Below are 60,948 nucleotides of genomic sequence, written 5' to 3' on the forward strand. Positions count from 1 at the left end.
AACTTACAGAGTGCATGTCATGTTAAAATAAAAAGCTAGTTAATTAAATTTTTTTTAGCAGAGAGGATAATTGCTGGTACCTAAAAGCATTATTCCAGTTGAACTATTCCAAATCCTGAAAGATGATGCTGTGAAAGTGCTGCACTCAATATGCCAGCAAATTTGGAAAACTCAGCAGTGGCCACAGGACTGGAAAAGGTCAGTTTTCATTCCAATCCCAAAGAATGGCAATGTCAAAGAATGCTCAAACTACCACACAGTTGCACTCATCTCACATGCTAGTAAAGTAATGCTCAAAATTCTCCAAGCCAGGCTTCAGCAATATGTGAACCGTGAACTTCCTGATGTTCAAGCTGGTTTTAGAAAAGGCAGAGGAACCAGAGATCAAATTGCCTACATCCACTGGATCATAGAAAAAGCAAGAGAGTTCCAGAAAAACATCTATTTTTGCTTTATTGACTATGTCAAAGCCTTTGACTGTGTGGATCACAATAAACTGTGGAAAATTCTGAAAGAGATGGGAATACCAGACCACCTGACCTGCCTCTTGAGAAATCTGTATTCAGGTCAGGAAGCAACAGTCAGAACTGGACATGGAACAACAGACTGGTTCCAAATAGGAAAAGGAGTATGTCAAGGCTGTATATTGTCACCCTGTTTATTTAACTTATATGCAGAGTACATCATGAGAAACGCTGGACTGGAAGAAACACAAACTGGAATCAAGATTGCCTGGAGAAATATCAATAACCTCAGATATGCAGATGACACCACCTTTATGGCAGAAAGTGAAGAGGAACTCAAAATCCTCTTGATGAAAGTGAAAGAGGAGAGTGAAAAAGTTGGCTTAAAGCTCAACATTCAGAAAACGAAGATCATGGCATCTGGTCCCACCACTTCATGGGAAATAGATGGAGAAACAGTGGAAACAGTGTCAGACTTTATTTTTCTGGGCTCCAAAATCACTACAGATGGTGACTGCAGCCATGAAATTAAAAGACACTTACTCCTTGGAAGGAAAGTTATGACCAACCTAGATAGCATATTCAAAAGCAGAGACAGTACTTTGCCAACAAAGGTTCATCTAGTCAAGGCTATGGTTTTTCCTGTGGTCATGTATGGATATGAGAGTTGGACTGTGAAGAAGGCTGGGTGCTGAAGGATTGATGCTTTTGAATGGTGGTGTTGGAGAAGACTCTTGAGAGTCCCTTGGACTGCAAGGAGATCCAACCAGTCCATTCTGAAGGAGATCAGCCCTGGGATTTCTTTGGAAGGAATGATGCTAAAGCTGAAACTCCAGTACTTTGGCCACCTCATGCGAAGAGTTGACTCATTGGAAAAGACTCTGATGCCGGGAGGGACTGGGGGCAGGAGGAGAAGGGGACTACAGAGGATGAGATGGCTGGATGGCATCACTGACTTGATGGACGTGAGCCTCAGTGAACTCCGGGAGTTGGTGTTGGACAGGGAGGGCTGGCATGCTGTGATTCATGGGGTCGTAAAGAGTCGGACACGACTGAGCGACTGATCTGAAAAGCATTATTAATTTTGCATATTTAATCATTTATTCACTCTTTCAATAACTACTTACTGATAGATATGCTCAGAAGCATCTTCTATGATGCTATAAGTCATAATATAAAATTATACAGGAGATGGATGAGGTCTCCAAGTTTCATTTAGGCTATCTTTACTATGGGATGGTATATGCTAAAGTGATCTCTTGGTAGTATGTGTACACTTTTACCCTGATTTATAAAGCTTTTCTTTATGTCCTGAGAATCATTTGTCTCCATAGGTTATCTTCCCAGCAATATCATAAATATCTTTATTTCTATGATTACATTACTTTGGAGCACACATGTCATTTCTGACATGGGAACTGCAATATCAGAAAAATATTTCTGACAATTTCTTGGATAAATCTATTACTCAGACAACATCTAATAAGTAGTTGATTCACTACACAGCATGGAATGTTAAGGAAAATAATCAGAAGTTTCTTCACTTGGACTGGATCCCTCCCCTGCCTCCTCAGAAGTACTTTCATCACTCTTGTTGTTGTTAGTCACTCAGTCATGTCCTAGTCTTTTGTGACCCTATGAATTGTAGCCCACCAGGTTCTTCTCTTCATGGGATTTCCCAGGCAAGAATACTGGAGTGAGTTGCTATTTCCCTCTCCTGGGGATCTTCCAGACCCAGGAATCACACCCTGGTCTCCTGCATTGGGAGGCAGATTCTTTACCACTGAAACACTTGGGAAGCCCTCCTTCACTCTCAGCTTTGTACAAGGGGGAAAAAAAAATAGGGAAGGCATTTTCCATTTCCTGAGTAGATTAGCATAAGATAGTCTTGCATTGTTTGATTAGTAAAGATTTACAGACACAGGAGATACCAAAATGCAAAGATCCCAGAAATGAAACACTTGAGCCCCCTCACCTGAAATTTGTCCCTTCCACGATTGCTTGTTTCTCACTACTATTGGTGAGGATCCCAGAGTTCAGAACTCCAGCATGCCCAGAGAGAATATCAGGAAATTTTTTTCCAAAAAGAAAATGCTTTGCTTTTGACTGGTTTGAAAGTGACAAAAAACTAATTCTCCATATTGCGGAAGTGCTAGATAACCAACTGGATGAGAATTTCCAGAAGAAATCAGAGGATTTCTGTTCATATATCTTTACCCATGCAAAACCCAAGACCCTAAGAGAAGGAATCACTGTCAAGTCGGGGGATGAGTCTCTTGCACTAGAGCATATGTCTCTGACTCATTGTGTGTCATGAACTTGTGATTGCACTCTGGGATTCTCAGTAATTGCATTTTCTTCTCCATGTAACTCTGAACATGGATGCTCATGCCACACATGGAAATGCATGTTTCTTCACTAAAATAAGCCTATGTACATGGTTTTTTGCAGTCTATCAAATCTCTTGAAACTATTACAATAATGATATAAGTTAAAGATAGAAATCTTCATGGTAATGAGATGTCTGATGAGATAGGTGTTTTGAGTGAGGATATGCAAAACATTTTGTGAATTTACACTAAGAAGAACATAAATAGTAGTCCATGAATCCATGTAGTTTTACCGAGAGACTGAGAAACAAATACAAATACATCTTGTATACAGGGTTGGCCTCATGAACATGCCACCTGGGCAGTCACACAGTGTCCTGTTCTGACATGAGTCCTTCTTGTTTTCATGTTTTGTGTCACTGTCCTGAAATTCTGATGACATTTTCATCAAGATGTTTTAATTTACAAATAGAGCCCCAAAATTATGTGAATTACTTACAAGTGTCATAAATTCTTCTTATTTTATTACAATGGTAAAAGTGTTCTGGGAGACCCTTGAGCATATTGTTTGAGATGATTTGTTCAATATTTTAATGTGATGAATTGGAGAAACATAAAAGATAGAGTGCATAGGAGATACAGTGATTATATTTTTTAAAAAAGTGGATTCATACAAGAAAAAGGATGAGGATACAAGAATGAAGAAAATGAGGAGAAGGATAAATAGAAGAAAAGAAATCTTTAACTTCAAAAAATTTTAATGATTTCTAGAATGCTGATCTGTAAAGCTGTTTTAAAAAAGCAGGTGAGAATTCTCTCCTATTTCATAAATATCATATATCTTTCAATGTTGGGGACTCTGGCGGAGGCCTGCATAGATACCATCAACAGTGGAGGAGTTCCCCGTTTGGAGAATGCAGTAATAACTCTGGCTGAGCATGAGAACTCAGCAGCCGTGCAGAAGGCAAATGATCACTACAGTGAGCCGATGACCCAGCGACTGAGCCTCCATACAGATACGCTCTAGGAGCTGCTGGAGGTTCATGAAGCCTGTGAGAGGGAAGGCATTGCTGTCTTCTTGAGGGACTCCTTCAAGGATGACAAGCAGATGTTTCAGAAAAAGCCCTCCGTAATGTGTCCTAGAATATATCCTTCCTGATTCTTTTCTTCCAGAATGATGCCTAGCCACCCCACTTTTGACCCCATGGTTCCTGTGCTTCTTATCATAAAATAAGACTAGATTCTAGTGGGTGATACAGCTCTACAAGCTATATAGTCCATCCATTTTCTAAAAGTTGGGCTTTTTATTCTCTTTTTTAATTAAAATTTATTTGTTTTAATTGGAGGTTAATTACTTTACAATATTATATTGGTTTTGCCATACATCAACACGAATCCACCATGGGTGTACATGTGCTCCCTATCCTGAACCCTTCTCCCACCTCCCTCCCCGTACCATCCCTCTGGGTCATCCCAGTGCACCAGCCCCAAGCATCCTGTATCCTGCATTGAGCCTGGACTGGCAATTCATTTCTTATATGATATTATACATGTTTCAATGCCATTCTCCCAAATCATCCCACCCTCTCTCTCCCCCATAGACCAAGTGGGCTTTATCCCAGGGATGCAAAGATTCTTCAATATCCGCAAATCAATCAATGTAATACACCACATTAACAAATTGAAAAATAAAAGCCATATGATTATCTCAATAGATGCAGAGAAAGCCTTTGACAAAATTCAACATCCATTTTGATAAAAACTCTCCAGAAAGCAGGAATAGAAGGAACATACCTCAACATAATAAAAGCTATATATGACAAACCCACAGCAAACATTATCCTCAATGGTGAAAAATTGAAAACATTTCCCCTAAAGTCAGGAACAAGACAAGGGTGACCACTTTCACCACTACTATTCAACATAGTTTTGGAAGTTTTGGCCACAGCAATCAGAGCAGAAAAAGAAATAAAAGGAATCCAAATTGGAAAAGAAAAAGTAAAACTCTGACTGTTTGCAGATGACATGATCCTCTACATACAAAACCCTAAAGACTCCACCAGAAAATTACTAGAGCTAATCAATGAATATAGTAAAGTTGCAGGATATAAAATCAAGACACGGAAATCCCTTGCATTCCTATACACTAATAATGAGAAAATAGAAAGAGAAATTAAGAGATTGTCTTTAATCCATTGTATATTCTTGCCTCCTTTGTCAAAGATAAGGTGTCCATAGGTGTGTGGATTTATCTCTGGGCTTTCTATTTTGTTCCATTGATCAATATTTCTGTCTTTGTGCCAGTACCATACTGTCTTGATAACTGTGGCTTTGTAATAGAGCCTGAGGTCAGGTAGGTTGATTCCTCCGGTTCCATTCTTCTTTCTCAAGATAGCTTTGGCTATTCGAGGTTTTTTGTATTTCCATACAAATTGTGAAATTATTTGTTCTAGCTCTGTGAAGAATACCGTTGGTAGCTTGATAGGGATTGCATTGAATCTATAAATTGCTTTGGGTAGTATACTCATTTTCACTATATTGATTCTTCCAATCCATGAACATGGTATATTTCTCCATCTATTAGTGTCCTCTTTGATTTCTTTCACCAGTGTTTTATAGTTTTCTATATATAGGTCTTTAGTTTCTTTAGGTAGATATATTCCTAAGTATTTTATTCTTTCTGTTTCAATGGTGAATGGAATAGCATTGAAACATGTATAATATCATGTATGAAACGAGTTGCCAGTCCAGGTTCGATACACGGTACTGGATGCTTGGGGCTGGTGCACTGGGACGACCCAGAGGGAGGGTAGGGGAGGGAGGAGGGAGGAGGGTTCAGGATGGGGAATGCGGGTATACCTGTGGCGGATTCATTTCGATGTTTGGCAAAGCTAATACAATATTGTGAAGTTTGAAAGTAAAATAAAATTTTAAAAAAAAGAGAGAAATTAAGGAAACAATTCCATTCACCATTGCAACAAAAAGAATAAAATACTTAGGAATATATCTACCTAAAGAAACTAAAGACCTATATATAGAAAACTATAAAACACTGGCTTTTTATTTTCTGTTGTAGTAAAACAAATTACACTGAGCTTAGCAAGTTGAAACACACATCTAATAGCTTATGTTCCTCAGGTCAGATTCCCACTCAGGGTCCATGGGTATCTGCTCGGTGTACCATAGCCAAAAACAAGGTCACGTGGGCTTGGTACTCACATGGAGACTCTGGGGAACCCTCCTACCTCTTTAACAGCCATGGTGCACTGTTTCTTTCCTCAGTTTCTAATCTCTCTGATTACCTCTTCCACCACCAACTGGAGAAGACTACATGTGAAGGGCTTGTGTGATTAGGTAATGCCCACTTGGGTCATCTCCATTTCTTAACTTAGCCTGTGCCATATAACATAGTCTAAACACAGAATCTATATTTGTCATATTCACAAGTATATGGACTATGCAGAGTGTGGACACCAGGGGAGAGAATGCTTGGGGATCGCAGTTCTACTTACCATTGGCAGCTTCACTGAAAGTTTGATGTTCAGTTTCCCTTGACCATCTTACAAGTTACAAAAATCTCTTAGTTCATTGAGATTTTTGAGAAAGATTCATTGAGAAAGCAAGCCTGATTTTAATTTATAAATACAAACAAAAAATTCTATTTCTGTATTTTCACACATTCCAGCTCTCAGGGAATCGAAAATTCATGAAGAGTTCAAAACTCTGATCAGTGTGTACTTAACTCATTAATGGCAGTTGATTTGCTATGTATGTGTTTTTATCCATAACACCCAGTGTGCAGAGGAATCCCTGTTTCTCATCATAATTAAACTTTTCATTTTTCATTGTTGGTGGATGGATCACGATTTGTCCTACTGCTACTAAAGGAACCACATAGGGTTAATGCCTGCCAACCCCTTCACTGAACAGATGTTGAGGTTGAGTCCAGTGGATTTAAGGGACTTCCCACAAGTCACACATAGAGGTGGTCAGAACTGGGGCTAAAACTAGACTCCTGATTCCGTGTCTGTTATTCTGTGTCTCAACTCTATGTTTTCAGACTTCCTCCAAAAGAATCACAGCTGGACCTTCCCTTTTAACAGCTTCTTTCCATTGGATTTCTCCACTTTCCCTGATAGGACTTCACAGAGAAAAAGAGGGAAGTTTTCTTGCTCCAGAATGAAGAGGTATCTGTCAATTACTGTTAGGCTGAGTTTAAGCACCTTTCAGAGCTTTTGATGAAAAGTATTTCAGAAGGAATTTTCTTTGTACCTGGAGGATACAATGTCTACTTAGAAGCAAAAGAAGGAAGTTCAACAGGATTATAACCTGGTGCCTCGGAAAGGAGTTAAGGTGAGGAGTAAAGGAATTGCGAAAGAACAGCATATTGCAGTCAGGAGGTGCTTGTTGGTTCCTTTGTTCCTGCTTTGTTCAGAAGCTGTCAGCCACTGGTTAGTGGGACTAGGTAATGAGGAGGCTAACTGTGATAACCTGGGGGGTTCTGGGTCTAGTTCTAGATGACCTGTGAGTGATGTGAGGCTCTGGGAGACCTGGGTGTTGCCCACACACTGGTGGGTAAGGCCAGGTAGTGGGGCTAGTTGCCAGTTTTGGGAACTGGAGGAAAGAGCCAGTTTTGGGGGACTGGTTGCAGGCTCCAGAGTCTTGATTACAGGGTCTAAGAGCCCCAGAACCTATGTTGGTTAACTGTAAGGTAGATGGTTCCTCACACAGTTGGCTGCTGGGCCTGGGATGTCTTGAAACTTCTGTTGGCCTGATATTAGTCAAGGCCTGAGCCCAGCTGGGTGCAGGGTGGGATCTGGCCTGCTAGTGGGTGGGCTGGTCATGCAGCCTGGGAACTGAGGTTTTATTGCTCCTGGTTATCTTCCCACTGGTTTGGAGATGTAGGTCAGAGGTCTCTGGCTAGAGGGCCCAGGGATTTTCAGGTTTAGACCCCGCGGCTGGTGAAGGGTGCTGGGTTCTTTCCAGAGTCGGCTTTGGGCTCAGGAGTTTGTAAGGTAGCCTGGCTTCTGGTGGATGGAGCTATGCTCATGCTCAGTTAGTTGCCTGAAGCATCCCAGCAGTGGCAGCTGACTGGGCCAGGGTAAGCCTGGGTCTTAGAGCTAATAAACTAAAAGCAAGATTCCTAAATGGTGATGGCCAGCATCAATGTGCACCTGGGATAACGAGTTCTCAAACATGATGCTGCAGTGACTGTGTCCCCAGAGGGGGCTGCAGTTGCCCTCTGCCTCTAGCAGACCCTCCAAGAACAGAAAGTAGGTCCAACCCAGGTTCCTGTCAAATTGCTGCTTCTTTTCTGGATTATGGAGCATGTACAAGTTGGTGTGCACTCTTTCAGGGTTAAATCTGTATTTCCCCAAGCCCTCTGAGACTCCTGACAGGAAGCCCTGCTAGTCTTCAAAGCAGAATGCTGGGGAAGATTGTCTTCCCAGTGCTAGACACTGACTGTGGGGTCCAATGTGGGAGCCGGACCTCTCACCCCTGTGGGAGGACCTCTAAAGCTGTAATTACTCTGGACTGTGGATCATCCACCTGGGTGTACGGGATGCGACAATACTGGGACACTGCCCCTCCTATCCATCAAGTGTGGTCCCTTAAATTTCTGTTAGATTTTGCTCCTTTTCACCAATGATTGCTTTTCAGATAGTTGTGACTTCAGTGTGCCTGTGAGAGGAAATGAACGCAGGGTCAGTGTGCTCCAGATACTACCAAGACAATCAGTTAGTTTAGTCCTCAGAATAATAAATTAGGTACTGCTGTCATTCTCTTTATAAAACTGAGAACTATGACATATGGAAACATCACTAAGTTGCTTAAGATCACAGAGCCATCAAGTGGTAGTGCTGGTGGAGCAGCTGTAATTTTTTGACAATTATTCAAAAATCAGAAAACAGCTTAGGAAAGCTCCCTGGAAGAGGTGGTAGAAGCTCCAAGTTGAAATGACCATAACTGATATTCTAACAAAGAAAGAGTATATAGGCATTAGTCAAAAAAAAAAAAAAAGAGAGAATATGCATATATAGCAGTTGCAAACAATGGAAGATGGGAGTTTGTAGACCTGCCCTGAATTCTGGAGTCTGTAAACATTTTAGGAGCCTGCAAAGGATGGAGAATTTAAAGGGTCTCTTGTGTAAGTTTACTAAACAATAATTTCCACAGCAAGACACTACATCTTCCCTACCTGACAAGTCTTTGCTCCTTGTTTCCTCGGGCCAATGAGGTCCTCCAGAGCTTCCTGCAGTCACAGGGAGGAGTAGAGGCAGCCATCCTGCAGCCAGACCAGGCCCTCACTGATGGGACAAGGCCATGGAAGGTACAGGGAGGACTGAGCTCTCAGAGGGGAAGGTGGCTCCTGTGCTGCCCTTAGACAGGTTTGCGAGCAAACACTTCCTGGAACCAGAGCTTCCCCTTCTTCTGTGGAACCTCTCTGCTACATGTAAATAAATGGGGGAGTTTGGGTGGCATGTACATCCAATCAGTGCCTCTGTATCATGTGCTAAAGCAGATTATCTGATGTGGTAGCAGGAACAGTCAGACCCCTTCCCACCAACTTAAAGTCATCCTAGTCTCTGAGCTCAGGAGGGTATAGCTCAGTATAACTGTTATATGTCTCTCTTTAAAATGCTTGTGAAAGAATCAAGAAGAACGAATCAAGGGACAGAAAGCTGAGATGGAGCAGGAACTGCTAACACAGAAACTGAATGACCAGAAGCAAAAAAATGGAAGCACAAGAGAGAGGTTTCAGTGAAGAGGTGGCTCAGCTGAGAGAGAAGATGGAAAGGGAAAGAGAAAATCTTCTGAGAGAGTAGGAAATGATGATGGAACACAAGCTGAAGGTAAGTTTGGAAGGGCCTGAGCAGGGCCTGATGGGGAAAACCCTAACTTCTCAGGAATAAAGGGACAGGAATTTGACCTAAAGTCAGACCCCAGAGGGAACTCCAAAGACATAGAATTCACTATAATGTCAAAGAGATGTGGATCATGCTAAAGGCTTACCTCTGTAAGATTCAGCACCTTCTGTAGTGTTAGGATTTGAATGGGACAAATAAAATGACCCAGACTCCTGGACTGCTGTTCATGGTAATTATAGCATCACATTTGCTCCCAAATGAATAGGACTTCAGTCTTAGACTCCTTAGAATTTTGGGGACAAGCATCAGAGACCTGGACTAGTTCCATCTGCTCTTGAAGGTATCAGATGGTGCCTGCTATGAAATACAGGATACTAAAAGCTGTAAAATTTGCTACGTTTGTTTCTAGATCTGCCTGATTCATTTTATACACCTAGAGTAAATGTATTCTTTCTCCCAGCCTGGAGTTTGAATGCCAGTGTTTTAAAGAGAGTCAGCAGTGCCATTCTGGTGACGTGTGTGGGCATTCTACCTCAGTGAAACTGACAGATATTTAGAATTCACCTGCATTCTCTCCGAAGGGCTGGAACCCCTTCCTAGGGTAATTTCCAGACCCGAACTACACCCAGCTCCTCTGTGTCCAGGAAGATGCTGTTGAAGGAACATGGGACGCTCTAAACCCTGGATGCTCTCCCTTGCCTGGTGCAAACATTTGCAAATACTAGACAAACATCAAAAAAGCATCTAAGGTGTTAGAGAAATAGACAAATGTACTTTTCTGCTATAGTTGTTTGATAAAAAATACTTATTTGGTCTGTTTTCTAAAGGGAACTCTCCCCTTTTTACAGATGCAAGAAGAACTACTTACAGAAGGATTTAAAAAGAAAGCTGAGGAGCTAAATAAAGAGATATATCAACTAAAAGAAGACATTAAAACAAGTAAAAATAATAAGCCTTCAGTGACTGCACAGTACCTTGATGGGGCTAGCCTAGCATTAGTTGCTGTACTACCTGGGATTAATAAAGTATATGGTTTGATACTAAAAGCTATAAGTGAAATTATGAATAAGATTGAGACTCCCTGATAAGTATATTTTGAAAGGCATCTTTTGTCTTAATAGTGTAACACTGTAGCTCATTTTTAAAACGTGTATGTCATGATAGCTTTGTTCAAGAAGACTTTAAAAATAAAAACCGATTATCAAACAGTTGCTGTAGTGTGTGTGTGTGTGTGTGAGTCGCTTAGTCTTGTCCAACTCTTTGAGACCCCATGGTCTGTCCATGGAATTCTCCAGGCAAGAATACTGGAGCGGGGGGGGGGGGGGGGTTGCCATTCCCTTCTCTAGGAGATCTTCCCGACACAGAGAATGAACCCAGGTCTCCTGCACTGCCGGTAGATTCTTTACCTTCTGAACTACCAGGGAATCCCACTTAAGTGATTACCAACATGATTACCGTGGTCTGATACACAAAAAATAAAAAACAAGCAATTCTGATTGAATTAGTGAATTTAAAAAATGGAAAACAAGTTGAAAGATAATGATTAATTCTGGTAAAGTGTTAAGAGGAGCAAGAAACAAATATAAGAGGAAGAACATTTGCAATCTATAATACAGTCCTGGAGATCAGCTCTTTAAGTTATTATAAGCCCTTATATAACAGTGAGCAAACAGCAACAAGAACATTTTTACATGGGCAAAAATATAGAAAGAGAAAGTGTGTTTAACTTCACTGATAATAAATGACATACAAGGTAAAATTAGGAGGGACCTGTGTCACCTCCCACCTGGGCCAGAAACAGCAGTTTGGACAGGACACTAGCTGTCAAGGGTTCCAGGAAATTGGGGGTCTCTGTTAACTGCTAGGGAGAGTGCAAATTGGTACAAATACAATTCAAAGATTTGAATGCAAGTACTGCTGCTACAGAATCCACATTTAGTAATCTGTCTTAACGGACTTATTAACCTGAGTTGAAAATGGCATATGCTATAGTATATTTGTTTCAGGATTGCTTTAATTTCAGAAGACTGGAAACAACTTTATTTTTTATAGTTTTTATTTATTTATTTTATTTTAATTTTGCGTTGTCCTTATCTTTGTTGCTGTGCAGGCCTTTCTTTAGTTGCAACAAGTGAAGCCTCATCCTAAATGCAGAGTGCGGGCTTCTCATTGTGGTGGCCTTCTTGTTGTGGAATTCAGGCCCTAGGACACTCAGCCATCAGTACTTGGAGTACATGGGCTCAGACATTGCAGCTCGCGGCTCTAGAGCACAGGCTCAAAAGTTGTGATGCACAGCCTTAGTTGCCTGCCCCACAGCATGTGGAATCTTCCAGACCAGGGACAAACCAATGTCTCCTGCATTGGTAGTTGTATTCTTAATCATGAGTTGCCAGAGAAGCCCTGGAAACAACTTTCAAGCCCCTATCTCATACACCAGTGAGATAAAACCTGAGACACACTTACAAAGGAATACTTCACAGTCTCTAGAATGAAAAAAGGAAACTCTCTTTGTGCTAGTGTGGGAAAATCTAAGATATGGAAAGTATGTATAGTTGTATTACTGATTGAAAAAAATAATGAATGTATGCATTAGTTATCATCTATCTTCAAAAATACAGAAGAAATTGGTATCCATGTGCACAACATGAATACTCCTTCATGTTTGATGTAAGACATGCTGCTGCTGCTGCTAAGTCACTTCAGTCGTGTCTGACTCTGTGCGACCCCATGGACTGCAGCCCACCAGGCTCCTCCATCCATGGGATTTTCCAGGCAAGAGTACTGGAGTGGGGTGCCATTGCCTTCTCCATGTAAGACATGAGAGGATAACTAACTTTGCATGACACTTTCTTCTGTGACATTTATATTTTTCAAGAATTCTTACATATTGAAACATAAGTACAGTTATTAAAATTAAGAGCAGAATAATGTATGGAATGAAGAAGTTCCTATGACAAGGTGAAAGGATTATAACTACTAGAAATAACATGTCAGCTCAACAGGGAATACCTACCTGTTACAGCAGGAAGTGGAAAATACATGATGTGCATCCTAACTTTCTTGTCATTTGGAGTTCTTGCTAAGGCATTGAAATTTAGTCCCTAATTCTTTACAGAAAAAGGGTCCCTGGGTGTGTTGGCTAAAATGTTCTCTAAGTATTAATCTTAGATTTTAAAAGATGGTGATTTCAAAGAAAAATTTCTCTTCAACTCAACATTTTAGGAATTCTTCTTAGCTGTCTGATGCTTGACCATTGACTTAGAATAAATTGCTGGCAATTCCCCAATAGGACAAATTCTCTTGATTTTGGGAATTTGAGCCCAACACAGATATCCCTAACCCAGGTCCCCAGCCTGAAACCCTGATCTGTCACCATCCATTCCTCCTTACCGTCTCTGATTTCCTAATTTCCTAAGATTGGGTCTGGTGTCCTTCTCTGTGATGCCATTGTATCAGATTTCCTTCAGACCACAGGATTTTTGTGTAATTTTAGTACTGAAACGACCTATTTATATTTTGTCTCCTACTGCCTCATGATTTTGTCTTTTTGATCTTCTTCCCTGTCTATGTAGCTCCCACCACAAACCCTACCACATAAGCCCCAGGTATTCAAACAAGGCATGTAAATAAATACATGAGCTTCCACCCATCAAGGCCACAAATAGCCGTGGCCAACCCACTCTAGTATTCTTGCCTGGAGAATCCCATGGACGGACAAGCCTGGTGGGCTACAGTCCGTGGGGTCGTAGAGTCAGACACGGCAGAGAGACTTTCACTCACTTGTGGGTATTAATTGGAGTCATCATCTAAACAAATACAGCACACATTATTCTGAAATATTTTACTACTGATTTCCATACAGAACTTGGACAGGGGAACCTGACGGGCTACAGTCTATGGGGTTGCAAAGAGTCAGACGTGACTTAGTGACTAAAGACAACAGCCACACGGAAAAAAATAACCTTCTCAAGTTCCAATCTGTGATTGTTCAGAATGTTTGTCTCCTACTTAATCACTCGGATAAAACACCCTTATTGCACCCTGCAACTACATAAATTGACTCTGGATTCTGTCCAATCCATGAGGATGAGTAAAATACCTCATTGCTGCCTCATTTCCTATGCAAGAGACTTTATTAAGATAACTCATCTGAGGATATTGAACACTCTATATGACAGATTTTATGTAATATCATTCATTAATTAATACTCATCAAGTAAATGTATGACAAGGGATTTCACCACCCATCGCCTAGCAGAAAATTTTTCTTAATATAAATGATTTCTCTCTTTCAGAGGAAAAGTACTTTCCTGTTGGGTATATGTTCTTCTATGAGTATCAAAGAATTTAGTATCATTTTAAAGATTTACTATTCACAGAAAGGCTCCTTCATAGCTCCGTTGGTAAAGAATCCACCTGGAATGCAGGAGACCCTGAATCGATTCCTGGGTCAGGAAGATCTCCTGGAGAAGGGATAGGCTACCCATGCCAGTTTTCTTGGGCTTCCCTGGTGGCTTAGCTGATAAAGAATCCGCCTGCAATGTGGCAGAACTGGAGTGGATCTCTGGGTTGGGAAGATGCCCTGGAGAAGGGAAAGGCTACCCACTCCAGTATTCTGGCCTAGAGAGTTCCATGGAGTTGCAAAGAGTCAGACACAACGTAGCGACTTTCACTTTCACTTATTCACAGAAAAGTATAAAACTAATAAACTGCAATCCCAATAGTGAGTTAAAAATGCCATTCATGCTGCTGCTGCTGCTGCTGCTGCTAAGTCGCTTCAGTCGTGTCCGACTCTGTGCAACCCCATAGACGGCAGCCCACTAGGCTCCTCTGTACCTGGGATTCTCCAGGCAAGAGTACTGGAGTGGGTTGCCATTGCCTTCTCCAGTGCATGAAAGTGAAAAGTGAAAGTGAAGTTGCTCAGTCGTGCCCGACTCTTAGTGACTCCATGGACTGCAGCCTACCAGGCTCCTCCGTCCATGGGATTTTCCAGGCAAGAGTATGGGAGTGGGTTGCCATTGCCTTCTCCGTTAAAAAAAATGCTGTTCATAATGGAATGCAAATGTTCAAAGCTCTGATTTATTTATTGTTGTTCTTGTTTATTCACTAAGTTGTGTCTGACTCTGCAATCCCTTGGACTGTAGCCCAGTAGGCTCCTCTGTCCACGGGATTTCCCAGGCAAGAATACTGGAGTGGGTTGCCATCTCCTCCTTCCCAACACAGGGATCCAACCCACATCTCCTGCTTGGCAGGCAGATTCTTTACCACTAAGCTACCTGGGTAGACTCTGATCTACTTATTATTGATATATAAATACTGTGCAAAACAGAACAGTATTGCACCTATTATGAACTGAGTTATTCACAGCCAACATGCCCAAATTTGTTGATAACAATAACTTTGATTATCTAGAAAAGGGTGTGGAATATGGGCAAAAAATTCATTCCTTCATATTATTGATGAATTAAAAGTCTTAAAGAAATTCCTCTTCATAACAACAGAAAAAGAGAACACTTTATATTATTGAATAAGCAGTACCCAGTATGTGTATCAGTAGATTGAAATGACTAAAAAGAATAAACTCATGTTAATTATATATCTAAGCAAATGAGTCCTTTACTATTGCAGTTTTTAGCCAGTATAGAGCATGTTTCCTTAAGATCAATGAGATCTTATTTTCTGTTAAGCAGATAGGATGGCACAATTTACTATTACATGCTAAACTTTCTGTACCTTGCTTCAGAGAGTCAAACTCATGCTAAATTAGAAACTGAATAATCGATATTTTGGATACTTGAAAGAATAATCTAATGTCTTTCATCTCCCTGAGAAGAAATGGTTACAGCCAGGATTGAACCTATGTTAAGATTCCAAGGTGTCAAGGAGCCTGTAGATACAACTACCATATATCCTAGCTATTCCAAGTTTGTGGAATAGTACAGGGTAAACTCCGGGAGTTGGTGATGGACAGGGAGGCCTGGTGTGCTGCAGTCCATAGGGTCGCAGGGAGTCAGACATGACTGAGTGACTAAACTGAACTGAAACGAACAGGAAATTACCCAAAGTACAGGAAAACAGTAATTCAAACTGATATAGGCACTGAGATCTTCTTTGTAGCATTATTTATATCAGCCAAGATATGGAAACAACCGAAGTGCCAGTCAATGACTGAAAGGATAGAAAGATATGAGATATATATATATATAATACTCAGCCATAAAATAGAATCCAAGTCTGACATTTGTGACAACATGCATGGACCTTGACAGTATAATGTTGACTGAAATAGGTCAAGTGAAGAAAGACAAATGCCATATGATTTCACTCACATGAGGAGACAAAAAAAAAAAAAAAAAAGCAAATGAGCAAACAGGGTAAAACAAACAAACAAACAAAGCCCTCATAGATACAGTGAACAACTGGTGGTCACTAGAGGCAAGGGGGGACAGGGCGGAGGAGGCAGACAAATGGTGAAGGGGGTCAACTGTATGGTGATCACTTTTTGTGTAAACAGAAATCAAATTGTAATACTTAACATGAAACTTTTGAAGTTAAAAAATAGGGAAAGGATCCTTACCCAGCTGTCTCCAAAGAAAATTTCTAAAAAGGAGATGGACAAATGGGCTTTCTTCAGGTTAGAAACATGAAGAATTCACCATCACTTACGTTTACCTGGCACATAGTATATAAGAACATTTACTTGTCCCTGGTATCAATGTTTTGGTTTGTTTGCCACATAAATAGTAGATTTTTTGATCAAAGTAAGAAGCTGGTTTCCTAGCATTAGTCCCATTTCAAAGCAGTCCTGCCCCTACTTTCATTTGCAATCTCACTTCTAATAACCATAGACTGCATTTCACACTTTGTCCTAAAATAGACACCAGCATTTTACATTCATGAAGAAAGGTGGAGATAAATTTTAGAACTTACCATTTATAAAATGTTAATCAGACAAAACAAGAAATGAAAGGCAAGGGAGGAGACAGGCAGAATTCATTCATTGTTGCCCAATTTTTCTCAAATTAGAGTTAAATATAGCCTGAAACTCTATGGACACACTGACTTATCATTTGAGTACCTGACACCAATTCCTTGAAAGCTTAGGTAAGAAATAACTTTTGAGAGCAGCCGAAATGGCATTGTAGAAAGACCCTGAGCTTACTCCCTCTCATGAGCACACCAAACCACAAATATCTGCAGAGCAGACATCAGTGAAAAAGACAGGAACACACCAGAATAGATCTTCTACAATTAAAGACATAAGGAGGGAATGACAAGGAGATGGGTAGGAGAGGCAAAATCATATCATCAGATCCCATAGTCCCTGGGTGAGTGACCCTCCAACTGGAGAATAATTATCTTGCAGAGGTTCTCCTGCAGGAGTGAGAGTTCTGAGCCCCTCTGCAGGCTCTTAAACACAGGGCTCCAGCACAAGGAAGATGAGCCCCAGAGCAAGTGGCTTTGAAGGCCAATAGGGCTTAGTTGCAGAAACCCCACAGAACTTGGGAAAACAGAGACTTCAGTCTAAAGGGGTTCACACAAAATTTCACCCACACGTGGACCCAGGGGAAAAGCAGTAACCTGATAGGAGCCTGGGCCAGACCTACTGGCTAATTTTGGAGTCTCCTGGAGAGGCAGGGTAGTGATTGTGGCTCACTCTGAGGACATAGACACTGGAAAGTGAAAGTGAATGGGTTATCACTCACTTGTGTCTGACTCTTTCCAACCTCATAGACTGTAGCTCACCAGGCTCCTCTGTCGATGGGATTTTCCAGGGAAGAATACTGGAGTGGTTTCCCTTGCCCTCCTACAGGGGATCTGCCCCACTAAGGAATTGAACCTGGCCCTCCCAAATTGCAGGCAGATTCTTTACCATCTTAGCCACCAGGAAAGCCCATAGAATACTGAAGTGGGTTGCCATGCCCTCCTCCAGGGGATATTTCCCACCTGCAGATCAAACCCATGTCTCTTACATTTCCTGCATTGACAGGTGGCTTCTTTACCACTAGCACCAACATTGGGGTGGCAGCCATACCTGGGGAACTTTGAACCACATGAACACTCTCGGCAGCTGCCATATTGACTCTTTAGTGCCGAGATTTTTCCCTACTCAATACACTGAGGACAATTTAAGAGACCCTTATACCATTAAGCTCACACATATTTGCATTGTAGTATAGGAGTCCCAGAAGGAGAAGAGAGAGTGGAAACGGGATGAAAGTATAACTGAAGACATAATAGCTGAAATCTCCCAAACCTGGGAAAGGAAACAGTCACTCAAGTATAGGACGTGCAGAGTGTCCCATATAGGATGAACCCAAAGAGGAATATAGACCAAGATACACTGCAATTAAAATGACAAAAAATAGGGGGAGGAGCCAAGATGGCGGAGGAGCAGGACAGGGAGAACACTTTCTCCCCCACAAATTCATCAGAAGAGCATTTAAACATCGAGTAAATTCCACAAAACAACTTCTGAACGCCGGCAGAAGACATCAGGCACCCAGAAAAGCAACCCAACTCTTCAAAAGGAGGTAGGAAAAAATATAAAAGACAAAAAAAGAGACAAAAGAGGGAGGGACGGAGTTCCGTCCCGGGAAGGGAGTCTTAAAAAGAGAGAAGTTTCCAAACACCAGGAAACCTTCTCACTACCGAATCTGTGCCGAGCTTTGGAAGCACAGAGGGCAACATAACAGGGAGAAAAAATAAATAAACAATTAAAACTCGCAGATTGCGAGCCCTATGGTAACTCCCTCAGTGGAGAAGCAGCGCAGATGCCTGCACACGCCATAGGCAAGCGGGGGCTGGGCAGGGAGGCGCGGTGCGGGCTGCATCGCTCAGAGTAAGAATCTGGCCTGAATACCCTGAGCGCTATCTGAGCGAAATAATTTGGGCTAGCAAACCAGACTGTGGTATATCTACCACGGGAAAAGCCAGCCCCAACCTAAGACACCGCCAGGTCCGCGCACGGAACAAAGGACTGAACATAGATAGCCGGCTGCAGACTTTCCCCTCTGGTGACAGGCAGCCAGAGCTGGAAGGGGGCAATCACAGCCCCAGAGAGACATTATCTATAAAACTGTAAGCAGGCTTCTTTGCTAACTAAAAGTTCTTGGGGGTCTGGACGGTTAACATCTGCCTGAGAAGGTGCGCCGGTTGTACACCCAGGTAACCGAGTGGCGGGGAGGCGGTAAGTCGCAGCATTGGCATTCGCCAAACACCTCATCACCTGAGCTGCTCGAACCTGGGAAGAGCACAAAACGCAGGCCCAACTGAGTCTGCGACTCTGAGGACTACCCAAGTGCCTGAACCCGAGCGGCTTGGACCTGGGAGGTACATGCAGCCCAGGGCCGGCCTTGGATTGATCCCGGAGGAACAACCTAGAGCCCGAGCAGTGTGGGCAGGGAGGCTACACGCGCCGTGAGCGGGGGCAGACCCAGTGTGGCTGAGGCACTGCGAGTGCACGCCAGTGTTACTTGTTTGCAGCATCCCCCTCCCTCCCCACAGCGCGACTGAACAAGTGAGCCTAAAAAAAAAAAAAAAAGTTTCTTCCACTGTCCCCTTTGTGTCAGGGCGGAAACCAGACACTGAAGAGACCAGCAAACAGAAGAAGCTATAACAGAGGGAAACGCCCTGGAAGCTACAGGCAATAGATGAAAACCCTGTGGTTACTACGGACTACATAGGAAGGGGCCTATAGATCTTGAGAAATATAAGTCGGACCAAGGAACTAGCCAAAAATGAACTGAACCCACAATACTCACAACAAAACCAGAAAAAGTCCTAGATATATTTTCACTATTTTTACGATCATTCTTTCTTTCTTTCTTTTTTTTTTAATTAAAAAAAAATTTTTAAGTCCTCTATTGTTCCTTTAATTTTCACTTTTATAACCTATTACTTTGCAAAAAAAAAAAAAGACCCTAATTTTTTCTTCTTCAGCAAACTTCATATATATATATTTTATAATTTTTTGACCTTGTTTTTTTTTTTTTTCTTCTTCTTTTCTTTAACATTGTATTTTTGAAATTTCAAACTCTACTCTAGTTTTTCAATTTTAGCTTTTTGGTATATGTTATCAATTTTGTACCTATAGTTCTTTTTATAATTTTTGTGACTTTTTTTTTTGTTTTTCTGTTTCTTTCTCTTCTTCTTTTATATAACATTGTATATCTGAAATTCCAAATTCTACTCTAGATTTTTAATTTATGCTTTTTGGTATTTGATATCAATTTTGTACCTGTATTTTCTTTATGATTTTTGGACATTGTTTTTGTTTGTTTGTTTGTCTTCTCTCTTTATGCTTCTTCTTCCTTTTTTTTAACATTGTATTTTTGAAATTCCAAACTCTACTCTAGATTTTTGATTTTTGCTTTTTGGTATCAGTTATCAATTTTGTACCTATATTTTCTTTATAATTTTCACAACCTTGTTTGTTTTTCTTTGTTCGTTTTTTTCTCTCTTTCTTTTCCTTCTTCTTTTCTTTAACATTGTATTTTTGAAATTCCAAACTCTACTCTAGATTTTTAATTTTTGCTTTTATGTATTTGTTACCAATTTTGTACCTTTAAGAACCCAATCTTCAGGACCCATTTTTCACTAGGGAGCGAGATTACTGGCTTGACTGCTCTCTCTCCCTTTGGACTCTCCTTTTTCTCCACCAGGTCGCCTGTGTCTCCTCCCTAACCCCTCTCTACTCTACCCAACTCTGTGAATTTCTGTGTGTTCCAGACGGTGGAGAACACTTAGGGAACTGATTACTGGCTGGATCTGTCTCCCTCCTTTTCATTCCCCCCTTTTATCCTTCTAGCCACCTCTGTCTCCTTCCTCCTTCTTCTCTTCTCTGTATAACTCCGTGAACATCTCTGAGTGGTCCAGATGTGGAGTGCACATAAGGAAGTGACTGCTGGCTAGCCCACTCTCTCCACTATTGATTCCACCTCATTTCATTTGGGTCACCTCTAACTCCCTCCTCCCTCTTCTCTTCTCCATGTAATGCTGTGAACCTCTCTGAGTGACCCTCACAGTAGAGAAACTTCTCATCTTTAACGTAGATGTTTTATCAATGGTGCTGTATAGAAGGAGAAGTTTTGAAACTTCTGTAAAAATAAGACCGATAACTAGAAGCAGGAGGCTTAAGTCCAAACCCTAACTCCAGGGAACTCCTGACTCCAAGCAACATTAATTGACAGGAGCTCATCAAACGCCTCCATACTGACACTGAAACCAAGCACCACACAAGGGCCAACGAGTTCCAGGGCAAGACATACCAAGCAAATTCTCCAGCAACAAAGGAACACAGCCCTGAGCTTCAAAATACAAGCTGCACAAAGTCACCCCAAAACCATAGACATCTCATAACTCATTACTGGATATTTCATTGCACTTCAGAGAGAAGAAATACAGCTCCACCCACCAGAACACTGACACAAGCTTCCCTAACCAGGAAACCTTGACAAGCCACCTGTACAAACCCACACACAGCGAGGAAAAGCCACAATAAAGAGAACTCCACAAACTGCCAGAATACAGAAAGGACACCCCAAACTCAGCAATTTAAACAAGATGAAGAGACAGAGGAATACCCAGCAGATAAAGGAACAGGATAAATGCCCACCAAACCAAACTAAAGGGGAAGAGATACGGAAGCTACCTGATAAAGAATTCCAAATAATGATAGTGAAATTGATCCAAAATCTTGAAACTAAAATGGAATCACAGATAAATAGCCTGGAGACAAGGATTGAGAAGATGCAAGAAAGGTTTAACAAGGACCTAGAAGAAATAAAAAAGAGTCAATACATAATGAATAATGCAATAAATGAAATTAAAACCACTCTGGAGGCAACAAATAGTAGAATAACAGAGGCAGAAGATAGGATTAGTGAATTAGAAGATAGAATGGTAGAAATAAGTGAATCAGAGAGGATAAAAGAAAAACGAATTAAAAGAAATGAGGACAATCTCAGAGACCTCCAAGACAATATTAAACACTACAACATTCGAATCATAGGGGTTCCAGAAGAAGAAGACAAAAAGAAAGACCATGAGAAAATACTTGAGGAGATAATAGTTGAAAACTTCCCTAAAATGGGGAAGGAAATAATCACCCAAGTCCAAGAAACCCAGAGAGTCCCAAACAGGATAAACCCAAGGCGAAACACCCCAAGACACATATTAATCAAATTAACAAAGATCAAACACAAAGAACAAATATTAAAAGCAGCAAGGGATAAACAACAAATAACACACAAGGGAATTCCCATAAGGATAACAGCTGATCTTTCAATAGAAACTCTTCAAGCCAGGAGGGAATGGCAAGACATACTTAAAATGATGTAAGAAAATAACCTACAGCCCGGATTATTGTACCCAGCAAGGATTTCATTCAAGTATGAAGGAGAAATCAAAAGCTTTTTAGACAAGCAAAAGCTGAGAGAATTCTGCACCATCAAACCAGCTCTCCAACAAATACTAAAGGATATTCTCTAGACAGGAAACACAAAAACGGTGTATAAACTCGAACCCAAAACAATAAAGTAAATGGCAATGGCATCATACTTATCAGTAATAACCTTAAACGTAAATGGATTGAATGCCCCAACCAAAAGACAAAGACTGGATGAATGGATACAAAGAAAAGATCCCTACATATGTTGTCTACAGGAGACCCACCTCAAAACAGGGGACACATACAGACTGAAAGTGAAGGGCTGGAAAAAGATTTTCCATGCAAATAGGGACCAAAAGAAAGCAGGAGTAGCAATACTCATATCAGATAAAATAGACTTTAAAACAAAGGCTGTGAAAAGAGACAAAGAAGGTCACTACATAATGATCAAAGGATCAATCCAAGAAGAAGATATAACAATTATAAATATATATGCACCCAACACAGGAGCACCACAGTATGTAAGACAAATGCTAACAAGTATGAAAGGAGAAATTAACAATAACACAATAATAGTGGGAGACTTTAATACCCCACTCACACCTATGGATAGATCAACTAAACAGAAAATTAACAAGGAAACACAAACTTTAAATGATGCAATAGACCAGTTAGACCTAATTGATATCTATAGGACATTTCATCCCAAAACAATGAATTTCACCTTTTTCTCAAGCGCACATGGAACCTTCTCCAGGATAGATCACATCCTGGGCCATAAAGCTAACCTTGGTAAATTCTAAAAAATAGAAATTCTATTTCTAAAAAATAGAAATCATTCCAAGCATCTTTTCTGACCACAATGCAGTAACATTAGATCTCAATTACAAGAGAAAAACTATTAAAAATTCCAACATATGGAGGCTGAACAACACGCTGCTGAATAACCAACAAATCACAGAAGAAATCAAAAAAGAAATCAAAATTTGCATAGAAACGAATGAAAATGAAAACACAGCAACCCAAAACCTGTGGGACACGGTAAAAGCAGTCCTAAGGGGAAAGTTCATAGCAATACAGGCACACCTCAAGAAACAAGAAAAAAGTCAAATAAATAACCTAACTCTACACCTAAAGCAACTAGAAAAGGAAGAAATGAAGAACCCCAGGGTTAGTATAAGGAAAAATCTTGAAAATTAGAGCAGAAATAAATGCAAAAGAAACAAAAGAGACCATAGCAAAAATCAACAAAACCAAAAGCTGGTTCTTTGAAAGGATAAATAAAATTGACAAACCATTAGCCAGACTCATCAAGAAACAAAGGGAGAAAAATCAAATCAATAAAATTAGAAATGAAAATGGAGAGATCACAACAGACAACACAGAAATACAAAGGATCATAAGAGACTACTATCAACAATTATATGCCAATAAAATGGACAACAAGGAAGAAATGGACAAATTCTTAGAAAAGTACAGCTTTCCAAAACTCGACCAAGAAGAAATAGAAAATCTTAACAGACCCATCACAAGCACGGAAATTGAAACTGTAATCAAAAATCTTCCAGCAAACAAAAGCCCAGGTCCAGATGGCTTCACAGCTGAATTCTACCAAAAATTTAGAGAAGAGCTAACACCTATCCTGCTCAAACTCTTAGAGAACATTGCAGAGGAAGGTAAACTTCCAAACTCATTCTAGGAGGCCACCATCACCCTAATACCAAAACCTGACAAAGATCCCACAAAAAAAGAAAACTACAGTGAACTACTATGTTCACTGATGAACATAGATGCAAAAATCCTTAACAAAATCCTAGCAATCAGAATCCAACAACACATTAAAAAGACCATACACCATGACCAAGTGGGTTTTATCCCAGGGATGCAAGGATTCTTCAATATCCGCAAATCAATCAATGTAATACACCACATTAACAAATTGAAAAATAAAAACCATATGATTATCTCAATAGATGCAGAGAAAGCCTTTGACAAAATTCAACACCCATTTATGATAAAAACTCTCCAGAAAGCAGGAATAGAAGGAACATACCTCAACATAATAAAAGCTATTTATGACAAACCCACAGCAAACATTATCCTCAATGGTGAAAAATTGAAAGCATTTCCTCTAAAGTCAGGAACAAGACAAGGGTGCCCACTTTCACCATTACTATTCAACATAGTTTTGGAAGTTTTGGCCACAGCAATCAGAGCAGAAAAAGAAATAAAAGGAATCCAAATTGGAAAAGAAGTAAAACTCTCACTATTTGCAGATGACATGATCCTCTACATAGAAAACCCTAAGGACTCCACCAGAAAATTACTAGAGCTAATCAATGACTATAGTAAAGTTGCAGGATATAAAATCAACACACAGAAATCCCTTGCATTCCTATATACTAATAATGAGAAAACAGAAAGAGAAATTAAGGAATCAATTCCATTCACCATTGCAACGGAAAGAATAAAATACTTAGGAATATATCTACCTAAAGAAACTAAAGACCTATATATAGAAAACTATAAAACACTGGTGAAAGAAATCAAAGAGGACACTAATAGATGGAGAAATATACCATGTTCATGGATTGGAAGAATCAATATAGTGAAAATGAGTATACTACCCAAAGCAATTTATAGATTCAATGCAATCCCTATCAAGCTACCAACAGTATTCTTCACAGAGATAGAACAAATAATTTCACAATTTGTACGGAAATACAAAAAACCTCGAATAGCCAAAGCGATCTTGAGAAAGAAGAATGGAACTGGAGGAATCAACCTACCTGACGTCAGGCTCTACTACAAAGCCACAGTTATCAACACAGTATGGTACTGGCACAAAGACAAAAATATAGATCAATGGAACAAAATAGAAAGCCCAGAGATAAATCCAGGCACCTATGGACACCTTATCTTTGACAAAGGAGGCAAGAATATACAATGGATTAAAGACAATCTCTTTAACAAGTGGTGCTGGGAAAACTGGTCAACCACTTGTAAAAGAATGAAACTAGAACACTTTCTAACACCATACACAAAAATAAACTCAAAATGGATTAAAGATCTAAATGTAAGACCAGAAACTATAAAACTCCTAGAGGAGAACATAGGAAAAACACTCTCTGACATACATCACAGCAGGATCCTCTATGACCCACCTCCCAGAATATTGGAAATAAAAGCAAAAATAAACAAATGGGACCTAATTAACCTTAAAAGCTTCTGCACATCAAAGGAAACTATTAGCAAGGTGAAAAGACAGCCTTCAGAATGGGAGAAAATAATAGCAAATGAAGCAACTGACAAACAACTAATCTCAAAAATATACAAGCAACTCCTCCAGCTCAACTCCAGAAAAATAAATGACCCAATCAAAAAATGGGCCAAAGAACTAACAGACATTTCTCCAAAGAAGACATACAGATGGCTAACAAACACATGAAAAGATGCTCAACATCACTCATTATCAGAGAAATGCAAATCAAAACCACTATGAGGTACCATTTCACACCAGTCAGAATGGCTGCGATCCAAAAGTCTACAAATAATAAATGCTGGAGAGGGTGTGGAGAAAAGGGAACCCTCTTACACTGTTGGTGGGAATGCAAACTAGTACAGCCACTATGGAGAACAGTGTGGAGATTCCTTAAAAAACTGGAAATAGAACTGCCTTATGATCCAGCAATCCCACTGCTGGGCATACACACTGAGGAAACCAGAAGGGAAAGAGACATGTGTACCCCAATGTTCATCGCAGCACTGTTTATAATAGCCAGGACATGGAAGCAACTTAGATGTCCATCAGCAGATGAATGGATAAGAAAGCCGTGGTACATATACACAATGGAGTATTACTCAGCCATTAAAAAGAATTCATTTGAATCAGTTCTAATGAGATGGATCAAACTGGAACCTATTATACAGAGTGAAGTAAGCCAGAAGGAAAAACACCAATACAGTATACTAACGCATATATATGGAATTTAGAAAGATGGTAACAATAACCCTGTGTACGAGACAGTAAAAGAGACACTGATGTACAGAACAGTCTTATGGACTCTATGGGAGAGGGAGAGGGTGGGAAGATTTGGGAGAATGGCACTGAAACATGTAAAATATCATGTATGAAATGAGATGCCAGTCCAGGTTCGATGCACGATACTGGATGCTTGGGGCTAGTGCACTGGGACGACCCAGAGGGATGGTATGGGGAGGGAGGAGGGAGGAGGGTTCAGGATGAGGAACACATGTATACTGGTGGTGGATTCATTTTGATATTTGGCAAAACTAATACAATTATGTAAAGTTTAAAAATAAAATAAAATTTAAAAAAAATAAAATGAAAAAAAATAAAGATAAAGAGACAATATTGAAAGAACCAAGGGAAAATAAACAAATAACATGCAAAAGAACTCCCATAAGCTATCAGCTAATTTTTCATCAGAAAGTCAACAGGCTAGATGAAAAATGGCATGATATAGTTAAAGTGATAAAAGGGAAAACCCAAAACCAAGCTTACTCTATGCAACAAGGCAATCATTAAGACTTGATGGAAAAATCAAAAGCTTTATGGATAAGCAAAAGCTTAAAGGGTTCAATACCACCAAACCACCATGACAACAAATGATAAAGGAATTTCTTCTAGGCAAAAAAGGCCACAAGTAGAAACAAGAAAAGTTATGAAATGAAAGGCACACCAATAAAGGCAGACGTACAGTAAAGGCAGAAAATCAGCCACACATAAAGCTAGTATGGAGGTTACAAGACAAAAGTAGTAAAATGGTCTCTAATCACAGATCAGATCAGAACAGATCAGTCGCTCAGTCGTGTCCGACTCTTTGCGACCCCATGAATCATAGCATGCCAGCCCTCCCTGTCCATCACCAACTCCCGGAGTTCACTCAGACTCACGTCCATTGAGTCAGTGATGCCATCCAGCCATCTCATCCTGTGTCGTCCCCTTTGCCTCCTGCCTCCAATCCCTCCGAGCATCAGAGTCTTTACTAATGAGTCAACTCTTTGCATGAGGTGGCCAAAGTACTGGAGTTTCAGCTTTAGCATCATTCCTTCCAAAGAAATCCCAGGGCTGATCTCCTTCAGAATGGACTGGTTGGATCTCCTTGCAGTCCAAGGGACTCTCAAGAGTCTTCTCCAACACCACAGTTCAAAAGCATCAATTCTTCTGTGCTTAGCTTTCTTCACAGTCCAACTCTTGCATCCTTACATGACCACAGGAAAAAACCATAGCCTTGACTAGACGGACCTTTGTTGGCAAAGTAATGTCTCTGCTTTTGAATATGCTATCTAGGCTGGTCATAACCTTCCTTTCAAGGAGTAAGCGTCTTCTAATTTCATGGCTGCAGTCACCATCCGCAGTGATTTTGGAGCCCAGAAAAATAAAGTTTGACACTGTTTCCACTGTTTTCTCATCTATTTCCCATGAAGTGATGGGACCAGATGCCATGATCTTTGTTTTCTGAATGTTGAGCTTTAAGCCAACTTTTTCACTCTCCACTTTCACTTTCATCAAGAGGCTTTTGAGTTCCTCTTCATTTTCTGCCATAAGGGAGGTGTCATCTGCGTATCTGAGGTTATTGATATTTCTCCTGGCAACCTTGATTCCAGCTTGTGTTTCTTCCAGTCCAGCGTTTCTTCCAGTCCAGTGTTTCTCATGATGTACTCTGCATTTAAGTTAAATAAGCAGGGTGACAATATACAGCCTTGATGTACTTCTTTTCGTATTTGGAACCAGTCTGTTGATCCATGTCCAGTTATAACTGTTGCTTCCTGACCTGCATACAAATTTCTCAAGAGGCAGATCAGGTGGTCTGGTATTCCCATCTCTTTCAGAATTTTCCACAGTTTATTGTGATCCACACAGTCAAAGGCTTTGGCATAGTCAATAAAACAGAAATAGATGTTTTTCTGGAACTCTCTTGCTTTTTCTATGATCCAGTGGATGTAGGCAATTTGACCTCTGGTTCCTCTGCCTTTTCTAAAACCAGCTTGAACATCAGGAAGTTCACGGTTGACATATTGCTAAAGCCTGGCTTGGAGAATTTTGAGCATTAGGAAGTCATGAAACACCTGGAGTAACAGGGAAATTTGGCCTTGGAATACAGAATGAAGCAGGGCAAAGACTAATAGAGTTTTGCCAAGAAAATGCACTGGTCATAACAAACACCCTCTTCCAACAACACAAGAGAAGACTCTACACATGGACATCAGCAGATGGTCAACACCGAAATCAGATTGATTATATTCTTTGCAGCCAAAGATAGAGAAGCTCTATACAGTCAGCAAAAACAAGACCAGGAGCTGACTGTGGCTCAGACCATGAACTCCTTATTGCCAAATTCAGACTTAAATTGAAGAAAGTAGGGAAAACCACTAGACCATTCAGGTATGACCTAAATCATATGCCTTATGATTATACAATAGAAGTGAGAAATAAATTTAAGGGACTAGATCTGATAGACAGAGTGCCTGATGAACTATGGAATGAGGTTCATGACATTGTACAGGAGACAGGGATCAAGACCATCCTCATAGAAAAGAAATGCAAAAAAGCAAAATGGCTGTCTGGGGAGGGCTTACAAATAGCTGTGGAAAGAAGAGAAGCAAAAAGCAAAGGAGAAAAGGAAAGATATAAACATCTCAATGCAGAGTTCCAAAGAATAGCAAGAAGAGATAAGAAAGCCTTCCTCAGAGATCAGTGCAAAGAAATATAGGAAAACAACAGAATGGGAAAGACTAGAGATCTCTTCAAGAAAATCAGAGATACCAAAGGAACATTTCATGCAAAGATGGGCTTGATAAAGGACAGAAATGGTATGGACCTAACAGAAGCAGAAGATATTAAGAAGAGATGGCAAGAATACACAGAAGAACTGTACAAAACAGATCTTCACAACCCAGATAATCACGATGGTGTGATCACTGACCTAGAGACAGCCATCCTGAAATGTGAAGTCAAGTGGGCCTTAGAAAGCATCACTACCAACAAAGCTAGTGGAGGTGATAGAATTCCAGTTGAGCTATTCCAAATCCTGAAAGATGATGCTGTGAAAGTGCTGGACTCAATATGCCAGCAAATGTGGAAAACTCAGCAGTGGCCAAAGGACTGGAAAAGGTCAGTTTTCATTCCAATTCCAAAGAAAGGCAATGCCAAAGAATGCTCAAACTACTGCACAATTGCACTCTAAACACAAGAAGCAGTTAAAAAAGACACAAAATAACTAGATGTAAAACAGGCTATCAAAAACAGCAATCTTGAAGGGAGGAGAGTACAGATGCAGGGTTTTGAAAATGTATTTGAAAATGAGAGATCAACAACTTAAAACAATCACCTATACATATAGCCTGGAGAAGGAAATGGCAACCCACTCCAGTATTCCTGTCTGGAGAATCCCATGGACTGAGAAGCCTGGCGGGCCACAGTCTATAGGGTCACAAGTAGTTGGACATGACTGAAGTGACTTAGCACGCATGGATACACATAGCTTTTCATTAAAAAAAAAAAAAAAGAAACCTCTTGGTAACTGCAAACAAAAAAATCTATAATAGATACACACACACAACACAAGGAAAAAGGAATCTAAACATAACATTACAGTTAGTCATCAAATCACAAGAGAAGAGAGCAAAAGATGAAGTAAGAGGAAAAGAAGACCTACAAAAACATTTCCAAAACAATTCACCAAATGGCCATAAGAATATACATATTGGTCATTATCTTAAGTGAAAATATCCAAAATGCACCAACCAAAAGACACAGAGTGGCTGAATGGAAACAAGTCAAAACCTGTGTATATGCTGCCTACAGAGGTCACTTCAGATCTAGAGACACACACAGTGTGAAAGTGAGTGTATGGCAAAAGGAGTTCATGCAAATGGAAATCAAATGAAAGTCAGAATAGCAACACTTGACAAAGTACTCTTTAAAATAAAAGAGAGAAAGACACTACCTAATCAATCAAGGGATCAATCCAAGAAGAAGATATAACAATGCTTATCCTCTGGCTCAGACAATAATCCACCTGCAATGCAGGAAACCTAGGTTTGATCTCTAGGTTCTGAAGATTCCCAAGAAGAAGGAAATGGCAACCCTCTCCAGTGTTCTTGCCTGGGTAATCCTATGTAAAGAGGTCTGTGGGTACAATCCATGGGGTCACAGACGAGTTGGCATGACTCAACAATGAAACAACAACAAAAATACACGTGCACTCAGCATAGGAGCACCTCAATATACAAGGTAAATCAGACATGTAACAGAGCAAGATAATGGAGTAGTGTGTGTCTCCTCACACAGGGCATTAAGTAGGCACTGGTGGGGGTCCTCAGACACCTAAGGAGACAGGAGGAAGCCCCTCGGTACCAGGTGAGACTTGGGAAAGAGGAGAAGGAGGGAAAGTAGAGGCAGGGTGGGATCAGTGCACCTGTGGGTTTTGGGGGTGTGGAGAGGCTCTGATGCTCAGAGGGGCCCACTCACCAAAGTGGGATCAGCAGGAGCAGAAAGGCAATTCTGTGGATCCAATGATTGGAAGGGAACCCTGCCAGTATATCCTCTCACCCTCTGAGGCTCAGGCAAGCCTGTTGGGGTGCCCTGCCTGAACCCCTACTCTCCTCTGCCCCTTCAGAGTGAAGGCACAGTGAAGGGACTGGTGAGAATGGAGAGTGACCTTGAGGGGTTTGAGGGAAAGGCTGCCAGAGACTCTCCTACCTGCTCAGGCCCTGGCCAGCCTGATGAGGTCCCAGGCTTGAAATTTCAACCCCCAGGGCCCCTTCTGGGTGAATGGATCCTGGGCCAGAGCACCCCACCTTAGGCCTCTTCTAGCCATGTAGGTCCCCTCTGGGACACACCCACCCCCTAAGGGCCTTTCCTGGTGCATGGGACCCCAGGCCTGAAGTGCACTCCCTGGGCCCCCACCCGCACCAAGGCCTGTTATGGAAATGTGGGTCTTGGCAGCCCGAGTGCCACCCTTGACAGGGTTTCCTGGCTGTGTGGGGCCAGGAGGACTGAGCACCAGCTCAGTCCAAGGCTTACTCTAGCTGCACCAGCCCTTGCAGGGATGCCTGTGGAAATCTGCATCTCTGATGGCCTGCACAGGCACCTGTGCTCAGAAGCAGCTCCAGGAGCAAACGCTGGTGAGAAAAGCACACACAGAGATGGACTGACACAACAGGACCAGAGAGCTGCCTAGGAGCCTTGGAGGCCTGCCTGGGGGTGCGGGGGTTGGTTGTAGCTCACTGCGGGAGTAAGGCCACTGAAAGAGAAGGCACCAGGGAATTGTTTATTTTTTATATTATTATTATTGTTGTTTTATTTTTTTTATCTTATTTTCAGTTTTTATTTATTGATTGATTTTGCTGTTGCGGTTCTCGTTTCTTTGTTGTTGTTTCATTTTTATTGTTATTTTTTATTGTTTTATTTTTATTTTATATTGTTATTGTATGTTTTTTATTCTTTTCATTTTACCTTAGCTTTTATTGTGTGTTATTGTTCTTCTCCTTACTGCTCGTTGCTTTTTGTCTTTTTCCCACATAGCATGGCTTGCAGGGGCCTGGATCTCCGGCCAGGGATTGGGCTTGAGTTTTTGCGCTAAATCCAGTCCAGTGGACTAACAGAGAATATCAGGTCCCAAGGAATATTAATTGGTGTGAGATCTCCTGGAAGTCCTTGTCTCAGCACCAAAACCAATAGATGAAAAGATGTAACATGTTCCAGGGTTGGAAGAATCAATATTGGTCAGATAACTATACTACCCAAGGCAATCTACAGATTCAATACAATCCCTATCAAGTTACCAATGGCATTTTTCACAGAAATAGAACTAAAATCTCCTGAAGTTAGGAAGGAGACACAAAATTAGTAAACAGAAATCTATTGCACTCAACAGACTAAAAATGAGCCACCAGAAAGAGAAATTAAGGAAACAATCCCATTTACCATTCCATCAAAAACAATAAACGACATAGGAATAATCTTACCTAAAAAAAGTGCTGCACTCAATATTCCAGAAAATTTGGAAAACTCAGCAGTGGCCACAGGGCTGGAAAAGGTCAGTTTTCATTCCAATCCTAAAGAAAGGAAATGCCAAAGAATGCTCAAAATACCCCACAATTGCACTCATCTCACGCTCTAGTAAAGTAATGCTCAAAATTCTCCAAGCCAGGCTTCAACAATATGTGAAATGTGAACTTTCAGATGTTCAAGTTGGATTTAGAAAAGGTAGAGGAACCAGAGATCAAATTGCCAATATCTGCTGGATCATGGAAAAAGCAAGAAAGTTCCAGAAAAACATCTATTTCTGCTTTATTGACTATGCCAAAGCCTTTGACAGTGTGGATCACAACAAACTGTGGAAAATTCTGAAAGAGATGGGAATACCAGACCACCTGACTTGCCTCTTGAGAAACCTGTATGCAGGTCAGGAAGCAACAGTTAGAACTGGACATGGAACAAAAGATTGGTTCCAAATTGGGAAAGGAGTACATCAAGGCTGTATATTGTGACCCTGCTTATTTAACGTCTATGTAGAGTACATCATGAGAAACGCTGAGCTGGATGAAGCACAAGTTGGAATCAAGATTGCTGGGAGAAATATCAATAACCTCAGATATGCAGATGACACCACCCTTACGGCAGAAAGCAAAGAAGAACTAAAGAGTCTCTTGATGAAAGTGAAAGAGGAGAGTGAAAAAGTTGGCTTAAAACTCAACATTCAGAAAACTAAGATCATGACATCTGGTCCCATCATTTCATGGCAAATAGATGGGGAAACAGTGGAAACAGTGACAAACTTGATTTTGGGGGTGTTCCGAAATCACTGCAGATGGTGACTGCAGCCATAAAATTAAAAGATACTTGCTCCTTGGAAGAAAAGCTATGACCAACCTAGACAGCATGCTAAAAAGCAGAGACAATTCTTTGCCAAAAAAGGTCTGTCTAGTCAAAGCTGTGGTTTTTCCAGTAGACATGTATGGATGTGAGAGTTGAACTATAAAGAAAGCTGATCGCCGAAGAATTGATGCTTTTTTTTTTTTTTTTAATTTTATTTTATTTTTAAACTTTACATAATTGTATTAGTTTTGACAAATATCAAAATGAATCCACCACAGGTATACATGTGTTCCCCATCCTGAACCCTCCTCCCTCCTCCCTCCCCATACCATCCCTCTGGGTCGTCCCAGTGCACCAGCCCCAAGCATCCAGTATCGTGGATCGAACCTGGACTGGCAACTCGTTTCTTACATGATATTTTACATGTTACAATGTCATTCTCCCAAATCTTCCCACCCTCTCCCTCTCCCACAGAGTCCATAAGACTGTTCTATACATCAGTGTCTCTTTTGCTGTCTCGTACACAGGGTTATTGTTACCATCTTTCTAGAATTGATGCTTTTGAACTGTGGTGTTGGAGGAGACTCTTGAGAGTCCCTAGGACAGCAAGGAGATCCAACCAGTCCGTCCTAAAGGAAATCAGACCTGAATATTCATTGGAAGGACTGATGCTGAAGCTGAAACTCCAATACTTTGGCCACCTGATGCAAAGAACTGACTCTTTGAAAAGACCTTGATGCTGGGAAAGATTGAAGGCGGGAGGAGAAGGGGACAACACAGGATGAGATAGTTGGATGGCATCACCCACTCAATGGACGTGAGTTTGAGTAAACTCCTGGAGTTAGTGATGTACAGGGAGGCCTAGCGTCCGGTAGTCCATGGGGTTGCAAAGAGTTGGATACAACAGGGCGACTGAACTGAATGAACTGAAGGAGACAAAAGACATATATCAAAATACCAGTATTTTTCACACATATAGAAGAAAAAATTTTCAGTGCATATGTAAACAAAAGACCCCCAAAATCCAACTGGGGAGGAAGACTGAGGGTGGGTTTGTGAACTTGACTGTGAAGGAAGTGATGTCATTACTCCCACCTCATCTCATTCCTGCCTCAAAGAATAAAAAGGAAAGAAAGAAAATCTAATAACTAACCTCTCCAGAAAAGGTCATGTGGTTTAGACTTGATTTCCTCTCCTTTGGGGGCTTCCGTGATAGTTCAGTTGGTAAAGAATCCGCTAGCAATGCGGGAGACCCCTGTTCTATTCCTGTATCGGAAAGATCTGCTGGAGAAGGGATAGGCTACCCACTCCAGTATTCTTGGGTCTCCCTTGTGGCTCAGCTGGTAAAGAATCTGCCCTCAATGCAGGAGACGTGGTTTCAATCCCTGGGTTAAGAAGATCCCCTGGAGAAGGGAAAGGCTACCCACTCCAGTATTCTGGCCTGGAGAATTCCATGGACTGTATATTCCATGGGGTCACAAAGAGCTGGACACGCCTGAGCAACTTTCATGCCACTTTGTTTTTTCTCTTTTTATCAACTCAACCCATAACAGGATGGGTGTAACACCCTGCTCCATTTTCAGTTTCAAAATAGACGTGTTTTCTCAAAACCAAACACAGGAGGGGCTCAGGAAACAAGTGAGGACAGCTGAGAAATTGTTTCCTGGCTGCAGAATACACACAAAGTACACTCCTAAAATTTACTTATACGTACTTTCTTGTTGACTAGAAAGAGCGATAAGTCCCCCAGCACAGTGCCCACACTTTGGGAGGGGAGGCAGGAGAGTATGGAGGGAGTGAAGGACAAGCAGCCTGCAGGGAGCTTTCCTCCTGCCGCTCGGTATCTCGGTTTGGACCTGAGGCAGCTGGCAGGTAACAGCCTGTGCACCATGTCCTGGATGGATGCTCCTCCTCCAGCATCCATCCAGGAGTGCAGAAAGGAGCCCACCACGGAATACAGAGGTGTGCATCCTAACTCTTCTGAGGTAAGGGGGCTGAAGTCCTTCCTAGGACTGCATGACCCAACACCTACCTCTTCACAGAGGCACTGGTTGGGGCTGTTTCCCCTGCCCCTACCCACCCCCCCCGACTCTGACTGAGTCCTGACTTTACTTTGCTGGGCATTGAAAAAACTAGAGAGAGTGGAAGTCCCATAATATACAGATTATGTAAACTCTAAGAGATAAACACGATTATTTTTGTATTAAAAATATTTAACAATCCATGGGGGAAGGATGGGAAGAAGGGATAGTTAAGGAGTTTGGGACTGACATGTACTCAATGCAATATTGAAAATGGCTAACCAATGAGGTCCTACTGTATGGCACATGGAACTCTCCTCAGCATTACGAGGCAGCCTAGATGGGATGGAAGTTTGTGGAAGAATATGTATGACAGAGTTCCTTTGCTGTCCACCTGAAACTATCACAACATTGTTAATCAGCTGTACTCCAATATAAAATAAAAAGTTTTTTTAAAAAAATTAAATATTCCACATACTATTAAACTGTATTATATGGAATAATTCAATCTTAGTCTCATTAACCAACTATAAATAATAGCTTTAAGGTCTAATCGTGTTGATTTATCATGCACTGCTTTTAATACCTTTCCCATATAAGAACTGCCTCATAATAACTTTTGGTATTTCCTGAAAATACAAAGATTAGAGTACTTTTAACCATCACTTCAGATAACTCTCCTGAACAGTAGCCTTTGGAAAACGTTAGTCATCTGCCGTGTAGTATCATTATTTCATTCTATTTGGTTAGTTTTAAAGTGAAAAGTTTCTTGGTTTGGGTACCTCAGTATACTTTGAATTCTAAAAAATACATTGCAAACTTATGGACTCTTACACAAAACTTTATCACTATTTAATCTCAGAAAGAAAGTCTACAATTCCTCTTGCTTATGACTGCTCACCTTAAAAATTAAACAGCTATTTTTCAAGTAAAAGTGGATTTATTCAGGAATAGCAGAGGAATTGTAATTCAGAAGTAGTAAGTTACAGGAAAGCCATGGGCAAATCTCACAAAGAAAGAATATTATTTTATTGAGAAAAGGAAGGAGTTGGGAAAGATCATTTTGAAAACAAGTCCATTAGTAAAAAAAAATAAGAGGTCGGGGTGATGACCCATCCTCATTGGCTGAATTGCTGGGGGAGACAATTCTTCTTGGAGATGCAGTGTACATCTTTTCCTGTTGGGGACTGTCATTGATGATTCCCCTGTTGAAGGTTTTGTCCTTGGGGTCTATATTTGACAGTTTTCCTTATAACTTACCTCCAGTTGTACTGCATGCGAGCTCTTCTTTCTGGCATGCTGACTCCATTTGAGTGAAGTTTCCCCTTATTAAGTTTCACATAACACGGAAGTAAAAGATCATTTTGTTCTCCCATCTCTGCTGCCAATCTACTATAGGAAAAAAAAAAAAAAAAGATACGTGTAGAGAGGAATTCTGCTGAAAAAAATTCATGTTTTTTTTTTTTAAAGGTTTTAGATACCTTGATTATTTACAACTTACTGGAAGCACTAACAGATTATTACATTTTCTAACATGTTCATCGTTAAAACAGTACATTAATGCAGGAAATTTTCTTAAAATTTTCTGAGACCCTATATGTTATCAACTGTACAGCAATGAATCAGGCAGGAATTATTCTTTTTCCTACAACATTGATAGAAAATGGAGGCTTCCAAAGTTAAATTCCTTTTACAAGGTCTCAACAGCAAACAAGTCACGTGAACCCTCTGATTGAACCCTGGCAGCCCAACTCCAGAACTTGCACTTGGACTTGGCCAGGCAGCTCTGAGCTCCTCCAGCCTGACTCTCCCCCATCACCATCCTCCCTCTCAGCTGTCCCCACTGGATCTCCCCAGCCTGCTCATCTTCCTCTTGGGATGTGTCCTCCCACTTGCTTGCAACCAGGGAGGGAAGTGTCACTGTTTCAGGCCAGAGCCAATCCTCCTCTTTCATTCAGAAATTATCTTCCCCTTCTGCAGAGGACTCAACTGTAAAGCAATACTTACATTGGATTTACTATGAACCAGCATAATGTTAAGAATAGTGTAAGTATTATGAGGTATTTAATTCTCCTAATGACCCTAACAACAAACTGATTTTTACTTTTAGCGTCACCAGTTTATAGCAGAGAAACATAAGGCACAGAGAAATTAATTTTCCCAGTTGTCACATGGTTAATAAAGTATGGGAACATGTACATACTGCTTAACATGGTCTGTGAGAAAAGAAACAATGGGACTGTCAAAGCCCTCAGAGTGCTGTTTGTCTCTTGAGATCATGAAACACCTGATCATTGTGACAAAATCATTTTAAGTAGAGCCTGGCCCAAATGTGAGACTCTGACACACCTAGGCAGACCTTTAAACACCCTGGCTGCTTGCATCTCTTCCCTATCAGCTTAAGTAATAAGAAAAGTCTTATAATTTCAGCTAATAAATTAATTCGTACATACACAACTTTGAGTAGCCACATTAAAGGTCTATCCTTTTGTGTTTGAGAGAGAGCTATGTTCTTTATCTCAATTTTTTTCCCACACTCACTCTTCCAGCTTGTTCCAGATCCCACTGATTCCCTGCATCCATCTGTCTTCATCAAATCATTGATTACATTCATTTTCCTTACTTGGCATGGTCTTCCCTGGCTACTGACTTCATAAATTCAACCCCCAGTGCTCTATAGGCCATTCCTTTATCCTTTCCTTCTGATCTCTTCCCATCCCCTAATATACACATATATGTTTTGTTTGGGGTCGTGGTGGGGGGCGGTTTCCCTGGTAACTCAGTGGTAAAGAATCTGCCTGCCAAGCAGGAAACGTGGGTTTGATTCCTGGGTCAGGAAGTTTCCCCTGGAGAACAAAATGGCAACCCACTCCAGTATTCTTGCCTGGGAATCCCGTACATGGAAAAGCCTGGCAGGTTACTGTACATGGCGTTGGACAAGATTTAGCAACAAAACAACAACAGCAATTTTGGTTTTACTTTATTATCTGTCTCCTCTAGAATAGAGCTCCATGATGCTGAGATTTGTCTCCATGTTGTTCACTGTTTGTTTCTGAGCCCCTAGAACTGTGTCCAGCACATGGTAGTTTCTCAATAAATATTTGTGCAATTACTGAGTGACCAAATCATTTGGAATTCCAGAAACGGTGTCTGGTCACTCCTCATCCCCTTCATATCCCATCTGCCTCTCAGATCAGATAAGATCAGTCGCTCAGTCGTGTCCGACTCTTTGCGACCCCGTGAACTTCAGCATGCCAGGCCTCCCTGTCCATCACCAACTCCCGGAGTTCACCCAGACTCATGTCCATCGAGTCAGTGACGCCATCCAGCCATCTCATCCTCTGTCGTCCCTTTCTCCTCCTGCACCCAATCCCTCCCAGCATCAGAGTCTGCCTCTAATACCCACTAAATGCTTGTGTTCTTAAGGCTTCATCATCAGTGCTTTGTGTTCTCATTGTATTCACTGCATGCCTCCCATGGACAGGTTGCTTTAGGGTTCATTAAGGATCCATGAGGAAATGTACATAATTCACGTGTACAGGCCTAGGCACACTAGGCTAAATACTTACCTTTAAACCCCAGAGCACTGAAGATTCTCGAGCAGATATCTCAGCCTGTGGTGGTGGTGGCCATCGCAGGGCTCTATCAGACGGGGAAGTCCTACCTGATGAACCACCTGGCAGGACAGAACCATGGTGAGTGTTGTTCAAGACCTTTTACTTGGAAGCAGTGATAACACAGTCTGCTGATCCTCCTCCTCTAGGGTCATGTTACTGAAGAGCCTAACTCCCTACTGAAGAAAACGCCTAATTCTCACCTCCGAATTTATAACTTCAAACCCATCCCTCCACAATGTTAACTCTTTTATCCAGTAATTGAGAATTCCCAACGTCATCCAAAAATCTACCTCATTCGTCCTGATCCTATCCATTGCCAACTGCTCAGGAGCTCATCTTCAACAATCATTCCCTTCCCTTCTCCTTCTCCATGTTTGCCCTAAACCACAGGGACATTTCAGGTAGCACACAAATTTTGTTCAACATGTTCTGTTTTTTAAAAAGGATAGAAGGAAGTACAGACAGATGAATCTCTGTAAAACCCATATCTCAATGGGGCTACCACCCACCTTTTACTTCATTTAATTTGCTTATTTCCAATTTGGTAAATTATACTTTCGTTTTCTCTTTTTCCTACTATCAGCTATAACACATACAGAATGGTGCATAAAATATACACATATAAATACTATAAAATTGATAAACATAATGTAATCATCTGTCTAATCACTACTGAGATCAAAAAATAATACTTCAACACCCAAAATCCCAAGTTATGTCCTCTCACACCTTCATTAGACTTCACCAGTGTTCTGATTTTCATGGGGTATTCTTTCACTCTTCCTTTTAAAAAATTGCTTCATATTATGTTTCTCCATTTGTAAAACATGAAGTGAAAGTCGCTCAGTCGTGTCCACCTCTTTGCAACCCCATGTAATATACAGGTGTTTCAACAACATTCTTTTTATTCTATTTGAGATAACATCAGATAATAAGGAGGTGAATGGCATCACTGATACAATGGACATGAACTTGGGCAAACTCCAGGAGTTCATGAGGGACAGGGAAGCCTGGCTTGCTGCCATCCATGATGTTGTGATGAGTCAGACTTGACTGAGCAACTGAACAACAAATTCTGTTACTAAGGAAATCCCTCACTTAGTTATGTTTTAAAGAACTTGAATTGTGACTCTACCACTCCAGTTGTATGACAAGGAGACAAAAACCAAAAATGAAACAAAATTGGTGCCCAGTCAAAGTCCACGAGCAGAAGCAAGTCACTGCACTCTGCCCTTGTGGTGACTTCTTTGTCTGTCCTTTACCTCACATAACTGACAGCGATGATCCCCAGTTATACCTTGTCTTTTCTCCCTGTGGGAAATGGGAGCTTATATTTCTCTGTATTAATTGGCAAACAGTGAAAAGCCATCACGATGTTGAAGAGTGCAGATCACCTCAGGTGTTATATCCTCTCTGAACAGAACACACAGGATATGATCATTGAACGGCCTGAGCCGTGCTGAACCATGCTCCACTAGGGATATCATCATATCCATTTCTAGTCTCATTGAAGGGACCATGGGCATCTGGTGGGCACTTAAAATCTTGCACTATAGATAAGATTCACTGCCTGCAGCTTTTAGGCATATACCTCACATAATCTCCCTCTGGGCCTCCCTGGTGTCTCAGCGGTAAACAATCTGCCTGCAATGCAGCAACCATGCGAGACTCAAGTTAGATCCCTGGGTGAGGGAGATGAACTGGAGGAAGAAATGCAGCCCACTCCAGTATTCCTGCCTGGGAAATCCATGGCCAGAGGAGCCTGGTGGGCTACAGACCGAGCACACACACAATCTCCCTCAGTTGTTTTAAGACTCTAGAAAGAAGGGCAAACAATTCTCATGGGTCTTTTCTGATTCACTGCTGTAATATCAGCAACCTCGGGTCAATGAATGAAGAATTCATCATTTCTTGAAGAGGAAAACAGAAATGAGGAAAATACAGGGAGGAAGGGAAGGAAAAACAAATCTATCAAGAGTGTTATATCAGTCTAAGTCCTGGAAGGACATATGGAAGTCACTTAGGGGGTAAATCAAGATGTTTAATGAAGAAACAATCACAAAGGAACAAGCAGAGCAAAAGGAATCAATGAAGGATGCAGAAGCAGTCAGAGGGTGGCAGGAACAATGGCCATGTAGCCTTTGTATCTTCTGTAGTGTGAAGAAGCAAGCAATGAATGGATTCCAGAATGTGACAAACACCAGAGCTACTGGATGGAGCTAAACAAAAGGAGATGTGGTCAAGGTAGAGGAACAGAGCTGCTGGGACAACGTGGCTCACGAGGGTGGAAGCCAGCGGAACAGGAGGCTTACTCCTGATCTCCTACTGGTACTGGTGGGACTCCATCAGAAAGTGGAGGATATGGAAGCTCTTTAATATCAGATAACTAGAAAGGTTAACAGAGTTTACACTGACCTCTTAATGTGATACAGTATGAGCCATTAATGTTAGAAGGTGAATAAGGGACATTAAATATTTCTTGGGAAGGTCCTGAGTATGTGTAGCACTTGTCCTTGCTGAAATGGAAACACCTGTCCCCAACCCAGGCACTCACATTCCAACCATTTTACCCAAAGCAACCCCTGGGTAGCCTGAACTCTCTGGTCTTACTGTGCGTTGCTTCCTCCTCTTTCTGTGCAGGTTTCTGTCTGGGCTCCACAGTGCAGTCTGAAACCAAGGGAATCTGGATGTGGTATGTGCCCCACCCCTCCAAGGAGAACCACACCCTGGTCCTTCTGGACACTGAGGGTCTGGGTGATATGGAAAAGGTGAGGCAGGGAATCTTCTTTATTCCTTACTCTACTTACATTTCAATTTCCCACCTCAGTTCAATTTTTATGACATGTCCCAATCAAATTATGCAAAGCAAACTATGAATGATGAGGCTAAAAAAACTTTGCTTCAATTTATTCTATAATAAATTCAATAGTTTGGTTATTATAGATAGATCTTATTTTCAGCACTGAGACAAAAAACGTGCTGTGCTGTTGCTTAGTTGCTCAGTTGTGATGGATTCTTTGCAATCACATGGACTGTAGCCCACCAGGCTCCTCTGTCCATGGGGATTCTTCAGGCAAGAATACTGGAGTGGGTTGCCATGACCTCCTCCAGGGGAGACGAAAGATACCAGTTAATAAATATTTATTGGGCATATGAATCCCAGGGCTTTGTGTTGAATGCAACAGGTATCAGAGTGATGGAGCTAAAGGCCCAGAGCTCAGTTGGGGAGGTAAGAAATATGCAGTGTTATCAGCACACAGAACCATGTTTACACAAAGTGATAACCTACACCAGTTGTTAGTTTGGGAAGTCTGGTGAAAGCTAGACTGGTGGAAGCCTGGCTATAGTCGGAAGACGATAACCAGTCTTCCACCAGTTATAATGGTGGAAGACTATAGTTACAGTCCAGTAGAAGCTATAACCCATGGGAACAATGGGCTCTACTAGTTGAGAACTGTGGAGTTGATGAGGTTGTAAGTAGAAACCATGAAATAGAGTTTCTCTGAGTAAAAATCTATATTATTAAAAAAATATATTTAATAAAATAACATTTTTAAAAATAAATAAAATTTAAAAGTCTATTTAACAAAAATCTATTTTATGTATATATATTTAAATCTCCAAAAAAGCTCCTTCTATACCAGGAACATTTTATTACAAGGCTCTGGGCATTGTCAGTGAACTCTTAACTGAAAAGCTTTGTAAATGGGATAATTTTAGATATTTTGACTTTATAGTGTTAGTTACAATCAGTTTTTTTCTCCTTATTTGTATTAATCTGCATCTAAATTAAATGTAGGAGCATTGAAACTTGGGTTTCATCACTGCAGAAAAGAGTTGGGACATGAATTCATGAATTCTGAATTATAAATCAAAATTTAACTTATTCAGTAGTCATGTCAGTGTCAACCCAAGTTGCTCTATGATTCATAATAGATTGTACTTTGCATAATCTGCTTCCTTCACCTAACCTCATTTACCATAAGCCTACGCACAACAAACTGCACACTGATAATAGCAGAACCATTTGCTGGTCTCACTATCTGTAATGTATCTGGTTGAAAAAAGTGAAAGTGTTAGTCACTCAGTCGTGTCCAACTCTTTGTAACCCCATAGACTGTAGCCAGCCAGGCTCCCCTGTCCACAGAATTCTCCAGGCAGGAATACTGGAGTGGGTAGCCATTCCCTTTTCCAGGGGATCTTCTGGACCTAGTAATCAAACCCAGGTCTCCTGTATTGCAGGAAGATTCTTTACTGTCTGAGCCACCAGGGAAGCCCAGAATTATGGAGTGGGCAGTATACATATAAATCAGTTCCAAAGTCACTCATGACTTGTTATGAATATCATTTTCCACCTCATTATCTACTACTACATGGGTAACACCACTTCAGCCAAATAAAATAACCTGGTAATACCTCTGCTGCTTCTGCTGCTAAGTCGCTTCAGTCATGTCTGACTCTGTGCGACCCTATAGACGGCAGCCCACCAGGCTCTGCTGTCCCTTGGATTCTCCAGGCAAGACACTGGAGTGGGTTGCCATTTCCTTCTTCAGTGCATGGAAGTGAAAAGTAAAAGTGAAGTCGCTCAGTTGTGTCTGAATTTTCGCGACCCAATGGACTGCAGCCCACCAGGCTCCCCTGTCCATGGGATTCTCCAAGCAAGAGTACTGGAGTGGGGTGCCATCACCTTCTCCAGGTAATACCTCTATATAACCACAGTTTCTGGCAATCATGATCAGCTTCTGTGGGTCCTTCCACTTGCATGGTTCATGAAGTGACTGAAGCGAAAGCCCTCAGTCATGTCTGACTTTTGCGACCCCATAGACTCTAGAGTCCATGGAATTCTCCAAGCCAGCATATTGGACTGGGTAGCCTTTCCCTTCTCCAGGGGATCTTCGAAACCCAGGGATCAAACCCAGGTCTCCCGCATTCTAGAAAGATTCTTTACTATACCACACTGCCGGCAAATTCTTCACCAACTGATCCATCAGGGAAGCCCTACAGCTTCACAAATCCACTTTCTGTCAATTCTTTAATGCCCAGTTCTTTTCAACTTCATGTCATCACATCACTGTAAGACACAATCACTCTTGGCTCTGAATGCACAGAGTTGTTTTTTTTTTTTTTTTTCTGTCTTTGTGGTATTACTCCTTTGTCTATTACATAACACATTTGCTTCCACACTGAGTTGTTTATCATCATGGATAAATAGGTATGTTCCCATATATATCTGACCCTCCAGAAAGCCATCTCTCTAGGGTAGGGATTATTATGTGGAACTTTATATTCAAGTAAGCAAATGAGTGTCTCCTGTTATCTAGATGAACAGTTAGTAGTTGAATTTAATTGATTAGTATTTCTATTCCTAATATCCATCATGATCTAGAAAATGTTGCAAAGGAATCATTGTCCACTTTCTACTGGAAAACATCTATGTTCCAGGTGCTCTAGTAAACATTCAAACATATATATGATGTCATTCACTTCTGCTAATAGCTAATCACACAAAAGAGCTTAGATGGGTCAATATCAACACCAGAAAGATTTGCATTTAGTCCATGGGGTCGCAAAGAGTTGGACACGACTGAGCCACTGAACTGAACTGAGATGAAAATTTATGTTGCTTGCCTTCCTATCGAGTTACAGTCTGCTGTTACAGCAAATGAACAATTGAATGAGAGCATGAGTAGTGTCCTCACCCTGTAATGTACTTTCTAGGGTGACTCCAAAAATGACTCATGGATCTTTGCCCTGGCTGTGCTCCTGAGCAGTACCTGTATCTACAACAGCATGGGCACCATCAACCACCAGGCCCTGGAGCAGCTGCAGTATCCTTCCAGAGCTGAACTAGCACATGTCATTGAGTTTATGGGAATAGCAGCTGACACCGTTTCTCCTATTCCATGACTCCATTCTGTTGATGGATGAGATTGCAAAATGGGGCAAAAAGGAATATTTGTAAAACTTGCTTTGGGGTAGGATCTGGAAATTTTGTTGGAGAGTGCTTCTTTTTCCTTACCTAAGATCCCAGCTATGTGACTGAATTAACAGAGCTGATCAGAATCAAATCATCTCCCATCTCTGATGATGTAGAGGACTCAGTCGAGTTTGTGAGATTCTTTCCAGACTTTGTCTGGACTGTGCGGGATTTCATGTTGGAGCTGGAGTTTGATGGAAACCCCATCACTGAAGATGAGTACCTGGAGAATGCCTTGAAGCTGATTCCAGGCATCAGAGCAGGGGCAAGGTGGTAGAAAGCTCAGTAGGAAGTGGGATCAAGAGCTCTGATATTCAGCACTTGATGTCACTCTTAATTTGGGGTTGGAATGAGGTCATGCTAATGGTGCCTGGTGAATGACTGGTGGGTGGATTCAGTCATTGTTTTTACTGGAAGAACTTCAGAGACCAGAGCATAAGTTCGCTGAGGAAATTTAGAATCTAGTATTAAACGAACAATTTTAGAAAAATTTATATCATGAAGAAAAAGTCTCACATATTGTATTAAATATTAAGTGCCTCTTTTTTCCTGTTTGAGAAAAATAACCCATCAAATTGAAATTGGTAGATGTAGAATCATAAGGTAAATAAAAGGATTAGTTTGTGAAATATTGATACATTTCACAGAGTGTTTTTTATTGCCCTATATAGATATATTCTTAATAGACAAACTATTTATACTCTAATTCGTTCAAAAGAAAAGCATTGCTACATCCTTCCATTGAGACTATCAGACTTCAGAGTCTTTCTCACAACATCATACTCTTCATTCTAGACACTTACACCATATGTACATGCATGCTCGTGTGCTCAGTTGCTCAGTCATGTTTGACTCTTTTAGACTCTATGGACTATAGCCCGCCAGGCCCCTGTGTCCTCGAGATTTTCCAGGCAAGAATAGTGGAGTGGGTTGCCATTTCCTCCTCTGGGGATTCTCCCTCCCCAGGGATTGAACTCACATTTCCCGTGTCTCCTGCACTGGCGGATGGATTCTTTATGACTGAGCCACATATAACCTCTCTTACATGGTATATGTCATATTCATATACTAAGTTGTTTACTCAAATTATATTTAGCAGAGAGAATAATAGGTGGTACCTAAAAGCAATATTGATTGTGTTTAATCATATACTTAAACCTTTCAATAAATATTTACTGAACTGATGATATATGCCCCAAATCCCTCTCTATGATACTGTCACATCCAATAGAAAGTGTTGCAGAGGACTGATGGAGTGTCCTCATTTCCTTTAGGCCAATCTAACCATGAGATTGTGTATGCTAAAGTAATCTCAAAACATATTTATAGAATATGCATTTTTATTTGATTTTATAAAGCTTTTCTTTCCTGTATGTCATTTGTGCCCAATGTGATTTCTTTCCCAGATATATTGTGAATATCCTTATTTCCACCATTACTTTTCATGTCTGAAATGGAGATTGTAACATCAAACTAGTGTTTTTGACAGTTATTTGGATTGGCTTAACTTTCAAGAAGCACCTAATAAATAATTGATCCAGTGCACACTATGCAATGGCTGAGGAAAACAAACATTTCTTCAGTTGGTATAAGCATTTCTTTTTCCTCCCCAGAAGTATTTCCTTCAATCTTGGCTCAGTATAAAAATAGAGTTTCTATGTTAGATAACTTTAACTTATTTAACTTTATTTTGGGGGGCTCCAAAATCACTGTAGATGGTGATTGCAGCCATGAAATTAAAAGACACTTAATCCACAATGGAGTATTACTCAACCATTAAAAAGAATACATTTGAATCAATTCTAATGAGGTGGATGGAACTGGAGCCTATTATACAGAGTGAAGTAAGCCAGAAAGAAAAACACCAATGCAGTATACTAATGCATATATATGGAATTTAGAAAAATGGTAACAATAACCCTGTATACGAGACAGCAAAAGAGACACTGATGTATAGAACAGTCTTTTGGACTCTGTGGGAGAGGGAGAGGGTGGGATGATTTGGGAAATGGCATTGAAATATGTATAATATCATATACGAAACGAGTCACCAGTCCAGCTTCGAGGCATGATACTGGATGCTTGGGGCTGGTGCACTGGGATGACCCAGAGGGATGGTATGGGGAGGGAGGAGGGAGGACGGTTCAGGATGGGGAACACATGTATACCTGGGGAAGATTCATTTTGATATATGGTGAAACCAATACAATATTGTAAAGTTAAATAAAATAAAATTTTAAAAAAATGATGGCAAGATGTAGAAATTTTCAAAGGTAAAAAAAAAAAAAAAAGACGCTTACTCCTTGGAAGGAAAGTTATGACCAACCTAGATAGCATATTCAAAAGCAGAGACATTACTTTGCCAACAAAGGTCCGTCTAGTCAAGGCTATGGTTTTTCCAGTGGTCATGTATGGATGTGAGAGTTGGACTGTGAAGAAAGCTGAGCACCAAAGAATTGATGCTTTTGAACTGTGGTCTTGGAGACTCTCAAAGATATCCAACGACTCCATTCTAAAGGAGATGGGTCCTGTGTGTTCTTTGGAAGGAATGATGCTAAAGCTGAAACTCCAGTACTTTGGCCACCTCATGCGAAGAGTTGACTCATTGGAAAAGATTCTGATGCTGGGAGGGATAGGAGGCAGGAGGAGATGGGGACGACAGAGGATGAGATTGCTGGATGGCAGCACCAACTCGATGGACATGAGTCTGAGTGAACTCCGGGAGTTGGTGATGGACAGGGAGGCCTGGCGTGCTGCAATTCATGGTGTCGCAAAGAGTCGGACACAGCTGAGCAACTGAACTGAACTGAACTGATGATAGATTAGAGTAAGGTTGATTTTCAAATAGAAAAGATTTATAGGCATAGGCATTAGAATGATTGTAAAAATTCATGGAAATCAAAGTCCTCAGCACCCTTACCAAGAGTCTGTCTCTTCTTTGATTGTTCTTTTCTGCTTTTGCAGAAGAAAATCACCAAATTCAAAATTCCAACTTACTTAGAGAGTGTATTAAGAAGTTCTTTCCCAAATGGAAGTGTTTCATCTTTGACCGCCCTGCAAGTAACAGAAAACAATTACTCCATCTTGAGGAAATACCAGACAATGAACTGGATGTGAATTTCAAGAAGCAGTCAAAAGTTTTCTACTCATATATCTATACCCATGCAAAGACCAAGACCTTAAAAGAGGGAATCACTATCACTGGGAAAAGTGAGCCTCCTTTGCTACAGCATGTCTCTCTGTGATTCACAGTGGTTGAGGAATGTCTGGTGCAGTTGAAGTTGTAAATGTACTCTGGGATTGTCGATAATGGTGCTTTCTTCTTTTTTTCTTCATTAACTGTGTTCTCTATACAATTTGGAAAATCAGATATTCATCCCCACATAGAAATGCATGCTTCTTCATTAAAATTGCTCTGTATGAGGCTTTTTTGAAGCATAGCAAATCTCATGAAACTATTGCGTTGGCCAGAATGTTCTTTCAGGTTTTTCAGTAAGATATTATGGGAAAACCCCAACAAACATTTTGGCCAACCCAATATTACACTAAAGATATGTTAAGGATACACCCATATTCATGGTGATGAACCACTGAGTGGGTAAGTGTTTCTAGTGAGGATATACAAGGTATTCTGTGAATTCACATGAATCAATAATAAGTAGTAGGTCATGAATCCATGTAAACTCATTGAGAGTCTGAGAAACAAATCTAAATATAATCTTATGTAGTGCTGGCTTCATGCCCATGTCAATGGGGCAGTCACATAGTGCCCTGTGCTGAGATGGGGCTGCTTGCTTTAAAGTTCGTATCATGGTCTGGAAATTCTTGATGACATTTTTGCATGTGGCACTACATTTTCATTTGGAAATAGTGCTCACAAAATATGCAGTTTACACACACACACACACACACACACACACACATATATATATATAAGTTCTTTGTATTTTATTACAATGGGAAAAGTGTTACAGGAGAACCTTGAACATACTGTTTGAGATAATTCAGTTAATACTGTATTGTGATGAAATGAGAACTATAAAATAGCATGAATGGGTGACACAGTGATGTTAGTGTAAGAAAGTTATAGAAGGTGGAGGTTACAGTGATGAGGATAAGGATGAAGATGAGGAAAAGAAAGAGAAGAAAGAGAACCACAAATTTAATAAAACTTTAGTAATTTTAAGAGTATTGATTTAAAGTTCGTAAAACAAGGGAGAATGTTCTGTTTATTTTCAAAATATAATGTGTCATTCAGGGTTGGGGACTCTGGTGGAGGCCTACGTAAATGCCATCAACAGTGGATCAGTTCCTTGTCTGGAGAACGCGGTGACAACTCTGGCCCAGCTAGAGAACTCAGCAGCCGTGCAGAAGGCAGCAGACCACTACAGTGAGCAGATGACCAAGAGACTGAGCCTCCCCACAGACACGCTTCAGGAGCTGCTGGAGGTGCACGCAGCCTGTGAGAAGGAAGCCATTGCAGTCTTCATGAAGCACTCCTTCAAGGATGAAAAGAAGGATTTCCAGAAGAAACTTCTGGTAATGTAGCCTAGAATATAGCCTTCCTGATACATTTTCTTCTAGAAATGTACTTAGGCTCCTTCTTTTTACCTGTGGTTCACATGCTTCTCACTTGTAAAAGGAGTTTGGATTCATGTGAAAGACAGGATTCTACAGGCTGCATTCCATCCCTTTTTCTAAAAACTGGCCTCTTTATTTTCTACTGTAAGCAAATTACCCTGTACTTAGCTGTTTAAAACAACACACATTTATTAGCTCAAAATTCTTCAGGTTAGATCCCAGCTCAAGGTGTACAGGTGATGTGCTCTGTGTACAACAAGATGGAGGGGGGAAAAGGCTCAAAGGGCTTAGTAATACTCCCAAGAATAAACAGCAGTTTGTCATAGCATAAGAAGAATATGATTTGAGCCAAATGAGGACTAGAGCCTTGAAGATACACATACAAGAAGCATTTGAATTGTGCTCCACTGGACTCCAAAATGGGTGCAGGGAGGAGGGGCTGCAAAACCCTCAATATAGGCAAAACCCACAAAACTACCTGTAGTATTTGTTAAGAATTAAGACCGGAGTTGGAAAGAAGTAAGAGTGCTTGTTAAAGGATTGTTTGGAGTCTGAAACCATTGCCTGTTTACAATGGGATCTTTGAGACCATAAGTTTTCACCTTCCAGTTGCTATTATAGCAGACACTGTTTTGGGAATGGATGGTGGCATCCTTGAGTGTGACAAAGTTCAGGAGATTCAAGTTCTCAGTGATGCAGAAACATGCCTGAAACCACATCCAGAATGGCCACCAAGGTCAGTTTTGAATTTCTGCACAAGTTATTCCATTTTGATTTTTAAATGTATTCCTTTAATGATTGAAGCAGATGTAAATGCATGCTTGATAGGACACAAACTGATTACTGTATTTAGCATAAAGTTTAATTTAAATCATGATAAGCCACACTGTCATCCCTGCATGTAAATATGTGAATGTATCTTTCTTCAGCACTCATATGGGCTCTGGATAACCACCCTGCTCCATCTTTGGGCCAGCAATGGTGCCCTGTATTCTTCTTTTCTTTCTAATCTCATTGATTGCTTCTTCTGCCACCAACAGGAGAAGACTACATGTGAAAGACTTAAGTGATTAGGTAATGTCCACTAGGGTCATCTCTACTTTTTAAAGTATCCTGTGGAAAATTCTGAAAGAGATGGGAATACCAGACCACCTGATCTGCCTCTTGAGAAATTTGTATGTAGGTCAGGAAGCAACAGTTAGAACTGGACATGGAACAACAGACTGGTTCCAAATAGGAAAAGGAGTTCATCAAGGCTGTATATTGTCACCCTGTTTATTTAACTTATATGCAGAGTACATCATGAGAAACGCTGGACTGGAACAAACACAAACTGGAATCAAGATTGCTGGGAGAAATATCGATAACCTCAGGTATGCAGATGACACCACCCTTATGGCAGAAAGTGAAGAGGAACTCAAAGGCCTCTTGATGAAAGTGAAAGTGGAGAGTGAAAAAGTTGGCTTAAAGCTCAACATTCAGAAAACAAAGATCATGGCATCAGGTCCCACCACTTCATGGGAAATAGATGGGGAAACAGTGGAAACAGTGTCAGACTTTATTTTTCTGGGTCCAAAATCACTACAGATGGTGACTGCAGCCATGAGGCTTACTCCTTGGAAGGAAGGTTATGGCCAACCTAGATAGCATATTCAAAAGCAGAGACATTACTTTGCCAACAAAAGTCAGTCTAGTCAAGGCTATGGTTTTTCCTGTGGTCGTGTATGGGTGGGAGAGTTGGACTGTGAAGAAGGCTGAGCACCAAAGAATTGATGCTTTTGAACTGTGGTGTTTAAGACTCTTGAGAGTCCCTTGGACTGCAAGGAGATCCAACCAGTCCATTCTGAAGGAGATCAGCCCTGGGATTTCTTTGGAAGGAATGATGCTAAAGCTGAAACTCCAGTACTTTGGCCACCTCATGCCAAGAGTTGACTCATTGGAAAAGTCTCTGATGCTGGGAGGGATTCCGGGCAGGAGGAAAAGGGGACGACAGAGGATGAGATGGCTGGATGGCATCACTGACTCGATGGATGTGAGTCTGAGTGAACTCTGGGAGTTGGTGACGGACAGGGAGGCCTGGCGTGCTGCGATTCACTGGGTCGCAAAGAGTCGGACACGACTGAGCGACTGATCTGATCTGACCCTATATATCATAATCTAAAGGCTAATAGAGTTTTGCCAAGAGAATACACTGGTTATAGCAAACACCCTCTTCCAACAACACAAGAGACGACTCTATACATGGACATCACCAGATGGACAACACCGAAATCAGATTGATTATATTCTTTGCAGCCCAAGATGGAGAAGCTCTATACAGCCAGCAAAAACAAGACCGGAAGCTGACTGTGGCTCAGATCATGAACTCCTTATTGACAAATTCAGACTTAAACTGAAGAAAGTGAGGGAAAACACTAAACCATTCATTTCAGTTCGGTTCAGTCGCTTAGTCATGTCCGACTCATTGAAAACCCAAGAACGGCAGCACGCCAGGCCTCCCTTTCCTTCACCAAACCAGAGCACACCCAGACTCATGGCCATCGAGTCGATAATGCCATCCAACCATCTCATCCTCTGTCGTCCCCTTCTCCTCCTGCCCTCATCTTTCTCAGCATCAGGGTCTTTTCAAATGAGTAAACTTTTCTCATCAGGTAGCCAGAGTATTGGAGTTTCAGCTCCAACATCCACTGGATCATCGAAAAAGCAAGAGAGATACAGAAAAACATCTATTTCTGCTTTATTGACTATGCCAAAGCCTTTGACTGTGTGGATCACAGTAAACCATGGGAAATTCTGAAAGAGATGGGAATACCAGACCACCTGACCTCTCTCTCTTGAGAAACCTGTATGCAGGTCAGGAAGCAACAGTTAGAACTGGACATGGAACAACAGACTGGTTCCAAATAGGAAAAGGAGTACGTCAAGGCTGTATATTGCCTCCCTGCTTATTTAACTTCTATGCAGAGTACCTCATGAGAAATGCTGGGCTGGATGAAGCACAAGCTGGAATCAAGATTACTGGGAGAAATATCAATAACCTCAGATAGGCAGATAACACCACCCTTATAACAGAAAGTGAAGAAGAACTAAAGAGCCTCTTGATGAAAGTGAAAGAGGAGAGTGAAAAAGTTGGCTTAAAGCTCAACATCCAGAAAACTATGATCATGGCATCCAGTCCCATCACCTTATGGCAAATAGATGGGGAAACAGTGGAAAGAGTGACATACTTTATTTTTCTGGGCTCCAAAATCACTGCAGAAGGTTATTGCAGCCATTAAATTAAAAGATGCTTTCTCCTTGGAAGTAAAATTATGACCAACCTAGACAGCAAAAAAAAGAAAATAAAAATAAAATGCAGAGACATTACTTTGCCAACAAAGGTCCACCTAGTCAAGGCTATGGTTTTTCCAGTGGTCATGTATGGATGTGTGAGTTGGACTATAAAGAAAGCTGAGCGCCGAAGAATTGATGCTTTTGAACTGTGGTGTTGGAGAAGACTCTTGAGAGTCCCTTGGACTGCAAGGAGATCCAACCAGTCCATCCTCAAGGAAATCAGTGCGGGGTGTTCATTAGTTGGTCTGATGTTGAAGCTGAAACTCCAGTACTTTGGCTACCTGATGTGAAGAGCTGACTCATTGGAAAAGACCCTGATGCTAGGAAAGATTGAGGGCAGGAAGAGAAGGGGATGACAGAGGATGAGATGGTTGAATGGTATCACTGACTCAATGGACATGAGTTTGGGTATGCTCCGGGAGTTGGTGTTGGACAGGGAGGCCTGGCATGCTGCAGTTCATGGGATTTCAAAGAGTTGGACATGACTGAGCAACTCAACTGAACTGAAACATATGATCAATGTTCAACTTACTCACAGGTCCAGGAATGTGTATACCAGGGAGAAAATTTTTGGTGATCATAATTCTGCTTACCATTGACATATTCACAGAAACTTTGTCTTTTAGTCTACCTTTGTCCATCCTCCCAGTTAAAAAATCTTTTAGAGGAAAATCAGATCAATTATAGTTTACAAGTACAAAGGTGACAAATAAAATTCCTATGTTTTTGTACACTCACCCCCTCAATGAAGCAACAATTCAGAAAGAGTCAAAATTCTGTTGTGTATACTTAACTCATTAAGTTAGGCAATTGATTAGCTATGTATTAATATATATCTTTATCTATAGCACCTAGGAGGCATAGGAAGCCCTACTTCAAGTCATAATTGAGCTTTCCATTTTTCTTAGTTGATGGGTGGATCACAATTAATCCTATTACTGTTAAAGAACAATGGAATTCACAGCTGCCAATCCATCAGTTCACAGATATTGAGACTAAGCCAACAGAGTTTAGAGACTTCCTAAAAGTCACACAAAAAGTTGGTCAGATCTAGAACTAAAACTAGTCTCGTGTCTCTGTATCTATTATTCTGTTTCTCATGTGCCCTGATGTTTTGTGACTGCTTCCTTCAAGAGGATCACAGTTGGACCTTCTCTTCTAACAGCTTCTTTCTACTGAATTTCTCTTCATTTCCTTGACAGGTCATGATCAAGAAAAAGAAAGAAGATTTCTTGCTGCAAGATGAAGAAGCATCTGTCAAGTATTGTCAGGCTGAGCTTAAGAAGCTTTCAGACCCCTTGATGAAGAGTATTTCAGAAGGAACTTTCTCTCTCACTGGAGGACACCTTCACTACTTAGAAGCACGGAACAGGTTTGAAGAGAACTATAAACTCATTCCCAGGAAAGGAGTTAAGGTGAGGAGTAAGGGGATTGGGAAAGAACAGAAGATTGGAGTCAAAGGGTCTTTGCTGGTTCTTTTGAAATTCTAAGACCATAGCACCATTTTTGTAGAGAAAGCAGAGCATGGTGGTATTGCTACACTTTTAGCTTTTATATCCACAATTTTGCAGCTGCTTGGAGATCCGGGTTCAATCCCGGGGTTGGAAAGATCCCCTGGTGGAGGAAATGGCAACCCACTCCAGTATTCTTGCCTGGACAATTCCATGGATACAGGAGCCTCATGGGCTATCTACAGTCCATGGGCACACAAGAAGTTGGACATGACTACGTGACTAACACTTTCACTTTCTTTAAATAAACTAGAGACACTTCTTCTCAAAGACAGGATCTATTATCAAGAATCTAGATGGAAGAGAACATTCCTTTCAATTAGCAAACACTGTAATAAGTTTTGAAAAAACACTAAATCAAAAAGATACCAGCATCCCAATGTTCATAGCAGCATTATTTACAATAGCCAAGACATGGAAGCAACGTAAGTGTCCATCAACAGATGAATGGATAAAGGAGATGTGGAATGTGCATATACTGGGATGCTACTCAGTTATCAAAAAGAATGAAATTTTGCCATTTGTGGCAACCTGGATGGACTTGGAGGGCATTATTCTCAAAGCAATGTCAGACAGAGAAAGACAAATGCTGTATGATATCACTTACATGTGAAATCCAAAAAATACAACAAACTTGTTAGTATAACTGAAAAGAAGAAGACTCACAGATATAGAGAACAAATTAGTGGTTACTAACGTGGAGTGGGGGCAATATAGGAGTGAGGGTGGGAGGTACAAGTAAGTGACTGGGTATAAGATAGGCTACAAAGATATATTGTAAAATACAGGAAATATAGCCAATATTTTGCATTAACTATAAATAGAGTATAACCTCTAAAAATTGTGTAAAAAATAAAATAATAAAAAATTTAAATGAGTACCCCCAAAGTGGACTTTCTGCAAAGTGTAGGGAAAATTAAAGATAAGTTGTTGTTCTCAAGAAGTTTATAATCTTACTTGAGGACACATAAATAGCCATTGGATATGGTGGCACAATGGTTATCATACAGGCACACACTGATAGAGATAGTGACAGGGACGAATGTAGTGGTAGTGATGATGACTGACGTATGTTGAGCACTCACTACTTCAAGTGTACTTCAGGTGTTTCGGTTAGACCATCGCTTTAGTCCTCAGAATAATATAGATTAGATACTGCTATCATCTTCATTACAAAATTGATAAGTATGACATAAGGAAAAGGAACTCAGTTACCTAATGTCACATATCTATCAAGTGGTAGTGCTGATAGGGTAGCTGTTAGGTTCTTGGCAGCCATTCAGAACTCAGAATAACACTTAAGAAAGCTTCCTGGAGAAGGGGGCAAAAGCTACACACTGAAATGCCAATAAACGATAACTTAATACAGAAAGGATAGGTGAGCATGAGTCAGAAGGAAAGCAATGTGCAGCTAGAGCAGTTGCAAACAGTGGAGGATGGGTGATTTTACAGCCGCACATAATTCCAGCATCTACAACCACTGTGGGGTCTGAAGAAAGGTGAAGAATTTACAGGGTCAAATCTGGAGGGTCGATGCTGTTGTTCAGTCACTAAGTCATGTCTGACTCTGTAATCACATGGACTGCAGCATGCCAGGCTTCTCTGTCCACCATATCCTTGAGTTGCACAAATTTATGTCAGCAATGCTATCTAAACATCTCATCCACTGTTGCCCACTTCTCCTCCTGCCTTCAGTCTTTCCCAGCATCAGGGTCCCACTGAAAAGTGGGTCAGCTCTCTACATCAAGTTGCCAAAGTATTAGAGCTTCAGCTGCAGCATCAGTCCTTCCAATGAATATTCAGGGCTGATTTCCTTTAGAATTGACTAGTTTGATCTCCTGCTGCCCAAGGGACTCTCAAGAGTCTTCTGCAGTATCATAGTTCGAAAGAATCAGTTCTTCAGTGCTTAGCCTTCTTTAGGGTCCAACTCTCACATCTGTACTTGACTACTGGAAAAACCATAGCTTTGACTATATGTACCTTTTTTTGCAAAGTGATGTCTCTGCTTTTTAATACACTGTCTAGGTTGGTCGTAGCTTTCCTTCCAAGGAATAAGCATATTTAATTTCATGTTTACACTCATCATCCACAGTGATTTTAGAGCCCAGGAAAATAAAATCTGTCTGCTTCCACTTTTTCCCCTTCTATTTGCCATGAAGCAATTGGTCTGGATGCCATGATCTTACTTTTTGTTTTAATGTTAGGTTTTAAGCCAGCTTTTTCCACTCTTCTCTTTCACCCTCATGAGGCTCTTTAGTTCCTCTTCACTTTCTGCCATTAGAGTGGTATCACAGGCATATCTGAGGTTGTTAATATTTTGCCCAGCAACCTTGATTTCAGCTTGTGCTTCATCCAGTCCCACATTTAGCACGATGTACTCTGCATGTCAGTTAAATAAGCAGAGAGACAATATACAGCCTTCACATACTCCTTTCCCAACTTTGAACCAGTTTGTTTCAAACTAACCGTTGCTTCTTGATTTGAATACACGTTTCTCAAGGGACAGATAAGGTGGACTGGTAATCCCACTTCTTGAAGAATTTTCCACACTTTGTTGTGATCCTCACAGTCAAAGGCTTTTGCATAGTCAATGAAGCAGAAGTAGATTATTTTCTGCAATGCCCTTGCTTTCTCTGTGATCCAACAAACGTTGGCAATTTGACCTCTTTGAAACCCTACTTATACATCTGTAAGTTCTTGGTCCATGTAATGCTGAAGCCTAGCTTGAAGGATTTTGAGCATTTGCTAGCATCTGAAATGAGCACAATTGTATGGTAGTTTGAACCTTCTTTGACATTGCCCTTCTTTGGGGTTCGAATCAAAACTGACCTTTTCCAGTCCTGTGGCCACTGTTCTTTTCCAAATTTGCTGATGTAGTGAGATGCTGATTTAACAGCATCATCTTTTAGGATTTTAAATAGCTCAGCTGGAATCTGTCACCTCCACTAATTTGTAGTAATGCTTCCTAAGGCCCATTTGACTTCACACTACAGGATGTCTGGCTTTAGGTGAGTGAGCACACCACTGTATTATCCAGGTCATTGAAACCTTTCTTGTGTAGTTCTCCTGTGTATTCTTGTCACCTCTTCTTAATCTCTTCTGCTTCTGATTAGGTCCTTATCGCTTCTGTCCTTTATCATGCCCATTCTTTGCATGAAATGTTGCCTTGATATCTCCCATTTTATTGAAGAGATCTCTAGTCTTTCCCATTCTACTGTTTTCCTCTATTTCTCTGCATTGTCCATGTCAAAAAACCTTCTTATCTCTCCTTGCTATTCTCTGGAACTCTGCATTCAGTTGGGTATATACTTACCTTTCTCCCTTGCAGAGGGAAAACTACTAGGCCATTGAGCTATGACCTAAATCAAATCCCTGATGATTATACAGTGGAGGTGACAAATAGATTCAAGAGATTAGATTCTGTTAGACAGAGTGCCTGAAGAGCTATGGGTGGAGGTGTGTAACATTGAACAGGAGGCGGTGACCAAAACCATCCCAAAGAAATCTGTAGGTTCACTGAACAATAATTTCCCCAGGAAGATACTATATTGAGGTTGCCTGACAAGTCTTTGCTCTTTGTTGTTTCCTCATGCAAACCACATCCTCCAGAGCTTCCTGGAGTCACAGGCAGGAATAGAGGAAGACATCCTGCAGGCAGACCAGGTCCTCGCTGATGCAGACAAAGCCATGGCAGGTACAGGGAGGACTGAGCTCTCAGAGGGGAAGGTGGCTCCCATGCTGCCCTTTGGCAGGTTTGGGAGGAATCACTTTCTGACACTAGAGCTTCCTCTTCTTATGTGGATCTTCTCTGCTACACATGGAAATAAACAAGGGAGTTTGGGTTGTATGTACACCCAATCAGTGTGTCTACATCACGTACCAAAGCATGTTGTCTGATGTGATAGCAGGAACAGTCAGACTCCTTCCCACCACTTTAATGTCATTTTAGTCTTTGAGCTCGGGAAGGTATAGCTCAGAATAACTGTTTTTAAGAACTAGTACTAAAAGGATGGGCTTCCCTGGTAAAGAACTCGTCTACCAATGCAGGAGACAAGGGTTCGATCCCTGGGTCAGGAAGATTCCCTTGAGAACAAAATGGAAACCCATTTTCAGTATTCTATCTTTTTTTTTTTTTTTTCTAATATTCTTGCCTGGGAAATCCCACGGACAGAGGAGGCTAGTGGTCTACAGTCAAAGTGGTTGCAAAGAGTTGGAAACCATTCCTCAATTAAAACAACAACAACTGAAAGGAGTTGGTTGAAAAGTACATGCACACCCATCTGAACCTGCTGCTATTCTCTGGAAGGGACTGGACACCCCATGTGCTCTGGGTTCCTCGAACTTCTCTGCAAGAAAACTATCCAGCAATGAAGTCATCACCTTTGACCCATGAACAATGATACAGTAATTGGAAAGACTCCAGTTGTCATCATAATTGCAGCTGTTCAAGGAGCTTCTGTTGAAATAAAACTATACTTTTGGTAGGAAGATATATTTCTCACTAATATGACACCCACAAGCTGACAGACCGTGGCATCTACCAGATGACTCTGCTTTCTTAAGGGATGTGAGTTAACACTCAGTTTCCACTTCTGTAACCAAACTCTCTGGAATAAGTCCTGCAGCTTGTCTAGTCCCCAGAGACCCTCTGGTGTCACCAGAAGAATGCCCTGAATACCGGAAGTCTGGATGGTCTGGTAAGGGGGGCAATGAGGAGTTCTGCTTTCCCATCAAATCTCCCTGACACACGTGACAAATAACGCAAACAAGAAAGAGGCACGCATGTTTCCACCATGAAGTGATCATGGTTCAGAGAAACAAAGGGGTCAAGAGTAAGGGACTGGACAATTACAGCAGAGTGAAAGGAACCTGCATTGCTCTGATGTTCAGTTCTAAGTGGTCATCTATTGGAATAAAGTTATACTCATCTCAAGACAAACCTCCAGGTGAAAAGCTACTTCTATACTTCATAACTAATAAATATATGCTAATTGCTAATGGAATTAAAGATCTATACAAGTATTTGTTGAGCAATTCTGTAGGAAGGCAGCATCACAGTCATTCTTTCACACAACATTTGGTACAGGAAGAAGTGAGCTACTCTGGACATCTCTACATTCCTTACTCCTTCTCCTCAGACTTATGTACGGCATGCTCATGAGGGTCTCTTGCCTGTTGACTGGGTATTACACAATCCTCACAGAATGTATTTATTAAGAAAATTCTTTAGTGTTACAGATGGATTGTCAGAACTCAGTAGAAATGCAAATAGAAAATCCAACTCTTTGAGACCTTATGGACTGTAGCCTGCCACACTCCCCTGTCCACGGGATTCTCCAGGCAAGGGTACTGGACACGACTTTGTGACTGAATAACAACAACAACAGTGTTTTTATTCTGCTCCCAAGAAAACAAGGTCTGCAAAGACACATGCATGCCCTTAGGACTTGTAGGCTAGTATTTTCACCAAAATATTCCTCCCTGCTCCCAATCAGATGGTAGCAACAGTACCTCTTCATGATGATCAAAGTCAATTGTCATGATAAACTACTCCTGTGCCTGCTGCTTTATTGGCAAAAGATGCCCAGAGAAAACAGGCAGCATCTATAGCTTTAGGTTTAAGGTGCCTTTAGTGTGCCCCCTCAATGAAACACTCCTTCTCTAGAACCACAGGCCTAGATTTTCAAGGTCAAGGAGCACAAATTTCCCTAAAGAAGTCCCTGTGAGTGATACTGTGTGCCATTGGCCTCCAAATCCATGTATTATGCCTATTGGGTGCACAGCGTTCTATAATGACTTTGGGCTTACATTATTGACCACATCCTGAACAATGATGTCCCATCCTCTCAAGAGTTATGATCAAATTGGCATCTCAATTGCCTCCTGAGAGTGTTCTACAATTCTACTGGGCAGGCTAGTTCTGAACTGTGTGATTGTGGTAGAACCAGTTGAATTCATGTCACATGATCTTAAGCTCATTCTGTATTGTGTGAGTGGCCAAACACATCCCCAAGAACTGAAAAAAGGCTCATCTTCGAAAGGATGTTGAAATCCTGCTATAATTAGAGCCAGCATACAAGAAGCTAACTACAAAGCTATAGCTTTAAAAAGAGATTTACATATTCTCATCCAAATTTGTCTGCATTAGCTTCCCTTTGTTTGCTTATCATTATAAGGTACATTTAAAGGGTACAAAATAGGGAGTGGAATTCAGCTGGACATATTGAACAGCTGGGAATACTTTGAAAAAGAAAATATTTGTGCTTAACTAGCTTTTGTCTGTGTCGGGTAATGGCTGCAGTTCCTATTCCCCTCATTCGAAGTAAGAACCAAGACAAAACAGAGTAGTAGTTTAATTGATAGATGTCCACACCACTTCTCATGCAAGAATTAGATAGACTAGTTTAAGATAATTAGAGATACAGTTTAAGATTTTAACTATAGTAATACCATTGTGACATGACTATTGGCTCCAATATTCTTAAAAAGTAGTGGAGATGAGTGAGAAAGTAATAATTCCTGGTGAAGTACATGTGGATCCTAAAAATTTAGAACAATGGACAACACAGAATGAGACTGCTAAGTCGCTTCAGTCGTGTCCGACTGTGTGCGACCCCATAGACAGCAGCCCACCAGGCTCCCCCATCCCTGGGATTCTCCAGGCAAGAACACTGGAGTGGGTTGCCATTTCCTTCTCCAATGCATGAAACTAAAAAGTGAAAGTGAAGTCGCTCAGTCCTATCCGACTCTTAATGACCCCATGGACTGCAGCCTACCAGGCTCCTCGGTCCATGGGATTTTCCAGGCAAGAGTACTGGAGTGGGGTGCCATGGCCTTCTCCGCAGAATGAGACTAACGGTGTATGAATGCACAGATACTTGGGGCTTTCGGTTTGTATTAGATCCTGCTTTCTGTTTCTGTATAGCTCTAGTAGACTCCGCCCCCTGAACTCCTACCTAACTGTATTAAAGTCTGCGGACTTTGATCATGAGAACTCTCTGACAC

The 60,948-nt window shown here is 41.0% G+C and overlaps 2 protein-coding genes across 3 annotated transcripts; both read left to right on the forward strand.

The window, feature by feature from the left end:
- Positions 1-9,160: 9,160 nt before the first annotated feature.
- Positions 9,161-10,871, forward strand: LOC112441519 (guanylate-binding protein 7). The gene is made up of 2 exons (XM_059885334.1): positions 9,161-9,648; positions 10,512-10,871. The coding sequence occupies exons 1-2, from the start codon at positions 9,625-9,627 to the stop codon at positions 10,746-10,748; spliced, it is 261 nt and encodes an 86-aa protein (XP_059741317.1). The 5' UTR covers positions 9,161-9,624; the 3' UTR covers positions 10,749-10,871.
- A 23,706-nt stretch (positions 10,872-34,577) lies between these two features.
- Positions 34,578-59,743, forward strand: LOC533657 (guanylate binding protein family, member 6). Of its 2 annotated transcripts, XM_059884693.1 has the most exons (8): positions 34,578-34,865; positions 41,182-41,309; positions 44,260-44,369; positions 44,573-44,769; positions 47,483-47,728; positions 48,777-49,057; positions 53,635-53,847; positions 58,115-59,743. In XM_059884693.1, exons 1-8 carry the CDS (start codon positions 34,691-34,693, stop codon positions 58,202-58,204), a joined length of 1,440 nt encoding a protein of 479 aa, XP_059740676.1. In that variant the 5' UTR covers positions 34,578-34,690; the 3' UTR covers positions 58,205-59,743. The 2 variants fall into 2 exon arrangements, with proteins under 2 accessions (XP_059740676.1, NP_001069463.1); NM_001075995.1 differs by lacking the exons at positions 47,483-47,728; positions 48,777-49,057; positions 53,635-53,847; positions 58,115-59,743 and having other exon boundaries at positions 34,630-34,865; positions 44,573-45,151.
- Positions 59,744-60,948: the final 1,205 nt, after the last annotated feature.

Source organism: Bos taurus, chromosome 3, assembly GCF_002263795.3.
Source record: "Bos taurus isolate L1 Dominette 01449 registration number 42190680 breed Hereford chromosome 3, ARS-UCD2.0, whole genome shotgun sequence".
NCBI classification, from domain to species: domain Eukaryota; kingdom Metazoa; phylum Chordata; class Mammalia; order Artiodactyla; family Bovidae; genus Bos; species Bos taurus.

What these genes read in the sequence shown, in the direction of transcription:
- LOC112441519 (XM_059885334.1), top strand. Translation starts at nt 9,625, where the DNA reads ATGATGATGGAACACAAGCTGAAG. An exon ending in TGATGGAACACAAGCTGAAG is followed by an intron (nt 9,649 to 10,511) that starts GTAAGTTTGGAA and finishes CCCTTTTTACAG; the next exon opens with ATGCAAGAAGAACTACTTAC.
- LOC533657 (XM_059884693.1), top strand. Translation starts at nt 34,691, where the DNA reads ATGGAGGGAGTGAAGGACAAGCAGCCTGCAGGGAGCTTTCCTCCTGCC. An exon ending in ATTTCCAGAAGAAACTTCTG is followed by an intron (nt 49,058 to 53,634) that starts GTAATGTAGCCT and finishes TTTCCTTGACAG; the next exon opens with GTCATGATCAAGAAAAAGAA. An exon ending in TTCCCAGGAAAGGAGTTAAG is followed by an intron (nt 53,848 to 58,114) that starts GTGAGGAGTAAG and finishes TCCCACGGACAG; the next exon opens with AGGAGGCTAGTGGTCTACAG.